The sequence below is a fragment of the Trifolium pratense genome, linkage group LG2 (assembly GCF_020283565.1).
Source record: "Trifolium pratense cultivar HEN17-A07 linkage group LG2, ARS_RC_1.1, whole genome shotgun sequence".
Classification (NCBI taxonomy): domain Eukaryota; kingdom Viridiplantae; phylum Streptophyta; class Magnoliopsida; order Fabales; family Fabaceae; genus Trifolium; species Trifolium pratense.
The window spans coordinates 13,330,849-13,402,937 of NC_060060.1; the positions used below are offsets into that span (position 1 = coordinate 13,330,849).

The 72,089-nt window shown below is 34.4% G+C and overlaps 5 protein-coding genes, 1 long non-coding RNA gene and 1 pseudogene across 6 annotated transcripts; 6 read left to right on the forward strand and 1 right to left on the reverse strand.

Moving 5' to 3' along the window:
- Positions 1-766: 766 nt before the first annotated feature.
- Positions 767-5,865, forward strand: LOC123907978 (diaminopimelate decarboxylase 1, chloroplastic-like). Its single transcript, XM_045958462.1, has 8 exons — positions 767-1,359; positions 1,716-1,890; positions 2,454-2,603; positions 2,738-2,899; positions 3,972-4,157; positions 4,345-4,467; positions 4,703-4,792; positions 5,475-5,865. Exons 1-8 carry the CDS (start codon positions 854-856, stop codon positions 5,553-5,555), a joined length of 1,473 nt encoding a protein of 490 aa, XP_045814418.1. The 5' UTR covers positions 767-853; the 3' UTR covers positions 5,556-5,865.
- Positions 5,866-7,089: 1,224 nt separating this feature from the next.
- LOC123909440 (SKP1-like protein 1B) lies at positions 7,090-8,496 on the forward strand. Its single transcript, XM_045960281.1, has 2 exons — positions 7,090-7,529; positions 8,081-8,496. The coding sequence occupies exons 1-2, from the start codon at positions 7,236-7,238 to the stop codon at positions 8,252-8,254; spliced, it is 468 nt and encodes a 155-aa protein (XP_045816237.1). The 5' UTR covers positions 7,090-7,235; the 3' UTR covers positions 8,255-8,496.
- An 8,401-nt stretch (positions 8,497-16,897) lies between these two features.
- Positions 16,898-18,756, forward strand: LOC123909571 (SKP1-like protein 1A). Its single transcript, XM_045960430.1, has 2 exons — positions 16,898-17,301; positions 18,312-18,756. The coding sequence occupies exons 1-2, from the start codon at positions 17,008-17,010 to the stop codon at positions 18,483-18,485; spliced, it is 468 nt and encodes a 155-aa protein (XP_045816386.1). The 5' UTR covers positions 16,898-17,007; the 3' UTR covers positions 18,486-18,756.
- Positions 18,757-20,286: 1,530 nt separating this feature from the next.
- On the reverse strand, positions 20,287-22,595 carry LOC123908270 (annotated as a pseudogene).
- An 83-nt stretch (positions 22,596-22,678) lies between these two features.
- LOC123908271 (UPF0434 protein Daci_3569) lies at positions 22,679-24,482 on the forward strand. The gene is made up of 2 exons (XM_045958857.1): positions 22,679-22,880; positions 24,018-24,482. The coding sequence occupies exons 1-2, from the start codon at positions 22,737-22,739 to the stop codon at positions 24,141-24,143; spliced, it is 270 nt and encodes an 89-aa protein (XP_045814813.1). The 5' UTR covers positions 22,679-22,736; the 3' UTR covers positions 24,144-24,482.
- A 6,632-nt stretch (positions 24,483-31,114) lies between these two features.
- Positions 31,115-32,551, forward strand: LOC123904224. The gene has a single exon (XM_045953912.1). The coding sequence runs from the start codon at positions 31,115-31,117 to the stop codon at positions 32,549-32,551; it is 1,437 nt and encodes a 478-aa protein (XP_045809868.1).
- A 24,551-nt stretch (positions 32,552-57,102) lies between these two features.
- LOC123905436 lies at positions 57,103-66,168 on the forward strand. The gene is made up of 3 exons (XR_006808370.1): positions 57,103-57,482; positions 57,593-57,643; positions 66,060-66,168. It is a non-coding gene; the product is annotated as an uncharacterized LOC123905436 (long non-coding RNA).
- Positions 66,169-72,089: the final 5,921 nt, after the last annotated feature.

The following is a 72,089-nucleotide window of genomic DNA, read 5'->3' on the forward strand; positions in this document are numbered from 1 at the left end:
AAATAGAATCGAAAATTTAAGGAAAATTAGCAAGGACGAATGATATTATCCATGACAGATTTAATGATAATGAGAAACTACTCGCTCGCAATGTAGCATGCGAACAATGTTTTCTAATTTTTGCGATTTACACACTTGCTTTTTAAGTAATAAGAGGGTTACTTTTGGAAATCAAGAGGGCGCGCAAGTGAACAGGGGGTACGAAAAGAAAATATCTTCAAAAAATATGTGATTCTCTGAGCCCAAAAATCCAAAAAATAAACAAAATGTACTAGAATCCTCCGATGTTAACATAAGATGTTTTCTCTTTAGGTCCCCATGGTTCTTTTTCCCCCTTGGAATTTACTTTTCTGTCCTTCAATAAAAATTTCGGTTGCTACGAACCGAATTTTTTTTGCCTTGAAAAAAAAATCGATTTCTGTTAACCGAATTTTCCCTGAATTTGAACTAGAAAAAACTCCGGTTTCCGCAAACCAAAGTTTTTAACAAGGGCAAAAGTGAAATATTTAGGGTATAAAAGATACATGGGAAGCCTAGAGAGAAAACATCTTTTAGATAAGATAAAATAAGATGAACCGAAAGAATGATATGATATGAAGCCACGTGATAATTGTGCCAATTGGTTTTTAATAAAAAAATAAACAATAAAGTAAAGTTTAATTGTGTCAATTGGTTTTTAATCATGAATAAAGTACCATCGCGATTCATCTGACGGGCAAAAAAGATCGAATAGAAAGTAAAGTTTGCGCCCTAAGCTCAGAGGATCCATTACCCATAAACAGAAGAACCTTAACAAGGGTTTTGTTTGACTTTCTTGTTCCATCTCAAAAAACTGAACTTCTCCATCATCACCATGGCAGCCACACACCAAAACCTTCTCTATCACTCTAGTTCCATTCCCAAAGCCTTCAATCACTCATTCAACAAAAACCCATTACCCCAAAACCTCATTCTCCCCTTCAAATCCAACCCCACCATCATCAAATCACGTGTTCTAAGAGCAGTTTTATCCCAAAACACACCCAAAACCTCACTAGAAACAACCAAGAACACTCATTTTCAGCATTGTTTCAGTAAATCTGAAGATGGGTATTTGTATTGTGAGGGTATTAAAGTGGATGAGATTATGGAATCTGTTGAAAAAAGACCTTTTTATTTGTATAGTAAGCCACAGATTACTAGAAATGTTGAAGCTTATAAAGATGCATTGGAAGGGTTAACATCTATTATTGGTTATGCTATTAAGGCTAATAATAATTATAAGATTTTGGAGCATTTGAGAAATTTGGGTTGTGGTGCTGTTCTTGTTAGTGGAAATGAGCTTAAACTTGCTCTTCGTGCTGGATTTGATCCTACAAGGTTGGTTGAGTTTTATCAAATGTGATTTTGAGTTAACTTGATTTTGTAAAATTTGTTAAATGTTGTTTGGTTAAGCTTTTGATAAACATGATTTTGATTAGAATGAACCATGAAGAGAATTATTTATGGTTGGATATTTTTATTGTGAAAGCAAGTTTGATATATATATTGTAGTGTAAATGTTTCAATATATGGAAATCACGTTTGTCTAACACCGGGACACGCCTAATCTGAGGAGTGTTTGTGCTTCATGGATAGTTACTTTATTGTTTGGCAATTTATCATCAGTTATACTTTTCTGTTGTTGAAAATTTGAGATTCTTAGTGTATTTTTGGGTCATTATATTAATGAATAGGTGTATCTTTAATGGAAATGGAAAAATCTTGGAGGATTTGGTCTTGGCTGCCGAAGCAGGTGTGTTTGTCAACATTGACAGTGAGTTTGACTTGGAAAACATTGTGGCGGCGGCAAGAATTGCTGGAAAGAGGGTCAATGTTTTACTTCGGATTAATCCTGATGTTGATCCGCAGGTATATTTGTTGCTAGTTTTTTTTTCCTACTTATTGGTGGTAAATGATAAGCAATTGTAGTTGTAGAAAGAGAAAATAAGTTTCCGAAAGCCAAAATAAACATTTGATCTTTTAACAAACTGTTCAGAAAGAAAGGTTATCGAGATTGATTATCAATAGCTCTTTTTAGTGGGAAGAGGCAGAAATAAGTTTTAAGCCTAGAAGAAAATGAAGATTTTTTATGACTAAGACATTCATCTAAGTTCTGTTTTACACATCTCTCAGACCAAACAACAGTTCGTACTTTTAACTATCTACAACATTCAAAATCAATGGCATTTTTTATTTATTCTTATGATATTTTCTCAACCTCATCAGTTACAGTGATTTCCCTCCCGATTTCTGTATTTTCCTTCATCACAAAGTCTTTGTTTTTATGTTTGTATTTGATTGTTTTGTGCACACCATCACTATAATCGATGAATACATATGTATGTATAGCTCTCATTGGCATGTTTAATGTTTTGGTGTATAAGTTTATTGTTATAAAAATATCTAAAAGTTTTAATCTTTGTTATCCTTAGGTCCATCCTTATGTTGCCACCGGAAATAAGAACTCTAAATTTGGCATTAGAAATGAGAAGCTGCAGTGGTTTTTAGATGCTGTGAAGGAGCACCCTGTTGAGCTAAAGCTTGTAGGAGCCCATTGTCATCTTGGATCAACCATTACCAAGGTTATCCAATAAAGTCTTTTATTATGTATTTATGCTTTGATAGGTCAATTTACACAGTTGATGCTGATTCTTAATCTTCGTTGTAATATAAGTGTTGACATGGTTGTTGCTTGCTATTTTACCCTCCTTCCCAGGTAGATATTTTCAGGGATGCAGCCACTATTATGGTCAACTACATTGACGAAATTCGTGCTCAGGGTTTTGAAGTTGATTATTTAAATATTGGTGGTGGACTTGGCATCGATTATTATCATGCTGGTGCTGTCCTTCCTAAACCCAGAGACCTAATTGATACTGTGAGGACTCTATTCTATATAACACGCTCTCTTTTCGTATTATATGTGATTAAGTTAGTAATTCCTTATAAGATAAGGAATACCACTGATAAATGGGCACTCTTAGTATTTTAATATTATATTGTTACAGTACTCAGGGCCTTACGGAACTTAGCCAGTGGTATTCCTTATTCTTATATATATATTTTACAATACTCGGGGCCTTTCGCCTAAAGTAGATTAATTTATTGGTGATGAATCTTAAGTTTCTGACTTAACTCCACCACACAAAATGATGTAATGTATGGATTGTCTAGGTTTTATAAGCTCTTTTTAAGCCTTGTATCTTGTATGGAATTTGGATTTTTTTTGTTTTCTAATATCCTGTGTCGTGCCCAAAACCATTGGGCATGATGCGTGTTTAATATGATTAAACCCATAATATATCTAGAATAAGCTTTGATACCATCTTTGGCTTTGAACATGATTCCCCTCACAAAACTGGCTTGTGTGTTGTTGTTTGCCTAGGATTTATAAGCCCTATTTAGCCTTATCTCAAGCCATTGCGGGACTTGAACTTTTCCCCACAATGAAAGACACAACAGTGCAAAGGACAGAATCACATCACATATAAATTATCAAACGTCTGTCATCAATTGTGATGTAGTAGTTGTCTGCTTTGCGGTGGATAAAAGTTTTTTATGCATGTTGAGTTTCCTTATAAATTAATTATAAAACTTTTCACTTGTGGTAAATGGCTGACAAAGGAGGTCCTGGAAGCCTCATGTGGAGGGGGAGGGGAAAGGGGATATTGTGCTTGGCCAATTTTGAACTCATACAGATGTTACATGTCCAACGGCTCTAACTACCATGTAATCTAAAGGAAATGAATAAATGTAGTATTTATTTGAGTTTTAGTGTATCCTACGAAAGTTGCTTCATATGTGTGTTTGCATATATTATAAATCGTAGCAGAAGAGCGGCTTCTTTTTATCTGCCATTTAATATCACACAATTAGACCTGTTCTTGTTTTATTGTACCTTTCACACTGTCTTTCTTAATTTAATATTTTTGCTTTCACGGTTGGAGTAGGTACGGGAGCTTGTTCTTTCCCGTGGTCTTAAACTCATCATTGAACCAGGGAGATCACTTATAGCAAACACCTGTTGCTTGGTTAACCGGGTGACAGGTGTCAAAACTAATGGCTCTAAAAACTTCATTGTCATTGATGGAAGTATGGCTGAACTTATCCGTCCAAGTCTTTATGATGCTTATCAGGTATTTGTTCTAGTACCTGTTGGTCTATTTTGTCTTGTCATTTAAAAGCATTGATAAGGATTATGTTGAATTATTAAGGATTATAGTCGTAGACCCCTTACGTGATGCTAATGCTACACTAATGCGCTTCGTTTGTGCCAGTTTTCTTTTCAGTGAATGTTTTAATGTTATCTTATTTTTTCTGCAGCATATAGAGCTGGTTTCTCCTGCCCCAGCAAATGCTGAGATAGCAACTTTTGATGTAGTCGGCCCTGTCTGCGAGTCTGCAGATTTCTTAGGAAAAGGAAGAGAACTTCCAACTCCTGCCAAGGTACTATAATGTATTGATATTATTATATTTAAATAGTTGTTTAAATAATATACTTGCATAACTATGATGATGATGACAATATTGTCAAATAGCGGCTATAGCATAGAGAAATTTAAACAAATTGCCAATGTTCCACAATATGCTATTTTTTGTGATCTGCAGTTGACACCGTTGGATAATGATGGCAATAATGTAAACTTGTTCGAAGTTATACTAATCTGAGTTTTACTTGCAGGGTACTGGTCTAGTTGTTCATGATGCTGGTGCTTATTGCATGAGTATGGCATCCACTTACAATCTAAAGATGCGACCTCCCGAGTATTGGGTATGGATCACCCTTTCTTCATTTGCTAATTTAGTTAGACAGGCTCTCCTCTTTGAGAGAAAAAAAAAAAACTCATTTCATAATCATTTATGAAAACTAATGTATTGATAGCAAAACTATTTTGAAAGGAGGGGTCCCCTTTAATAGCTTTTCTTAGGTCTTGAGTAAAATAATCTGATTGAGACAATAAACAAAAAATATGGCCTTTTTACACACTTAAGGCCTAATTGGATTGACTTATTTAGGCTTATCCACTGTCACAAGTACTTGTGAAACTGTTTGAGAGAGCTTATGGAAACAGCGTATCACAACATGCCTATTAACTGTTTTTAGTTTATTTCCATAAGCTCTCAAGATTGCTTATTATAAAACAGCTTATAGCTTATATGAAAACAATTTGATTTGATTTTATTGTTTGTTTTAGAAAGAAAAATGTTTACGCTATAAGCACTTAAGTTGTTTATTCAAATAGAACCTTGGAAATCATAATATTGATTAGCTATTTTTTGTTTACAATTATATGATGAGAATTACACCTTTCTTCATAAAATCCCATTGAAGTTTTAAGTCGGCACTCTTTTAAACACCGTCCTATTGTGAACCGTTGCTTGAAAAAACACAATTTCAACTTCATCTATGATTTGTCTCGAATAATGATATCTTATCTTGTAATATATTTCAGGTTGAAAACGACGGATCATTGAGCAAAATCAGACACGGTGAAACATTCGAGGACCACATGCGGTTCTTTGAGGGGCTTTGAACTGATAACTTATATTTTCTTACTCAAACGAAAGCTCGAGATTTGTTGTATTGGGGTTTGGATCTTTCCTTGTTCACGTACGCGATAATTTGGGTTTGATTCTAATGCATACTCTTGAAGGGAAAGCAGAATAAAAGAGAATTCAGTTAAGATGTAACACATCATTAAATTTAAATTTCCCCTTTCTAGTTTCAGTTAAGCAAATGTTTGTTTTTGCAGCTATCACATATCACAACATATTCACATGTAATGTGGAGCTTTTGTATGGTGGTTGTATACATTTGATAATGACTGAAAACCAATTTGACAATTTAGATTCATGTAAACTCTTTTATAAGGTTGAATTTATGTTGTAGCTTCATAAAACCTTACACCTCTTGTTGTTGCCTTCATTTCTACCGTTAATGTTTTTTTTTTTGGTACAATTTCTACCGTTAATGTTATTTGTTCCTAATATTAACCTTTGCTAAGGTCTAGTGACTAGTGAGTGAATATAGTATATATTTTTCATTACAATTTTAAGAACAAATAATACATGGTGAAAGATGGTAAAAAATAAATTGAATGTTGTTATGAACTATTCCTAGAGAATAACAAGAATAGAGAAGAAGATATGAAGGAGAGAAAGAGAAAAGAGAATAGACTCTTGTATTGTTCTATTCAAGGTGTGTGATACATTGTAACAAAGGGGTCCTATTTATATGACACAATTAGGGGACAAAAAAACCTACACAATAATGGACATTCATTACATATTATTCATAACACTTTGCATTTACTTGCATGAATATTATTTTAAAGTTGCTCAAAAGAGAGTCTCCAACCAGGGACCTACCTACACCGGTCGCGTGTGTAAAAGCAGACTTTGACTTGTTCTTCAGAGTAGTACTTGTGAATCTTAAACCAAAACATCAATTATCTTATCACTCTTACAACAATTTATGACTAATTCTCTATTTTTTTTACCTTAAAAGATAAAATTGTGATAACCAACAAAAACAAATTAAACTTAAATAAACACTGCATTATCTTTCTTTCTTTTTTTTTCTTCCAATAGAAACTAAATCATATGTAGATTTGAAAAAGAGAATCAAATCCCTATAAATATTCTTACAATATTATAACAATAAATAAAATAATTCATTAATACTTTTTTTATTTATTTATTCATTCAAAAATTTTGAAAAGTACATAAAAAAATTGGTTACAAGATAGAAAATTTAACGAAACAAAAACAAAAGAAAAAATTAATCTCAAATAAAAGTAACTCAAAACATAGGAAATTAGACAAAGTTAGCTTCCATCTATGCCAAAGCCCATGTTAAAAACAAGATTAAAAGTTTTTTCTTTTTACGATCACAAGATTAAAAGTTGTGACAAAAAATATTTGATAGTAATTTATACAGTATTATATAAAAATATATTTATGGGATCGAAAGATTATTTAAAAATATAAATCAAATCAATGATTGTTTGACACGTAAACGAATCATATCCTTGATACATTGGATAATCAAAAAGTCTCCAACAAATAGATTACGAATAAAAAAAATAACCAGCTATAAATACTCTCACCCCTTAATATTTTTCTTCATTCACAACTTGAAGCTCTTAATTTCTAACTGAGAAAAGGAGAAAAATTAGGGTTTGGGATTTCACACCGTTCCTAAAATCTTCACCATGTCTTCAACCAGAAAGATCACTTTGAAGAGTTCCGACGGCGAGGCTTTCGAGGTCGATGAAGCGGTTGCGTTGGAGTCACAGACGATTAAGCATATGATCGAAGATGACTGTGCCGACAGTGGAATTCCTCTTCCTAACGTCACAAGCAAGATCTTAGCTAAGGTGATTGAGTACTGTAAGAAACATGTTGAGGCTGTTAGTTCTGATGAGAAACCTTCTGATGATGATCTTAAAGCTTGGGATGTTGATTTTGTTAAGGTTGACCAGGCTACGCTGTTTGATCTTATTTTGGTGAGTTTTAATTTTGATTGTTGTTTCTTAGTTTGGATCTAATTGTTGATATATTGATTTTGATGTTGTTGTGTTGGTTGATTGATGATTTGATTTGGGGGTGGATTAGGGTTTCTTTGACCTGAATTTGTGAATTTTATATTCTTTGTTTGATAGTTTTTATTGTGATTAGTCCCAAGAGATCTGGGTTATTGTTGAGAAAATCTAGTAGATTTTGAAAAAACTTCAATTCAATGTGTAGGTTCTTTGAAGTTTCAGGAGCCAAATTAGGCCTATTAAGATTGTACAACTCACAAAAGCCTCTCTAATTGCTGTTGCATTTTACATTTTCTCATGTTTGCATTACTGAAAATCGACGATGTTAAGTGTTTTCTGATTATGAAATTGAACAAATACTGTGAGCTTATCTGTTTCAACTCACAATCCCTCTCTGATTGTTATTGCAGCTTATATTCCCTCAAGTTCTCATTACTTCTGCAGTGTTTTATGTTTATTTAGCTTGATAAAGCCGTTCATATTTGCTTATTGGTTTGACATTTTTTCATTTGTAGGCTGCAAATTACTTGAACATCAAGAGTCTGCTGGATCTTACCTGCCAGACAGTAGCTGACATGATCAAGGGGAAGACACCGGAGGAAATCCGCAAGACCTTTAACATTAAGAATGACTTCAGTCCAGAGGAGGAGGAGGAAGTTCGTAGGGAAAATCAATGGGCATTTGAATGATGCTCTTGAAAGATCAAAAAGAAGAATTGCATTGTGGGTTTATGGCTTATGTTTGTTTTATTCACTAAATATCCACAATGTAGATTTATCTATGCTATATGCAATGTACTTGTTTATCTTTTGGATCTCTTGTGCTGTGTGTTAACTATATTCACTGAACAGCTTTATTTTACTTCATGAACTTAAGTGCAGTCTGAAATGTAAGTAATAGTAGTTGTTTATCTATGATGTTTGATGAGCAAGTGCGTTGGTTTGGTATATGGAGGGTTATTAAATTCAACCATTGTCCTAATTTTTTCCAAGATACATTACCCCTCAACAAGGTGTTTTCTGTGACTGATAATTGTCGTGATCTCACTTTTTGCTCTCTGGCTTTCGTTTAATAAATGATTTTTTTGACTTTTAATTAACCATCTTAGATTTGAGTTTGATAAAAAAAACAGATGTCATATTTTTTATCATAAGTGTGAACGACTATACCTATTTGGAGATGAAATTTCTTGTCCCAATTGGTTTTTACTTAAATGTATTAACACTGAGAATTGTTTCATGTGCCAACTAACCTTATCATGTAGAGACATGATATTGGCCGGAGATTAAGACTTTTCTTAAAAAGAAAGAAAGATAAGATTGAGATTTTTATCTCTACCCTCACATAACAGCACCAATATGTACTCCTGGGTTTATTTAGGTCAAATTACACTCATCTCGCTTGAATTCTACTTAAACATCATTAACAACACCCTCTCAATTTTAAAAATTCACTCACCTTCCTTCATTTTAACACCGTTGAAGTGTGGTTAGTGACAATTCAACATAAACAACGAATGCTATTTTAAAATAATTTGGTTGAACACTGTATCCTGCACTAGATTTGATATCAATTTTAATAGATGGTGTATTAGGATGAAATTGGTCCTGGAGATGTTAACCAACCTTAATTTTTGTGTCATTTGTTTTGTAATCCAGTTCAGGTTTAGTCTCAACAAGTATAGGGATTGTGCTACAATTAAACATGTTATAGGGGTTGGTTTGTAATGAATTGGAGACGCATAACTCATATAGACTCCGTTTAAATTAGCTTATTTTTAAGCTTACGCAAAATAACTTATGCAAATAAATAAGGTTTTATGTTAATTTATAAGTTCTTACTAACGAAAATTGTATTTTTATAATCTATTTTATTATAAACTACCTTGTCAAGCCTATAATAATACATAAAAAATTATTTATTTGCATAAGTTATTTTGCATAAGCTAAAAAATAAACAAATTCAAATGGTGGCAGTCATATGTACTGAATACTGATTGCATATTGCTACATGCTTAGCGTGGTAAGGGAATTGTGAGATTTCTTTTGCGTTCTTCTAACAGGGGGTTAATGGTGTTAACTTCGTGGGGAAGGAGATTGCCATTTCAATGCAAAAAGCCAAAAATACGAGAGAACAGAATAGTGTCAATCTAATAACTGAAGGGGGAGTTTGTGATGTTTAGGCATAATTTATGGAAGTTGAGTGTAATTTTTCATTTATTTTTATAAGCATATTTTAAATTCAACTCTATTTTATATATAAAAAAAATAAAAAAAATCAAGTCTACCTTTATAAATAAATAAATAAATTCAACTATAAGAATATCCTTTTTCTTTACCATTCGTTAATTGGTCCAGACTCAGTGATGACTGACGCCAGACTTGGTAGGAAGGATCACGGTTCGATCCTCCACAACTGCGATCGAGAGGGGGATGAAACCACTTGATACCAGAATTAACATTTAAGTCAGATTAGGGGATCTAGTGAACCGGATAATGGTGGTGAAAAAAAAAAAAATCCTCTTTCTTCTTCGTTACTACCAATATCATCTTCCAAATTTAACTAATATTTAATATTTGTTCAAAAAATCTATTTAATATTTACATTCAAATTCTGTCCAAAAAATACATATATATTTACATTCATGTCGTGGTAATTCTGAAGTGAGTTAAGTCTCACATTGTTTAGAAAAAACTGTTAGGAAGCTCTTTTGGGCCTAGATTGATTGGGCTTGGCCCAACATTGTAAGCCTATATAAGGCAACCTTTGTTAATGAATAAAGAATGGATCATTGATTACCTAACAAGTGGTATCAGCTAAGCCTTGATCCAAGACCTTCATTTTTTTTCCCGCGCGTGCGCCAACCGTTTTTCAACGAAAACTGCAGTTTTCCGGTGTCTGTTACGGCGGTTTGTTAGGAAGTTACGGTGGTTGTTAACCGTTTTCTTCATCTTTTTTTGCTCGCATTCATCATCATTCAGCTCATTCCTTTCATTCACTTTGAATCACGATGACAGAAAACTCCAATTTTGCTCAACCATCCATCCCTAAGTTCGATGGTTATTATGAACATTGGGCTATGCTTATGGAGAATCTTCTCCGATCGAAGGAATACTGGACAATGATTGAACATGGAGTTCTTGCAGCTCCGGTGAATGCGACAGTGGAACAGCAACGGCTTGCAGATGCAAGCAAGCTTTTGGATTTGAAGGTAAAGAACTATCTTTTCCAATCTATTGATTGAACAATTTTGGAAACCATATTGGAACGTGACACTGCAAAGAACATTTGGGATGCAATGAGACGCAAGTATCAAGGTTCAAACAAGGTGAAACGTGCGCAATTGCAATCCCTAAGACGTGAATTTGAGATTCTTGAGATGGAAGAAACTGAATCTGTCATTGAATTCTTTGCAACAACTCTCAAGATTGCAAATAACATGACTGCACATGGTGAAAGAATGGAGCAAGTGACAGTTGTTGAAAAGATTCTCAGATCAATGACTGAGAAATTCAACTATGTAGTGTGCTCAATCACTGAATCCAATGATGTAACTACTATGTCCATAGATGAGTTACAAAGCAGCCTCCTTGTTCATGAGAAACTTATGAAAGGAAAGAAGCCTCATGGTGTCACAGTTGGAGAGGAGCAAGCTCTCAAGGTATCCAATGCTGGTAGAGGGAGAGGTCGTGGTTCTTCCTCAAGAGGGAGAGGGAGAAGAAACATGAGTAAAGAACATGTAGAATGCTTTAAGTGTCACAAATTAGGACACTACAAGAATGAATGTCCTGATTGGGATACAAATGCAAACTATGCTGAGTTTGGTAGCAAAGAAGAAATGTTGCTGATGGCCTTTTCTGGTATGAACACTGACTGCAAGCATGTGGCTTGGTATCTTGATAGTGGCTGCAGCAATCACATGGTTGGCAACAAAGATTGGCTGTTTGAATTTGATGAAAGCTTCAGAGAATCAGTGAAGCTAGGGAATGACTCAAAGATGGCTGTAATGGCCAAAGGTAATGTGAAATTGGATATGGAAGGAAAAATAATAGTGATTACTGATGTGTATTACTTGCCTGGCTTAAGCAATAATCTGCTTAGTATAGGGCAACTACAGCAGAAGAGTATCACTATTATCTTTAAAAACAATATGTGTCAATTGTTTCATGAAGAGAAGGGATTGATCATTAGCACAACTATGACTGCAAATAGAATGTACATTATCTATGCACCTGTGATAATTCCAAATTGTCTGCAATTAACAAAAGATGAAGAAACTGATCTATGGCACAATAGATATGCACATCTCAGCCTTAGAGGGTTGAAAGTATTGACTGGAAAGAATATGGTTAGAGGTTTGCCTGAATTGAAGGATAGTGAAGAGAAGTGTGGAGATTGCTTGTCAGGGAAGCAACACAGAGATAGTATTCCAAAACAGGCAAATTGGAGAGCTTCTGAAAAATTAGAACTTGTACATTCAGATATCTGTGGTCCCTTAAACCCTAAGTCCAATGGAGGGAACAGGTATTTTATCACTTTCACTGATGATCTTACTAGAAAAACTTGGACTTACTTTATGCAAGAAAAATCTTCTGCATTTGAACTGTTTAAAAGGTTTAAATACCTAGTTGAAAAGGAATCTGGATGCTTGATTAAGTGTCTTAGAACTGATAGGGGTGGTGAATTCACATCTGCTATGTTCAATGATTTCTGTAGTTCTCAGGGTATAAAGAGACAATTGACAGCTGCTTATACTCCACAACAAAATGGAGTTTCAGAAAGGAAAAATAGAACACTATTAAATATGGTGAGAAGTATGTTATCTTGTAGAGAAGTACCTAAAAGATTCTGGCCAGAAGCAGTCAATTGGGCCACTCATGTCATGAACAGGTGTCCTACTTTTGCTGTGAAAAACATCACACCAGAAGAAGCATGGAGTGGACACAAACCATCAGTGAAGTACTTCAGAATATTTGGGTGTGTGGCTCATGTGCACATTCCAGATACTCAGAAAAAGAAGCTGGACAGAAAGAGCATCAGATGTATTCATCTTGGTGTTAGTGAAGAGTCCAAGGCCTACAAGCTCTATAATCCAAAAGAAAAGAAGATCATTGTCAGTAGGGATGTGGTGTTTGAAGAAAATAAAAGTTGGGATTGGGATAAAAAAGCTGAAAGTTCAAAGAATGTGCAGTATGGAAGTGATAATGATGATGATAATGATGATATTGCAGCAGGCAATGAAGGTGTCAATCATGATGAAGCTGACATTGACAATGAAAATGTCAATGGCAATCATGACAATGACATGGACTTAGAGAATACTAGTGATGAATCACTTTCACCCAGACAAAGAAGACCTCCAGGATATCTCAGTGATTATGTGACTAGAACAGAAGAGTTGGATAACATTGATCAATTACAAAACCTTGCAATAGCTATGTTCAGCACAAATGAAGATCCAGAAACTTATGAAGAGGCAGCAAAATTGAAAGTTTGGAGAGAAGCAATGGAATCAGAAAATCAGCTCAATTGAATCAAATGATACTTGGGAGTTGACCACTCTTCCTCAGGGAACAAAAGCAATTGGTGTTAAGTGGATATTCAAAACCAAATTTAATGAAAATGGCAAGATAGAGAAGCACAAAGCCAGACTGGTAGCAAAGGGATATTCACAAAAACATGGTGTTGATTATGGTGAAGTGTATGCACCTGTTGCAAGATGGGACACTATAAGAACAATTCTTTGCTTAGCTGCTTATGAAAAATGGCATGTGCTGCAACTTGATGTCAAGAGTGCTTTCCTTCATGGTGAGCTAATGGAGGATGTGTATGTAATGCAGCCACTGGGATATCAGAGAGGAAAGAGTGATGAAGTATACAAGCTCAAAAAGGCCCTATATGGTTTAAAGCAAGCTCCCAGAGCTTGGTATAGTAAAATAGAATCCCACTTCATGACAGAAAAGTTTGAGAAATGCACTCATGAAGCTACCTTGTTTGTCAAGCAAGGCAGTAATCAGAAAATTTTGATTGTTAGCATATATGTGGATGATCTTATCTACACTGGTAATGATGTTTTGATGATGGATGAATTCAAAGCATCAATGAAAGAGAAATTTGCAATGACAGACCTTGGAAAAATGAAGTATTTCTTAGGAGTTGAAGTAAGTCAAAGTGAACAAGGAATCTTCATTTATCAGCACAAGTATAGTGCTGAAATTCTAAAAAGGTTTGGAATGATGGACTGCAACAAAGTATGTAGCCCAATTGTCACTGGATGCAAGCTAGTGAAGGATGAAAATGGGAAAGCTACTAATGCTACTACATATAAGCAGATGATTGGGTGCTTGATGTATCTACTAGCCACTAGACCAGACATGACTTTTGCAGTGTGTTTGGCTGCTAGATACATGGAAAGACCTACTGAAATGCATGTTGCAGTGGTGAAACGAATAATGAGATATTTGAAAGGAACAATGAAGTTTGGCATTTTGTACAAATGCAAGAGCAGCACTGGGTTGACTCTGCAAGGTTGGAGTGATTCAGATTATGCTGGAGATCATGATGATAGGAAAATCACCTCTGGTTATGTGTTTACATTAGGGGAAAGTGCAGTTTGATGGTCTTCAAAGAAGCAACCTATAGTCTCTCTATCAACAACTGAGGCTGAGTATGTAGCTGCAGCTTCATGTGCTTGTCAATGTTTGTGGTTAAAGAATGTATTGGATTACTTGCACATTAAGCAAGTTGGCAGCATCACTATTAACTGTGATAATAGTTCCACTATCAAATTGTCTAAAAATCCTATTATGCATGGAAGGAGTAAACACATTGATGTGAGGTTCCACTTTCTGAGGGATCTAAGCAAAGATGGAGTAATTGAATTGAAATTCTGCAAGTCACAGGAGCAGCTGGCAGATATCATGACCAAACCCCTCAAGCTTGATAGTTTTTGCAAATTAAGGGAGGGAATTGGAATGTGTGAACTTAAAAAATGACTGCAAGTGTGGAAATGAGGATTTATGTGAATTAATGTGGCGTGTATGTGTTGGTTTTCAGCTGGATTGCAACTGATTTTATGTGTGCTGGGAGTGCTTGTTTTGCTTGACTGTGTTGGCTTGCAGCCGGGTTCGCTTGCTTGGCCTGTTATTTGCACTGCTTGTGCTCATAGGCGCGCCTGCAACCTGTGCCTGCAACTTGTGTCAAGCCTGCAAGTTTTGACTGCAACTTAGTCCTTGTGTTGTGTGTCTTTCTTTTGCTGTTTGTGTTCATGTTTTTGCCTGTATTGTTAGAAGTTTTTTTTGTAAAGGTTTAAGTTGATCAAGTTTGTAATGATCAGCTTAAGGGAGGGTATGTTAGGAAGCTCTTTTGGGCCTAGATTGATTGGGCTTGGCCCAACATTGTAAGCCTATATAAGGCAACCTTTGTTAATGAATAAAGAATGGATCATTGATTACCTAACAAAAATGAGATCGGACAATTTATATATGAGATAACCCACAAACCTAATGTCTTAAACAAGGTTGACCCGCACCCGTGTGGCAAGTGTGGGACGACATTGAGGCTCAAAATTTCCAGACCTCCAAATTTTGAGACCTATAATAATAGTTTATATTTATAATATTCATAAATTATGAAATGTGTATCAATAGATTAGTGGTTGTCTGGTCTTGCGAGCTTAACTCAGTCGGTAGAAACATCACATTTTATATGCATGGGTCGGAGTTCGAACAACGGACACCCCACTTATCCACTTTAAGGGTGAAATTTCTAACCACTTGGCTACCTAAAAAAAAAAAATAGTGGCTGCCTTAATATTTTTGATACAAGGTCCTTAGTTCAAATCTTCTACAATGTCTTTTTTTTTTCTTTTTTTCTTTTCATTATTTTTGTTCTAGTCATTTTAATCATTGATCATGATGTTTTGACTAAAAGTAAAATACATCAATCATTCAATAAATCTAAAAAGGAAAAAATTTCTTATATAAGATACTAGAGGGAGATGGAGTAATAGTTTATTTAATAAATGGTTAGTTATAATATGCGTCATATTTTTCTTTAGAAAACGCTATTACGTGTCTTCAGGGGCATTAATGAATGAAATTTATTTATTTTTTAAATTATTGACTCAATTTCTTAAAAATTTAAATATTAAATTTTGCAAGTACTATTTTTGAGATCCTCAACATGTTTATAGGGAACACCTTTTTTCTGGTAATGCAAATATATTATATGCGCGTAATAGCGAAAATTAATCCATTTAAAGTAACTGAGATTTATTTACGGATTGACATCTCTCAACAATTATTTTTTCATACCCAACATTCGAGAATATAACCCCAAAACGAAATAGTTGAAGAATTCAAATATTTACTACTTATGAGTTATGTCACACTTTTTTTTTAAGGAACTTATGTCACACTTTGTTAGTTAGGAAACACATATTTGCATGGCCCTTTTCTTTATTACGTCATACATATGTAATATAACATAGGATGAGAGTTTCCTTCGTAAAAAAAAAAACATCGGATGAGGATTGTACTCATCCATCTTTATTCTACTTTTTAATAATTAAAATTGCAAATGGTAAAAAAAATTAAGGGTTGAAATTTTACTCGAAAAAAAATGTCACCAAGAGAATCTCTTAACTATAACACAAGATGTGCATTAATAGTTTATTCATTAAGTATAACAAACAACCATTATAATTCAAAGGGTTTGATTTAGTGGTAAAATAATATGTTTTGAATTTAGGATGTCAGTGTTTCTCTATCTTATTCTAAAGCATCATTCTTCATCCTAAATTTTTCTTATAAAAAAATCATCCTATATGCATCTAACTAAGTTGTGATTGTCAACTCCCAAAAAAGTTTTCCTTTAAAAAAGAAGATAAACTCCCAAAAAAGTTTACTAGTTAACTTAAATTATTTTTTAAAAATAAATAAAGATAAATTTTTCTATTAGATATTAAAAAAAGGATCCTTTTTATTAAAAAGGTTAACAAAAGAGATAAAAGAATGTTAAAAAAATAAGATAAATATTTAGTTAAAAAATAAATATCAATCAATACTTAGTTTTTTTTTTAAGGATCATTCAATTATTATATTTCCGAGGATGAAAATACACATACCGATAACAATTTTTTTTTTTTTTTTTGGTATAGCGATAACAAATCTTTTTAGTCACCCAAAAAAAAAATAACAAATCTTTTTAGTCACCCAAAATAAAAATAACAAATCTTTTTCTTTAAAAAATATACAAATCTTTTAAAATTCCCAAATTAAAAAAACAAATCTCTCCACGTAAGAGGCTATAGCACCACTATAAATAAACAATCCACGCCCATTGTTTATTCACAATTTAGAAAACAAAATCAAAGGTTAGGGTTTTCATCTTTCCAAAAGGGAAAATTCAACTTCAAACTCCAAATCAAATTCCAATCACAATGTCTTCTGGCAAGAAAATCACTTTGAAGAGTTCCGATGGAGAGGCTTTTGAGATCGACGAAATTGTTGCTTTGGAATCGCAGACGATTAAGCATATGATTGAAGACGATTGCGCTGATAATGGAATTCCTCTTCCAAACGTCACCAGCAAGATCCTTGCAAAGGTGATCGAGTACTGCAAAAAGCATGTGGAGTCTGTGGGTTCTGATGAGAAACCTAACGACGAGGAACTTAAGGCTTGGGATGCGGATTTCGTTAAGGTGGATCAGGCTACGCTTTTCGATCTAATCTTGGTGAGTTTTTTGTTATGGTTTTTTTTTCGTAGTTTTGATTTGGTTTTGTTGAATCGTTTATTGGGATTTTTTAATTTTTGTTTGTTGGTTAATTTTTGAGTTTCAAGATTAGGTTTTTGTTGAATAGTTTGATTATGATTTTGTGGGTTTATATACAAAGATGATGTTGGGTTTTCAATTTGTGTTGATGGGTAATCTATGCGGTTCAAGATTAGTTTTTTTTCCTGAATAGTGGATTATGATTTTGTGGGTTTATACAAGCATGATGTGGGGATTTTCAGTTTTGGTTTGTTGGGTAATGTTTGAGTTTCAAGATTAAGTCTTTGTTGAATAGTTGATTATGATTTTGTGGGTTTATACATTGATGATGTTGGGATTTTCAATTTGTTCCTTGATTCATCCATAGAGACCATGAATTCATCCATGTAGAGGTTTTTTTTTTCTTTCTATTTTGCTTGGTTATATTTGATTCTGATTTTGTGGGCTTATACTTATATGTTGGTATGTGTTTATTATGTATATATTGTAATTAATTGTTTAAAATTTTAAATTCTGATTTGATTTTTTGTTACTTTGTTCGTATTGGAATTCATGTAAGTTAGGGTTTTCTAGGGTTCTTTGAATTGTTGTTGTTGTTGTTTGAACGGATTTGGAATTCATGGCATTTAGGTTATTCTAGGGTTGTGGTGTGCATCTATTGGGCTATATGTGTATGGTCCCCTGCTGCTATTTGTTCTATGTTGTGTTGATTTTGTATTATGCATAACAAATTATTGGTTGTTAAACTATCAACCCTAGATACTCACTTTTGAGGAGTTAAATCCTTTGTTTTTGTATGTTTCTCTTATGTTTAGTTGGCTTTATTGTTTTGTTTATCAAAATATTTATTTCAATTATTTTGTTTGGTTGCAAAATCAAAAGCCGTGACCGACTATCAAGTTTATTAAGTTTTCGGGTTTTAAGTTTAAGGCTTTGTAACTTCATACTGACATGCGGTTTTTTGTTTGTAGGCTGCTAACTACTTGAACATTAAGAACCTGTTGGACCTTACCTGCCAAACTGTGGCTGACATGATCAAGGGGAAGACCCCAGAGGAGATCAGGAAGACCTTCAACATCAAGAATGACTTCTCTCCTGAGGAAGAAGAGGAAGTCCGTAGGGAAAACCAGTGGGCTTTTGAATGATTCTATTCTAACTTCTTACAATGTGTTGAAGATCTGTCATGTGGATTAATATTATGCTATGTTTTATTTTTCTAAGAACATCAAATTAGATCTATCTATCTATGCTTTTGTACTTGTTTATCTTTCGGGTTATATCTGTTGAATCCGGTCATGAATCTGGGTTACTGCTGTTCGTAGATTTAGTGGTACATTTTGAATTGTAAGTAATTGTTATTGATTATGATTGGCTGATGCGTTTCGTTTAGTATGATATGAGGCTTTTTGTGCTCAATATTTTCTACAGCTGCGTTGCAATATTTTCACTTATTATCAAAATCGTGTTTTATTTTTTAGGCAAATGCTAAATAGTGCCCTAGGGGCACTAGTTAAGAATTAAAATGTAGAAAGTTTATCTTGAGTTTTGTGTAGTCAACACATGAAAAGTTTAAATTTTGATTTTTTCAATACATAACTTCTCTTTTATTTCCTTTTTAGTTTCTTAACTAGTGCCCCGAGCAGGCACTAGTTAGCAAGATCCTTTTTATTCTACTTGATCTTTGAATTTTAAAGTAAGACTATTTCTGGAAAATTATTTTTATTTTATTCTACTTGATCTTTGAAGTTTAAAGTAAAAATGGTTCTGGTAAATTGTTATTAAAAATCGTGTATCTTTAGGAGATTTTCTACGTTGTGATAATTGCATTTGATGTTTTTTAGCACACCTTGTTTTTTTTTTTTGAAAACTTGGTATCCGGGGCCTCTCCATTTCCAATTCTTTCCATTTCCTCCATTATTATATAGTTTTGGGAATATAAATGCAAAAATGTGACATCAAGTGAGTCCAAATATCATTTATACACCCCAAAATATTTAAAAACTTTGGTAATGGAAGAAATGGAAAACATAAGAAATGGAGAGGATCTCAACTCCCGGTTTAGGACCACATCTTGTTTGTTTTTTTTTTTTTTTTTTTTTTTTTTAAAAAAAACTTGGTATCCGGTCTTAGGACCACCCTTTGTTTGTTTTAATATAATTTTTTTATTTTTTACAAAAATTAATAAGTTTTTAATTTATAATTTTTTGTAAATTTGACAATAAATTAAGTATACGTTTTTTTTTACAATAGATATACTTAAATTTTGCCTAATAGGTACTAGTACTTTGGTATATTGTTGATACAAAACGCTTTGTTTTCTCAAATAAAAATTCCTGTCCCTGATTTTCACAAATACTTCTTCTTAACGCATGCTAAGGTTTTAAGTGCATATATAAAATAAGTGCATTTTTCAAGGTAGGGTTACAAAAATTTTACTGAAGTTTTTCATATTAGATTTTGCAAATAATTAAAAAGAAACTTAAAAAGTGATACTTAAAAAGAAACCGAGGGAGTACTATAAAAAGAAGGTTTCAAAAACTCAAGGGATAAAATATAACCTTTATTAAAAATCAAACTCAAAAAGTGCTTTTGATTATTTTTAACTTACCAAACTTAAATTTCCAAACTCTTTTGAGACAGATAAAATGAAGGTATGGTGGAAATTAGAAAAGGTCTTCCTTGCATGCTTTTGATTATTTTTAACTTACCAAACTTAATTTCCAAACTCTTTTGAGACAGATAAAATGATGGTATGGTGGAAATTAGAAAAGGTCTCCCTTGCATACAATGAAGATGTGATTCTTCTAGGACACACAAACTCAGACTCAGTACATTGGAGCGCATTGGAGACCAACGATAAAATTAAACGGAAAAAACAAATCTAACCAAGTTTGAAGTTCGTTTATTGTTTCACCAAAACTTACTAGTACATAACAATTTCTAGCATCCTGTAACTAATTCATTTCATTAATATAAAAGGATCAATAATCTCTAAGAATATCCTACTACAGCAAGGTGGTAAAAAAATACCATGAAAGAATAGAAAGTAGGGTTAGCACCATTGATGCTAAACTTCATCCACACTAAAGAACTTCATAATAAATTAAACACGTCAAAACAAAATTTGGATATTCTGTTAGTATCCGTATGGACGCCCCAAGAAAAACTTGCATCTATATAAAACTCAGATCCTCCAATGTCATTCAGTGGCTGTTTTAACCAGCAAAATCAATGTCACTTATTGAAAAAATGTGGCTCAAATTCTAATGCTACACGTCGAAGGTTTTGCTTTATTAGTCATAATGGTCTTTGCAATTCTTTCTGCCACACTGATGTTAGTCATACAGGTCTTTGAAATTCTTTCTGCTACACTGATGACTGGTTTGAATCCACGCATGGCGAGCTAAATCTTTGAGATAGTTCATTCATCATTTTGTTTACTGCTTCAATTCCTTCATTTTGTTTGTTTGACACTCTGAAATTGTGAACAATATATTTCAACTCCACAAGACTGCTTCCAGGTATTATCCCTAACTTTCTTTCCTTCATCAGTTTTTGCACTCTATAAACATTCTCCCATTGAGCAGCTACCGCATAAATGATCAACAGAAACTGGTAACAGTCTAGGTTCTTAGGATCCATGTCAACAAGAAGTTTAGCAAACTGTTCTCCTAAGTACATGTCTTTCTTGAACCGACACAAACCAAGCAAACTTGCCCATAACAATGACTCCTGTGATATATCCCCGTCAAATTTCGCCATGTTCTTCAGACACTCTTCTGCCTCATCAACAAGCCCCACATTTGCAAGAAGATTCGCCATGCACCAAAAATGAGCAAAATTGGGCTTCACATCAAACACGTCAATCATTTGCTTGAAGTAGGACCTGCCTTCACGCAACAGTTCTGCCCGAGCACAGGCACAAAGAATGCCAATGAACGTTATTTCATCAGGTAGCAATCTCACCAAGCCCTTATCTGCACTTGGACTTTCATCAAACTCAACTTCACCTTTCACTCTCTCCATCCCAACCATTAAATCAAACAGGCTCAGTCCATCTTCAGGATTCCCATGGATACAATGCCCCAAAATCATCGCATTCCACGAAACCAAATTCTTATTACTCATCCTCTTGAAAACTTTACTTGCAGCCTCAACCCTCCGGCATTTACAATACATATCTATCAACGCAGTGTCAAGAATCAAATTTGACCTCATAAACAACCTAATAATACTCCCATGAACCGATTTCCCTTCTTTAAGTCTACCCGACCGACCACAAGCCGTGACCGCACAAACCATAGTCCTAGCATTCCCCCTAATTCCCAGCTTGCCCATTTCTCGAAACAACTTCAATCCATAACCAGGATTCCTACCCTTCAAAAACCCACTGATCATACAATTCCAAGTTACCAAATTCCTCTCAGGCATTACGTCAAACAACCGGTGTGCAGCACTCAAGTCACCAACTTTAACATACACGTCAATCATCGAGTTCCACGAAACCAAATCCCGACTAACCATTCCATCAAACATCACCCTAGCAATATAAACATCCCCACAAGAACCATACATATGAACCAAAGAATTTTGCACCGGCAAAACAAAATCAACCCCATTTTTCACAGCCTGAGCATGACACATTCTACCACTATCAATGCAACCCATTTTAGAACAAGTACCAACAAGCGGTACAAACGTATAGCTATTAGGAAAAAACCGAATCCTCAAAGAATGAAAATAAAAAACAACAGCTTGATGAGGAACATAGCTATTGCAATAAGAGTTGATCACAGTGTTAACACAGAAAGTATCCAAAGGGTTATTGAAATACTGAAAGATAAGAAAAGTGAAATCAACATCGCATAGATTAGAAGCACGGCTTAAAAGGGTTCGTGCTAAAAAGGGGTTGCGGTACAAACTTGAAGTAATGAGAAGAGCTTGAATTTGAATCAGGTGATGAGTGGTTTTGCAAGAAGAGGATTGAAGAAGTGATTGAAAATGAAGATGAGTTAGGAATGAAAGTGTTGTTTTTTTCTCTTGTGAAGATGGTGATGGTGATGAAGGTGAAGTGTTTGTGATATTGCGTGAGAGAAAAGTGTTACGAAAGAGGAAAAGGTGGCGAGTGGAGGAGACTCTGGCCATTCATTTGGATATTGAGTTTCACAGATTGAAAGGTTAATCGCCATTGACGAACATGCTCTCCTTGTTTCGAAGCTCTGGTTAGAGTGAGTTTATTTAGTTGTTAAAAAAAAAGTCTAGTGAAGAGCGCATTTTATTCATAGGCGTATTTTAGTCCCTGTCCGTATACTAACGATATTTTATTCATAAGAGTGTTACTAGCTTATACAAAAAAAAAAAAAAAAAAAAATAGAAAGAGAAATTGTTGAAGTGAAATGGTTAGAGTAAGCAAAGAGATTATGCAAAAAGCAGCTACACTACTCTCCGATTTCCTCGTTTGTCCTCTCTCCAAACAACCCCTTAGGTATTGCGAGGAATCAAGTTCCCTAATCAGTGATACTATTGCCGTTTCATTTCCCGTAAGATTCTATCTTTTTCTCAATTACTCACTTGCAATTCACAATTCATTCTTCATTTCTTCACACTGTTGTTTAATTTCATCTCTATGTAAGTAAGATGTCTATAATAATTCATTAATTTATCAGAAAATATCTAAATTGCTCTTTCAAATTATATCCTACCATATCAACTTATGCCTTGTTTGGATAAATACCTTATTTACAGCTGATAGCATAAACACTTATCATCATAAGCACTTATGTATAAGCTTACCTAAGTTATTTCATAAGTTATATTAGAGAACTTATGAAAATAAGCTGAGAAAAACGTATGTTATAAGTTGTTATCTTAAGTTCTCTCAAACTATCTCACAAAACTTATGTCAGTAAATAAGCTCAAATAAGTCAATCCAAACAGACTCCTAGGTGTCATATTATCAATAAAATTCCAATATGTTGATCGGTTTGTCAATCTATCCGGATATGTTATCAAATGCATCCCCTAACGTTAGTTTCAATTGCCAATGTAATATCATTATAGCCCCTAAAAGGGAGGGATCTGATTAGCATTTTACATTTTTAGGGATAATTTTATATTGTTAATGTAGGGGAATAGATTGATACAATTATACAATTTCATGGATCATATTTGAGCATTTAATCAATAACATCAATTGCTAAAGAAAAGTTATCCCTGTCCTACCTTCCCCTTCCGATCACAGCTCAGATGAATATACCCCTGAATATAGGGCAGTTTGGAGTTTGGTAACAAGTTTAATTAACTGATTTTTTAATATGAACTTATATAAACTGTTTGTTTATATAATCAGAACGAAAATGTGGATAAACTATGCATAAGTTCGGAACAAGCTGATTCTATAAAATTTGGGGAATTTATGAGATAAACTTAAAACAAATTATAAGCACACTCGTATACTGTTTTAATAGGCTCCTCCAAATACTTATACAGTTAGTTACACAAGTACTTTGGTCAAAAAGTACAGTTTAGATTTAGATTAACTATTCTAAACATAAACCCATGCACTATGGCATAATTGATAATTACATGTAAACATATGTGCATGCTGCATTACAAAAAAAATGTGCAGGTAGTTTTAGTGATGACTTGTGTTACATTTTTTTCTTTCTACCTGTTAGATAAAGAATGGGATACCTTGCTTGGTTCCAAGAGACGGGAAGATACTTGATGAAGAAGATGCATCAAAACCAGATAACAATTTATATGATGCAGTAAATGAAGAGAATAAAGGAAGAAACTCCTAAGATGATGAACTGTGAGAGACATTTAAGGTTTGAAATTTAGTTTTGCAGGAATGTTGTTGCCCTCTTTACACTTTTCCTACTTTACATGATGATCAAACTCTCTCTGAACCTGCTGTTGGTAGAATTGTGTGACGAAGAAGTTATCGTTTAACACTTTGGGGATGACTGAAATATGATTCTTTCTTCTATGAAAAAATTATGACAAATAAATCTTAGTTTCCCCGCTTCCCTTTCACTGTTTTAATATTTTATCCAAGCTGAGCAGGTTTATTTGTATCTCTTGGATTTCTCACTTTAACTTAATGATTCAGTTATTCAATGTTTATAATACTTCATACATTTTTTTATTGCTGGTGATGATGCATATTAGTTCTATAGAAGATAAAGATAAGGCTCTTTGTATACAAGGGGTTTGGTATAGATTGTGATATTAATAAACCTGCAAAACGAGCTCTGTTTATTTAGAAGCAAATGTTAGTACGTTAGTCGTTATGTTAGTTTTTTTTTAGTTTGAACCGTAGACCTTCTACTCATAACTTATTTAGTGTCCCTTAGTTCTCCAACAAAGTATCTGTTTGGGACCAAACCGGACTTTGTTACTGCTGAAAACCGAGCTAAATGCCATGTATTGTGACTTTGTGAACCTGGCTCACCCGCAGTCAAGGAATCCACGCATTTACACAGTTGGACATCACCGGTCATTTGATTAAGATTGGACTATCCATATTCAAACTTGGTATTTTAATTTATAAAATAAAAAATCTGCATTTTTATGAATCGTCTGATCAAGATTGAACAACCATCAATGTCATGAGTGTCTGAATGCGGGATCCCGTGACGGGAAATCGGCATGACATACATATATAAAGAAAATGATGGCAGAAAGTGTAGAAAATAATATGTGAATACTGTTGTGTGTTATTCCTCAGCTCAAGGCTGGTTTAAATAGGAAGAGTACAAACATAAAAGGAAATAATAGATAAGCTTAGAATCTCCTAGAAATAACAAACTAGGAAACTAAATATTTTCCAACACCCCCCCTCAAGTTGGTGCATAGATATCTGTCATGCCCAACTTGCCGATCAAATGCTCAAAGGTGGGTCTTGCCAAACTTTTGGTTAAGATATCTGCAGTTTGCTGACTCGAAGTTACAAAAGGTAGACATATGATTCCGGCATCTAACTTCTCTTTTATGAAATGTCGATCGATCTCAATACGCTTGGTTCTGTCATGTTGAACTGGATTATGAGCTATGCTAATAGCGGCTTTACTGTCAGAGTATAATTTCAATGGAAGCTCAATTTTCATCTTAAGCTCTTCTAGGACTCTGTGGATCCATAATCCTTCACATATACCTTGAGCCATAGCTCTAAACTCAGCTTCTGCACTACTTCTTGCTACAACTCCTTGTTTCTTGCTCCTCCGTGTCACAAGATTACCCCAAACATAGACACAATATCCAGAGGTTGATCTTCTATCAGTAATCGAACCTGCCCAATCAGCATCGGTAAAGATAAACACATTTCTTTCACTAGTCTTCTTGAAAAATAATCCCTTTCCAGGATTTGCTTTCAAATATCGCAGTATCCTATAGACTGCCTCAAGATGTTCCTCAAAAGGAGAATGCATAAACTGACTTACTACACTAACCGAGAAAGCAATGTTAGGTCTAGTGTGTGACAAATAAATCAGTTTCCCAACCAATCTCTGGTACCTTCCAGTATCAACAGGAACACTACCTTCTTCCCAAAGTTTTGCATTAGGATCCATGGGAGTATCTGCTGGTCGACATCCACTCATTCCTGTTTCTTTCAATAAATCTAGAATGTATTTTTGTTGGGAAACTACAATACCATCTTTTGATCGAGCAACCTCCATACCAAGAAAATATCTCATGGATCCCAGGTCCTTGATTTCAAAGTCTAATGCTAATTTCTCTTTTACTCTTGCCATTTCAACTATATCATCTCCAGTAAGGACGATATCATCAACATAAACAATTAGGACAGCAATTTTTCCATCTTGGGAGAACTTTGTGAACAAGGTGTGGTCAGCTTGTCCTTGAGTGTACCCTTGTTTCTTCATGGAATAAGTGAATTTTTCAAACCAAGCTCTAGGAGACTGCTTTAATCCATACAAAGACTTATTTAGTTTGCATACATTTGATCCAAACTTGTCTTCAAAGCCAGGAGGAATGTCCATATATACTTCTTCTTCTAAATCACCATTGAGAAAAGCATTCTTAACATCCAACTGATGTAGGGGCCAATCTAAGTTAGCAGCAAGAGACAAGAGAATTCTGACAGTGTTCAATTTTGCAACAGGAGCAAAAGTCTCTGAGTAGTCTATACCATAGGTTTGAGTAAAACCCTTAGCCACCAATCGAGCCTTGTACCTTTCGATTGACCCATCTGAATTATACTTCACAGTAAACACCCATTTGCATCCAACCGTCTTCTTGCCATCCGGTAGTGTCATAACACTCCAGGTTTTGTTCTTTTCAAGAGCTTTCATCTCCTCAAGTACAGCTTCCCTCCACTTTGGAACTTCTAGAGCAACCTGTACATTTTTTGGAATCTCTACATGTCATACCCCATTTTTTGACCGATCGATTTTTTTTACGTTTTTAGATGGTTTTTTTCTTACATCTGCAGACCTTAATCCCTGACACCATATAAATAGTGCATTAAATGCACAATTCCCGCGACAAGTTTCAGCTGCAAGATTTCTACAATTTGATCATTTTCAAATTTCTTCCATTCACTTTCAAACTAATTCCTACATTGCATAAACCCTAGAAAATGACATTTTTACCCTTAATCATGTATTTTTTCATTTTTCACATTTTTATTTATTTTTGGTAATTCATTTAATTTGTTTTAATTCATTTTCATCACACACGAAAATCCCAAAAAATTCCTAACATTTTTCTTCTCATTTGAGGCCTAGAAACATCCTTTTAATTACAGCCCATTTCACCACACCATGTGATTTCATTTGAACCAAAATCACAAAATATCTCATAAAACAAAAACTCTAAACTACCCTTTTCTTGCTCTCTAATTCAATCCAATCTAAACCTAATTTGTCATTATAAATAACACCCTTCACTGATGAGAGAGAAGGAGGACGAAATTCAGATCAAAAATCATCCAAACAACAACACATTTCTCTCATTTTTTCACCCTTTTCTTTGATTTTTCAAAACCCATTCAAACCACCTTCAAACTTGAATTTCTTCAATCCACTAGCTTCTAACAACTTCCAGTAGCACAAAACAATCATAAAACACAAGCTCTAACCCATAATTCGCGTGAACCAAATGCTCAAAATCATCCAAAAAAGAATGAAACGGTTCTGGAGTTCTAGGCCACTATTTCACGTGATTTTCGTCGCTCTATGCTCCTGGAGACGTTCTAAAGCTTTCCCACAGACCCAATCAACCCAGTTCGCATTATTTTTCGTACCCAAAATTTTCATCTCAAACTTTATCTCATCATATTTCAACTTTCGGGCACTTTTGGAAGAAAATAAGGGTAGATTCGTGATCTACGAAGAATTCCGAGAAATTTGGTATATTTGGGTTGCAATTTTCAGTCACTATTTGAATCGCCGGAAAAGGACCACCGCGCCGGAATCGGCCTGCTCGCCGGAGAAGAAGGTGTTTCCGGTTCTGTTTTTTTTTATTTTCTTTTGTTTCCAGTTTAAATTTAAGTCATCTGATTGATCAAACGGACCAGATCTGTCCTGATTTTTTCAAATATTATCCATCTGATCAATCAGATGACCCAGATATAAGATTGTTACTGTGCACCCTATTTAGCTACTGCATTGGATTATTTTTGTTTGACTATGAATTTTGTTTGACTTCGCTGATGGGCCTTGGGCTTGGACTAGGCTGACTGTTATTTGCACCCCGTTTCTAATACGTTTTAATATTTGCACCCCCTGCTGCAACTTAATTTTAATTTGTTTTTAGCTTATTTTAAGAGTAGCTTTTCATTTCAATGACTTTTCTAAGTCATTTTGAACAAAATTAAGCTACTAAGATTTTAATTAGATTTAATTTAATTTTTATTCAATTGATTATATTATGTAATTAATGGCTTCTTAATTTTATTTTGTTCAAAGCTTATGAAATAAGTACTTTTGGCATAAGTTATTCTTTTAGCCTTTTAAAGCATGATATTGAAGCTTAACTAACTCACTAACATATTAATTAATTTAACATTTTTTTTTTGTGCTCATTATTATTAATTTATTACTCACATATTACACTATTTAATTAATTGTTCTTTTCTAATTTTGTTTTGTTATTCACAAGCTTATGAGATAAGTGCTTTTGGCATAAGTTATTCTTTTAGCCTTTTAAAGCAGGATGTTGAGGCTTGACTAATTCACTAACTTATTAATCCTTTTAACTTATATTCATTATCATGTCATTTTTTTTACTTATGTCTATTTTAATTATAAATTCCTTGATGCTTTAATATTCATTAATTTCATGCAAATCATTTCATCTCATCATGTTCATCCTTTGACATACTTGATTCCATGCACTATTCTTACATTTAAATTTCATTTCTATTTTTACCAATGTTGTATTGTGTGCTATTTCCTAATTTTGGGTTGTATTGTGTGTTTATGGTTTTCTTAATTATGTTATTCATTTATTTTTGTTTTTGGACTTAGAATGTAATTAGGATTTAAATGTAATTATAAATGAGAATTTGCATTGCATTCTTGCATTCATATCATGTTTACTTCATTGCAAGGTTAGAATGTAATTAGGTTTTATAATGTAATTGCATTGCATGCATATTTATTTCGCTTTATATATATTATGGTTAGTTTAGGAGATGGATCCTCATTTTGATCCAACGTCATTATGAGGTCCATCGCGCGTAATTAGATCGTCGCGTTAAAATCAATCAATCGCGTTTTTTTAAAATTTGAGGTCAAAACCTCTTTTTGATGCGCAAATTTTTTTTCACTCTTCTTCAAAATTGAGGTCAAAACCTCTTCAAAAATGAAAAAAAAAACATTTTTCTTTCAACCTTTCAAAACCTTTCAAAAGCCACAAAAACATTTACTCTTTCAAAACCTTTTCCAAAACACAAAAAAAATCTTTTTGTCATCAGACCTTTTCAACACAAAAGCACTTGGATTTCAAACCAAAGTTGCATTTTTAAACTCAATCAATCAAACTTCTTTTTTTTAAACTCTTGGATTTTAAACCAAGTGGTTTCATCACACTCTTTTCCTAAAAACCTTGGACTTCAAACCAAGAGACTTTTTATCATTCAGACATTTTCAACACAAAAGCACTTGGATTTCAAACCAAAGTTGCATTTTTAAACTCAATCAATCAAACTTCTTTTTTCTTAAACTCTTGGATTTTAAACCAAGTGGTTTCATCACACTCTTTTCCTAAAAACCTTGGACTTCAAACCAAGAGACTTTTTATCATTCAGACATTTTCAACACAAAAGCACTTGGATTTCAAACCAAAGTTGCATTTTCAAACTCAATCAATCAAACTTCTTTTCTTTTCTTGAACTCTTGGATTTTAAACCAAGTGGTTTCATCACACTCTTTTCCTAAAAACCTTGGACTTCAAACCAAGAGACTCTTATCATTCAAACCATTTTCACAATAAACCTTGGACTTCAAACCAAGCAAGCGCGCCTCTTTTCTAAATCAAACATCAATCAATCCTAATCATTTAGACTTTCTTTCACCAAAACTAAAATTAACCAACCTCACATTTTATGCCACTTTGGCTTTTTCATCTTTAAAACCTTTTTCAAAAACCATAAAAACAAACCAACAAACAAATCGACTTTTTACCCCGAACTACGGTGGTTTGATCCCTCGGGTACGTAGGCATGAGACTTGTCTCTCCAATCAATAAAATCAACAAAAACATTTTCCCTCTTTCTTGTCATTTTAAATTTTTCTCGATCACTACTTTGACTCTAACACTTATACATTTTACAAGCAATTAAAATTAAGCGCGTAGATAGAATAAAAAACAAGAGGTTCCTATAGAGTACTATAGATGCTTAGGGTGCTAATACCTTCCCTTCGTATAACTAACCCCCGAACCTTGTTCTCTAAAATAAATAGGGTTTTTTCGAACTTTTTCCCTTTCCCTCGGATAAAATTAAAGATCGGTGGTGGAATATTAAATTGTGATTCGAAGTTAATTAATAACTCGATATCCAAAAATCACCGCGATAGAAATGGCGACTTCACTGGGGACAACCAAGCGGGTTGAACCTAACTTGTTTTAAATTACTATTTTCGCGCTTTTATTCTTTTGATTGTAAATATTTGTATATATATACTTGGGTTTGCTCTGAGTGGTGAGATAAGTCCTAACCCGGGCTTGAGCGACACAATAAGATAGGACGGGGTGAAATCATAGTGACATGTCCAGAGTAGTCTGGATTATGAAGCACATGTGATATGATCCCACTTGGTGGAGGCCTCATGACGGTAGTACTCGTTGTCATGAAAAGTCATGATGATGATATTATTTTCAATGTGAGTGTCCGGAGAAGCCGAGAACCTTTAGAATCACCTTTAACCCATCTTGGCCTTTTCTAGGACGTAGTGCGGTGGCTAAATCAAGAGTAGTCTTGAGATTAGTCATCACGCGAAACTACACTCAAACGAGATTATCCCGTGGATGTTATCGGAACGAGAGTAGTCCCGTAACCCGGTAATGTCCATAAGACGGTCAATGACTTTGGGAACTTTGTAGAACCCGTGATGCAGGTACAAGTAAACCCTAGTACTTACCATATGGGAGGGCTTTTACCCTTAAACTACATCATTATGTATCCCAACCTTCCATTTGTGCATTGAATCATTGTAACATAATCATGCATCCATGCATTCATTTCATCATAAGAAAATCTTTTTTCGAAGGACCTAAGAGAGTTATTTTGTAAACATTACAGAATATGGACCTAAAGAAAAGGAACACTAAGAAGTATAGTTTCAAGGAACCAGACCTTTCCCGACTAAGAGAGCTAGGAGCTCTAGTTCCATTCCCCGAAAATTTCCAAAAGCGATATGGGAAACTTTTGAGCATCCTCAATACAAATGTTGAAGAAGGAATTCTTAACACGCTCATCCAGTTCTATGATCCAATTTACCACTGCTTTACTTTTGTCGATTATCAGTTGGTTCCTACCCTAGAGGAGTATTCTTATTGGGTTGGTTTGCCGATCTCCGAAAGGATACCTTATACCGGTTTAGAAGAATCTCCTGCACCTTCAGTTATTGCAAATGCTCTTCACTTGAGGACTTCAGACATAGTCTCCAATCGCACTAAAAAGGGAGGATTTCAAGGATTGACCTCTAATTTTTTATTCGGGAAGGCATTTTTGTTTGCCAAAAACGGAGATGTGGCCGCTTTCGAAGCTATCCTTGCTCTACTCATCTATGGGTTAGTATTGTTCCCCAATATTGACAGTTTTGTGGATAATAGTGCCATCCAAATCTTCTTGGGAGGGAATCCCGTTCCGACCCTACTTGCGGATGCTTACCATTCTATTCATCATAGGACCCACAAGGGGGAAGGACTTATTCTTTGTTGTGCACCATTACTATATAGGTGGTTTATTTCACACCTACCTTGGACTAGACACTTCAAGGAGAATCCAGAAAAGCTCCGTTGGGCCCAAAGGATTATGCCTCTTACTTCATCCGATATAGTTTGGTACGCTGCGGCTTATGATGTCGGAGTGATTATTGATGGTTGTGGGGAGTTCTCCAATGTGCCTCTTCTTGGCACACGGGGAGGAATCAGTTACAACCCTACTCTTGCTAGACGACAGTTCGGATACCCCATGAAGGATAGGCCTAAAAGCATTTTATTAACCGGCATATTCTATCTCAATGAAGAAGGAAGTCAACACATGAGAGAAAGTTTCGCCCGGGCTTGGCGTAATGTTCATAGAAAAGGGAGGGATCAGTTAGGAAAGAAGCTTGGAATTGTCTCCGAAGATTACACTAAATGGGTAATAAGTAGGGCTATAGAGCGCGGGATGCCTTATAGTTTCGAGAAGTCATCTTCTGTTGACGCATCTTCTTCCACCACACCTCCTTCAGTTATCCCATTCAAGACTATAGATGAATTCCAAGAACTTTTGGCAAGATTGAGACTTGAGAAGGATGCGTGGGAGAGAAAATTCCGAGAGTCTGAGCTTGAGAACCAAGAGTTGAAGGAGAAGTTGAAGGAACAAGAGAGGGTGCTTTCTCTACAAAGTGGTTTGTTGATGGAGAAGGAAGAGATGATTAGGGTCAAAGACGCATTACTGAGACAAGATGGCAAGAGGAAGAAGAGGCAAGGGGATTTATTTTCCTCTGGCCTCGATTCACGTTTTGATGGCTAGTCAGCTTCAGGAGTTCGGATTTAGTTTTTATTTTATGGATGCAAGTTTTTTTTTTTTTTTCTCATAAAATGTTTATAAAATTATTGTCTTAAAGTCCTTCGAAAAAAACTGTGCATATTTTAGCATAACATATATCATGCATCATACTGCATACATAAGTTTTCAAAACAAGGTCTCATGCTCTTTCTTTTTTTTCCCCGTCTCAGTTAAGGTGGCTCGGCGTATTCGGTACAAACCAACCCGTGTCTACAATACTCGGTCCAGGTTGAGAAACAAGATGAGTAATTTTGAGGAAGAGCCACCTAGTTTCGCGACTCCGGGAAGAATTTGCTGCAATTGGGTCACTGTTGATGTCCCTTCTGTCACTCCTTTATCTAAGTAATATGTTTGTCTATGTTTGTTTTTCCAAAAAAAAATCCTTTTGTCCTGCCCCAGACAAAAGTGAAATTCAAAAAGGGCTTTGTTTAAGCTTCAAGTATTTTAAAAAAATATATATATGTTGTCATTTTTCTTATCGTGACACTTTATTTTATTTATACTCTTATGAAAAATGGTAACACAAAAAACCAAAAAAAATATATACATATCTTTTAATTTCACCTTTTTTTCTCTTAGCTTTAATTAAATTCAGAAGTTTGCATTCACTGTTGTTTTTTGAAATCAATCATAAATCATATGCAGACTAAGCATCAATAAACCCGGTGAACACAATGATCCTAGGCCCTCTCCCAACTTTGAGTTCCCTGTCTACGAGGCTGTAGAGGAGGAGGACAAAGAGATTCCAGATGAGATCAGACGGTTATTGGATCAAGAGGAAAGGACTATTCAGCCCCACAAAGAGGTTTTAGAATTGATCAATCTGGGTAGTGAAGAGGAGAAGAAAGAAATCAAGATTGGGGCAATCATTGTTACCCCAAAGGGTGCTCACATTCCTTTCACAGCGAGATTACAGTTTGAATGTACTAACAATATCGCTGAGTATGAAGCTTGCATCATGGGCATTGAAGAGGCTATTGACTTAAGGATCAAAAACATTGACATTTATGGAGACTCAGCTCTTGTGATTAATCAGATCAAAGGAGAATGGGAGACTCGCCATGCTGGTTTGATTCCTTATAGAGATTACGCAAGACGGTTGTTGACTTTCTTCAATAAAGTTGAGCTACACCACATTCCTCGTGACGAGAATCAAATGGCCGATGCTTTAGCCACCCTATCTTCAATGTACCGAGTTAATCGCCGGAACGAGACACCAACCATCAGTATTCGGTGCCTTGAGAGACCTGCATATGTGTTTGCAACCGAAGAAGTGGTTGATAACAAGCCTTGGTTCCATGATATCAAGATGTTCCTTCAGAAGCAAGAATATCCCCCTGGGGCATCTAACAAAGACAGAAAGACTCTGAGAAGGTTGTCTAGCAGCTTCTTCCTGAATGGTGAGGTGTTGTATAAAAGAAATTTTGATATGGTCCTGCTGCGGTGTGTGGACAAACATGAGGCTGATCTATTGATGCATGAAGTACATGAAGGTTCATTCGGAACCCATCCTAATGGACACACAATGGCCAAGAAAATGTTAAGAGCCGGTTACTATTGGTTGACAATGGAGTCTGATTGTTATAAACATGCCAGGAAATGCCATAAATGTCAGATCTATGCGGACAAGATACATCTACCATCAACTTCCCTAAATGTTCTTTCTTCTCCTTGGCCTTTCTCCATATGGGGTATTGATATGATTGGTCGGATTGAACCGAAAGATTCCAATGGACACCGTTTCATCTTAGTGGCCATTGATTACTTCACCAAGTGGGTTGAGGCAGCGTCTTATGCTAATGTGACCAAGCAGGTGGTCGTACGTTTTATCAAGAACCATATTATCTGCCGTTATGGTATTCCTAACAAGATTATCACAGATAATGGGACAAATTTGAATAACAAAATGATGAAAGATTTGTGTGACGAGTTCAAGATTGAGCATCATAATTCGTCTCCTTATCGGCCTCAAATGAATGGTGCAGTAGAAGCTGCAAATAAGAACATCAAGAAGATCGTGCAGAAGATGGTGGTCACTTACAAAGATTGGCACGAAATGTTACCTTTTGCTTTACACGAATACCGTACTTCAGTTCGTACTTCGACAGGGTCAACCCCTTTCTCTTTAGTATACGGCATGGAAGCGGTACTCCCCGTAGAAGTTGAGATCCCATCAATGAGAGTCTTAATGGAAACTGAGTTGGCCGAGGCCGAATGGTGCCAAAATAGATATGATCAATTGAATCTAATTGAGGAGAAACGCATGGCGGCTTTATGTCATGGCCAGTTATACCAGAGAAGAATGAAACAGGCTTTTGATAGGAAGGTTCGACCTCGTGAGTTCCGTGAAGGTGACCTTGTGCTCAAAAAAGATTTTGTCCTTTCAGCCGGATTCCAGGGGCAAGTGGACGCCTAATTATGAAGGCCCGTATGTTGTCAAAAGAGCTTTTTCTGGTGGTGCTATGACTCTCGCAACCATGGATGGTGATGAGCTCCCTCGTCCTGTAAATGCCGATGCAGTCAAGAAATACTTTGTCTAAAAAATAAAAGAACAACTCGCTAAGTTGAAAACCCGAAAGGGCGGCTTAGGCAAAAATGAGCGTCTCGGTGGGCTGAAAACCCGAAAGGGCGGTCCAGGCAAAAATTAGAGACATAAACAGAAAATAATTATCCTGATAGGTCGAAAACCTGAAAAGGCGATCTATGCAAAAGTTAAGGAATAAGACAAGTAACTGCATCGGATCAGGCATCACCTACTCAGAGCACCTCGATTGACAGAATATTTTTGGCTTACAGCATTTTAGACTGCAAATTCAAAGTTGTTAGGGAGAATAGCGATCATTGTGTTTAACGTACCTTTCCCACACAATTACCATTTTTCATATTTGTAACGATCTGTGGAGTTGTGCTTTTCGCCAATTACCACTCTATTAATCAAATTCGAGCCTGTGCCCTCTATTTGGAATTCAATTTTATTTGTAATTTTGTTTTCCTCTCTTTCAATTTAAAGTACTTGAAGCAAAGAAACTCAAAAATAATTTAAAGTTTTTAGTAGTTTTTTTGAAAGAATATAGATGACAAACATATCTCTTAGATTCTCGAGTCATACAAGCATGTATCAACATTGTTCCGAAAACAGTCAGATTCAACAAAGCAAACACAGTCATTGCTAAAAAAAAAAAAAAAAAAAGAAGAAAAAGCTCGCTAAGTTGAAAACCCGAAAGGGCGGCTTAGGCAAAAATGAGCGTCCCGGTGGATTGAAAACCCGAAAGGGCGGTCCAGGCAAAAATAAGGGGCAAAAACAAAAAAATATATATTCCCGGTGGATTGAAAACCCGAAAGGGCGATCCAGGCAAAAGTTAGGGATTTCAAAAAAAAAGCAAAAAGCATGACTGTCGAAACAAGACCTTGAGAAAATATTCAGTTTCAGTGTACGAAATGGCAACTTCTACCAGACTTCTGACCAATGGGCTTTACCCCTAGAAGCAATCATTCTTATCATGGATTGACATACCATACCGGGTTTCACCCTGAGGATCTGATTCATTTCACCTGTAACAACGTTGTCCCCAGTGGAGAATTACTGAGTGGTTGTACGAATACGTCAGGCCGATGCTCATATTACCTGATCAAGCTTTTGTCTCATCCAGTCATGTACAAATATCGTTCATACATACATACATACATAATAATCATTCACATATGTGTACATACATCCATATTTATATACAACATGCGAACAAAATCATTCATACATACAACATCGACCATCATGTGTCTTGCTTCAATATATTACAAAGAGAGTCGTCCCCAGTGAATCTGGTCCAGAGATGTCTCCATCAAACATATTCAAAGTGTGTTTAATTTCCCCAAAAGGAAGTCACCTCCAGTGTGTCTGGTCCAGACAAATACATATTCTTGTCATGTCTCGCTCTCCCACAATGACAGCAGACAATTTATTTCATCGTTGTGTCCTTACCATCCCACAATGTTGGTAGACACTGCCTTTACTTGTCCTTACCATCCCACAATGTTGGTGGACACTGTCTTTACTTCTGTCCGTATCCAGGACTTTACGGCTTATGTCCGCACACAGGACTTTATTGCTTTCTGTCTTTACTTCTGTCCGTATCCAGGACTTTACTGCTTATGTCCGCACACAGGACTTTATTGCTTTCAGTCTTTACTTCTGTCCGCATACAGGACTTTATCCGCTTCTGTCCGCACACAGGACTTTATTGCTTTCTGTCTTTACTTCTGTCCGCACACAGGACTTTATTGTTTTCTGTCTTTACTTCTGTCCGCACACAGGACTTTATTGCTTTCAGTCTTTACTTCTGTCCGCATACAGGACTTTATCCGCTTCTGTCCGCACACAGGACTTTATTGCTTTCTGTCTTTACTTCTGTCCGCACACAGGACTTTATTGTTTTCTGTCTTTACTTCTGTCCGCACACAGGACTTTATTGCTTTCAGTCTTTACTTCTGTCCGCATACAGGACTTTATCCGCTTCTGTCCGCACACAGGACTTTATTGCTTTCTGTCTTTACTTCTGTCCATACACAGGACTTTACTGCTTTCTGTCCGCATACAGGACTTTATCGCTGTCTGTCTTCATTACCTTTGTCAAATAATCTCCATTACATTCAAACACTTGCAAACATAACACTCATAAGCACAACATTCATAACGTCGTGTTTTAGCATTTTATAGATTAGTCCGGTCAAAAAATGGTGTACTCTGTATTTAAGTCTCTTCCATCGTCGAACCAAAACAAAAACATCATCAAAAAAAATCATCTTTTTTCTTTTTTGTCTCCGATGGAAGAAACTTAAATAGGGGCATCTGTCATACCCCATTTTTTGACCGATCGATTTTTTTTACGTTTTTAGATGGTTTTTTTCTTACATCTGCAGACCTTAATCCCTGACACCATATAAATAGTGCATTAAATGCACAATTCCCGCGACAAGTTTCAGCTGCAAGATTTCTACAATTTGATCATTTTCAAATTTCTTCCATTCACTTTCAAACTAATTCCTACATTGCATAAACCCTAGAAAATGACATTTTTACCCTTAATCATGTATTTTTTCATTTTTCACATTTTTATTTATTTTTGGTAATTCTTTTAATTTGTTTTAATTCATTTTCATCACACACGAAAATCCCAAAAAATTCCTAACATTTTTCTTCTCATTTGAGGCCTAGAAACATCCTTTTAATTACAGCCCATTTCACCACACCATGTGATTTCATTTGAACCAAAATCACAAAATATCTCATAAAACAAAAACTCTAAACTACCCTTTTCTTGCTCTCTAATTCAATCCAATCTAAACCTAATTTGTCATTATAAATAACACCCTTCACTGATGAGAGAGAAGGAGGACGAAATTCAGATCAAAAATCATCCAAACAACAACACATTTCTCTCATTTTTTCACCCTTTTCTTTGATTTTTCAAAACCCATTCAAACCACCTTCAAACTTGAATTTCTTCAATCCACTAGCTTCTAACAACTTCCAGTAGCACAAAACAATCATAAAACACAAGCTCTAACCCATAATTCGCGTGAACCAAATGCTCAAAATCATCCAAAAAAGAATGAAACGGTTCTGGAGTTCTAGGCCACTATTTCACGTGATTTTCGTCGCTCTATGCTCCTGGAGACGTTCTAAAGCTTTCCCACAGACCCAATCAACCCAGTTCGCATTATTTTTCGTACCCAAAATTTTCATCTCAAACTTTATCTCATCATATTTCAACTTTCGGGCACTTTTGGAAGAAAATAAGGGTAGATTCGTGATCTACGAAGAATTCCGAGAAATTTGGTATATTTAGGTTGCAATTTTCAGTCACTATTTGAATCGCCGGAAAAGGACCACCGCGCCGGAATCGGCCTGCTCGCCGGAGAAGAAGGTGTTTCCGGTTCTGTTTTTTTTTATTTTCTTTTGTTTCCAGTTTAAATTTAAGTCATCTGATTGATCAAACGGACCAGATCTGTCCTGATTTTTTCAAATATTATCCATCTGATCAATCAGATGACCCAGATATAAGATTGTTACTGTGCACCCTATTTAGCTACTGCATTGGATTATTTTTGTTTGACTATGAATTTTGTTTGACTTCGCTGATGGGCCTTGGGCTTGGACTAGGCTGACTGTTATTTGCACCCCGTTTCTAATACGTTTTAATATTTGCACCCCCTGCTGCAACTTAATTTTAATTTGTTTTTAGCTTATTTTAAGAGTAGCTTTTCATTTCAATGACTTTTCTAAGTCATTTTGAACAAAATTAAGCTACTAAGATTTTAATTAGATTTAATTTAATTTTTATTCAATTGATTATATTATGTAATTAATGGCTTCTTAATTTTATTTTGTTCAAAGCTTATGAAATAAGTACTTTTGGCATAAGTTATTCTTTTAGCCTTTTAAAGCATGATATTGAAGCTTAACTAACTCACTAACATATTAATTAATTTAACATTTTTTTTTTGTGCTCATTATTATTAATTTATTACTCACATATTACACTATTTAATTAATTGTTCTTTTCTAATTTTGTTTTGTTATTCACAAGCTTATGAGATAAGTGCTTTTGGCATAAGTTATTCTTTTAGCCTTTTAAAGCAGGATGTTGAGGCTTGACTAATTCACTAACTTATTAATCCTTTTAACTTATATTCATTATCATGTCATTTTTTTTACTTATGTCTATTTTAATTATAAATTCCTTGATGCTTTAATATTCATTAATTTCATGCAAATCATTTCATCTCATCATGTTCATCCTTTGACATACTTGATTCCATGCACTATTCTTACATTTAAATTTCATTTCTATTTTTACCAATGTTGTATTGTGTGCTATTTCCTAATTTTGGGTTGTATTGTGTGTTTATGGTTTTCTTAATTATGTTATTCATTTATTTTTGTTTTTGGACTTAGAATGTAATTAGGATTTAAATGTAATTATAAATGAGAATTTGCATTGCATTCTTGCATTCATATCATGTTTACTTCATTGCAAGGTTAGAATGTAATTAGGTTTTATAATGTAATTGCATTGCATGCATATTTATTTCGCTTTATATATATTATGGTTAGTTTAGGAGATGGATCCTCATTTTGATCCAACGTCATTATGAGGTCCATCGCGCGTAATTAGATCGTCGCGTTAAAATCAATCAATCGCGTTTTTTTAAAATTTGAGGTCAAAACCTCTTTTTGATGCGCAAATTTTTTTTCACTCTTCTTCAAAATTGAGGTCAAAACCTCTTCAAAAATGAAAAAAAAAACATTTTTCTTTCAACCTTTCTAAACCTTTCAAAAGCCACAAAAACATTTACTCTTTCAAAACCTTTTCCAAAACACAAAAAAAATCTTTTTGTCATCAGACCTTTTCAACACAAAAGCACTTGGATTTCAAACCAAAGTTGCATTTTTAAACTCAATCAATCAAACTTCTTTTTTTTTAAACTCTTGGATTTTAAACCAAGTGGTTTCATCACACTCTTTTCCTAAAAACCTTGGACTTCAAACCAAGAGACTTTTTATCATTCAGACATTTTCAACACAAAAGCACTTGGATTTCAAACCAAAGTTGCATTTTTAAACTCAATCAATCAAACTTCTTTTTTCTTAAACTCTTGGATTTTAAACCAAGTGGTTTCATCACACTCTTTTCCTAAAAACCTTGGACTTCAAACCAAGAGACTTTTTATCATTCAGACATTTTCAACACAAAAGCACTTGGATTTCAAACCAAAGTTGCATTTTCAAACTCAATCAATCAAACTTCTTTTCTTTTCTTGAACTCTTGGATTTTAAACCAAGTGGTTTCATCACACTCTTTTCCTAAAAACCTTGGACTTCAAACCAAGAGACTCTTATCATTCAAACCATTTTCACAATAAACCTTGGACTTCAAACCAAGCAAGCGCGCCTCTTTTCTAAATCAAACATCAATCAATCCTAATCATTTAGACTTTCTTTCACCAAAACTAAAATTAACCAACCTCACATTTTATGCCACTTTGGCTTTTTCATCTTTAAAACCTTTTTCAAAAACCATAAAAACAAACCAACAAACAAATCGACTTTTTACCCCGAACTACGGTGGTTTGATCCCTCGGGTACGTAGGCATGAGACTTGTCTCTCCAATCAATAAAATCAACAAAAACATTTTCCCTCTTTCTTGTCATTTTAAATTTTTCTCGATCACTACTTTGACTCTAACACTTATACATTTTACAAGCAATTAAAATTAAGCGCGTAGATAGAATAAAAAACAAGAGGTTCCTATAGAGTACTATAGATGCTTAGGGTGCTAATACCTTCCCTTCGTATAACTAACCCCCGAACCTTGTTCTCTAAAATAAATAGGGTTTTTTCGAACTTTTTCCCTTTCCCTCGGATAAAATTAAAGATCGGTGGTGGAATATTAAATTGTGATTCGAAGTTAATTAATAACTCGATATCCAAAAATCACCGCGACACTACACTAGACAATTTTGAGGTGAAGGCAGAAAAAGACGAAGACAAATTTGAATATGATATAAAATTGGACAATGGGTATTTAGTGCAAGATCTAACAGGTTTTCTAACAGACACATGATCATCGATATCCGGATACAAAATACGACTCTCAGAAACAGAGATAGACTTACCTTTTCTTTTCTTAGGAAGTTGATCATCCCCCGGTTCAGATTCATGACAGTGTTGAGATGTGGACTCATCACTTTCTTTGTGATTCTTTCTCACAAAAACCTTTCCTTTCCAAGTCTTGTTTCCTGCTTCAAACCTATTATCTTTATATGACTCATTATTTTGTGGCATTTCAATTAGATCACCATTATCATCGTTTTCAAGATTCTCAATGTTTTCTTCATGAGAAAATTTAGGCTCGGATTCACCAAGTTCACTACTCATAACAGGAGTAGGATTAGATAAAGAATCATGGCCATTTTTCGTTGGTGCAGAAGTATAAGTCTTAGAACTTTGTGATACCGGCAAAGATAAATTATTAAAAAAACTCATGTCCTCAGTTTGAAACGAATCTTCATTTAAATTCCCCCCCTGAAGATGCGTGTCAAAAAAAGGTTTGTTTTCAAAGAATGTAACATCCATGGTGACAAACATTTTCTGGTTTTTTGGATCAAAACATTTATATCCCTTCTGGGTTGGAGAATACCCAACAAAAACACATTTTATAGCACGCGGTTCGAGTTTGCTAATATTCTTATGTTCATGAACAAATGCAGTGCAACCAAAGATTTTTAAGGTCAAATCGTTTGAAACACGATCATTAGGAAAACATTCTTTGAAAATATGAATTGGAGTTTGAAAATTAAGAACTTTGGAGGGCACTCTGTTAATTAAGTATGCAGCAGTTAAAACTGCTTCACCCCACAAATAATTTGGTACTTTACTTGCGAAAAGTAAAGCTCTAGCCACCTCCAACAAGTGCCTATTTTTCCTTTCTGCAACTCCATTTTGTTGGGGAGTGTTAGGACATGAACTTTGATGCACAATTCCATTTTCACGAAAAAAATCACTCAACATTGTGTTAAAATATTTTTTGCCGTTATCACTTCTAAATACTTGAATATTTGTTTGAAATTGATTTTGCACCATTTTAACAAAATCTTTTACGGCCTGACAAACGTCAGATTTCCCCTTTAACAAGTACACCCAACAAACTCTTGAGTGATCATCTATAAATGTGATAAACCATTTTTTATGAGAAAGTGTACTCGTTCGGTTAGGGCCCCAAACATCACTGTGAATAACAGAAAAAGGTTTTGATGGTTTGTAGGGCTGTAATGGAAAATGAGAACGACGATGTTTTGCAAATTCACATGCTTCACATTTAAACAAAGACAAATCCTTATTACGAAATAACTCAGGAAATAAGTGTTTTAAATAAGGAAAACTAGGATGACCTAATCGTGAATGCCATAACATAACATCATCATTATTATTATTCAGAACTAAAAAAGATTCAAAGCATGAACTTATTGGTTTGGAAGGTAGTTGTGATTCAGGTTCAATGTCGAAGTAGTAGAGTCCTCCACTCTCCTTAGCACTACCAATCATCTTCCCCGAGTTCAAATCCTGAAAAACACAATGAGTACGGAAAAAATTAGTTTGACAATTTCTATCTTGGGCTAATTTACTGACAGACATGAGACTACAAGATAGATTTGGGACATGAAGAACATCTTTAAGGGTTAGACTTGGAGACAACACAATTGAACCTTTACCCGCAATGGCTGAAAAGGATCCATCTGCAATTTTTATTTTATGGTTACCTGCACATGGACTATAAGAAGAAAACAGAGTAGAATCACTTGTCATGTGATCACTTGCACCCGAATCTACTATCCAAGCACGACTGGGACTGACACTAAAAAGGGCAGAAGTACCTTTTGGGGCAACAGAGCCAGAAAGAGTGTTAGATTCAAGAATTTTGTACAGTATGTCTAGTTGTTCCATCGTGAATGAAAGCTGAATTGAAGAAGACTGTTGCTCTTGATCAGAATTACTGGCTTGGAATGTATGACCCTCACCTCCACATTTGTTCTTCCGATTTGAAGGTCGCGGAAGACCATGTAATTTCCAACATTGAAAAATAGTATGTCCCAAACGATGACAATATTTGCATTCACGACGGTATTTGAAAGTGGATGATCGTCGTCGAGAATAAAAAAACGTCATAATTAATAATCTTAGCCAAGTAGTACCGGAAGCAGCAAAGAAAAAAGTAACGCCGGTGAACAGTACACGCGAACAGTAATTCCGTGAACAGTGCGTGTGAACAGTGCCGTCAATGAACAGTGCCTTTGGTGAACAGTACCACCGAATGAACAGTATCGTATGAACAGTACCACGGTGAACAGTGCCGCACAAAATCAGTTGTCGCGGTCAGATTGTAAACACGACGGCGGCTAGGGTTTTGCGGAAGCGAGACCCCCAAAATCGGGAGCTCTCGATACCATGTAGAAAATAATATGTGAATACTGTTGTGTGTTATTCCTCAGCTCAAGGCTGGTTTAAATAGGAAGAGTACAAACATAAAAGGAAATAATCGATAAGCTTAGAATCTCCTAGAAATAACAAACTAGGAAACTAAATATTTTCCAACAGAAAGAAATAATGAAAACGATTTCAAAGTGTACAATATAGCTTTTCTTGCACTTGAAAGCAATGGTGTGCCTCAATGAGGTCTGATAGCTTGACTTTTACTGCTTACCTACTACCTTTCTATTTGTTTTCTCTTTTCTTTCTTTTTTTAAACATCAAATTCTCTCATATTTTTGAAGATTTTCCAATTTGAGCTAGTTTCTGAAAGTCTTGCCTATGTTATTTGGTACTAGTACTAAGGTTAATTGATTTTTGAGTTTCTATGCATTTACACTCCACACAGGAATAGTAATTTGACTGATAAATCTGATATTGACAACTTAATTCGTTGCTTAACTTCTTCATTCCCCTCATTTTTACGTTTTACACAAACAGTCTACTAATGACTTAGTTTGAAATCAGCTGAATTGTGGAAGAGGTACACATGATTCACATAGTATACTGTAAAACATATGAAATGTATATAAACTCAATATTTTTTTGCGTGTAGTGTAATATACTAATATTTAAACTCATTATTATATTTATCAGAAAAGAACCATGTTCATATGATGCTCTGCACATTTTCATGAGGGCAATCAAGTTGACTGTTGAATCACGAATTGGCATGTCACCTTGCCTTGTTGCGTAAATGGTCCAACCTGTAGTAGCATCAAGTGTTCAAGATTATTTTTTTATTTTTAAAAATGGTCTTTATTCTGTTAAATAAAAATGAAATTATAGAAATGTTATTGCACATATTGTCCATATACATAAAATATTTACCAATATTATATTGGTCCGAGTTAGAATTGACTTTGGATTTGTACCAAAAAAAAAAAAGAATTGACTTTGAATTTCATAAGCAACGTCTTAAGTTCGGATGAGAGATTTCACTAAATATAATCAATCAAGTTTTTGACGAAAATTAATCATCGACAAAATCAATGAATACTTTACACCGATAACATAAAATAATTAGTCAAAAAATATACTTCAAAGAACTTTTACGTGGGTAGTAAGATATATATTGGAGTATCTTTTTTTGCTTTTAGATAAAAGCCTAAAATCTTTATGAAAGTCGGTCATTGTCAAATAAATGTTAAGAGTTTGCTTGTGATTCACCCAACAATTCAAAGGACAATTACGTTGGTTGATACAATGTATAAACCACCATTGTCATTCACCCAACGATTCAAATAAATGTTAAGTAGAGAAAAAAAAATTAGGCAGACATATCCAACGAGTTATGCATATTCATTGCTAAAAATCATTGACTAGGACTTAAACTAGAGAACAAAATTAGGCAGACATATCATGTAGTGCAACGGGATATATTAATTCTAAGAGATAATTGACACATATTTACGTAGTTATCACCTTCTAACATAAGCATCAAAGTGTTTTTTATATTTCATGAGGATGAGAAGATAATGACACCTTCCAAGATCTTCATCCCTAATGAAAAGAACAATAATTAGTAAAAACAATCAACTAAATAAAAACAAGAGAAAATTATTAAAAAGTATAATCTAAGCACATGAGGACACACATGACAATAGGTACTATAAAGAAGTTAGGCATCCAATAGTTTATATATATATATATATATATATATAGGTCAAAAGTAACATTCTTGTGTTGGTGTAACCACATTATGTTTGGACCTTTGTTTTTAGAAATTCTCACACAAACCTTATATCTAACATTAACAATCCTTTCAAACCAAGCAAAACAACAAATAATGACTAAAAAAGACCTATAATTGTCACAATAAGACCCATTAGTTACACCTCAATTTCTTAATAAGGGTCTAATAGAGATGCTTAGCCTTCAAAAAATCAAATGACACTCAAAAGCTTTGTATCAATTGTCTTCAACTTAATTGGCCTAGAAGAGTCACAAACAAAAAAGGATGCACCTTACATTGTTGCCACCTCAATTGTTCCAAAGAAGATCAATCAACAATCATCAGAATCTATAGAGAAAAATAATGATGTTGGTTTATGTTGTGTGTGTTTGTCAATGTTAAACAACAAAGATGAAATTCGTGTACTTCCTTGTTTGCATGAATTTCATGAGATTTGTGTCAATAGTTGGCTAAAGGGTCATCAAAAAACATGTCCATTATGTCGTTTTTCAATGGGAGGTGAAGAAAAGTCTCATCATGATGAAATGTTCAGTGATGAAATGCTAATATGGTTTTCTTCTTTCCATATAACTGGTATGTGATTTGTAAATGTAATGATCTAAAATTCACAAGTGAATTTTTCTGGTTTTGCTACAAGCAGAATCTTATTTGCTTTTGTAATTTTGTTGCTGCAAGGGTTATGAATATGATAATGATTCTAAGCAAGCTTAAATGGAGTATTAATGTTAATACTATATACTATATCATATTGTTTAGAAACTTTGGTTATTTTAAATAGAACTCTTAACACATTTTGTTAAGAAGTTTTGGCTTATTACTCTTTTATATTTTTCATAAGTCTTGATTTAAGAACACAAAATTTTAAAATCCCTTAAATTATCTATCCAACCCCCCCCCCCCCCCCCCCCCCCCCCCCCAGTTTACCTAAAATAAAATGAAGTTGCGGTTTATAATTATGCCTTAATTTTATATCCAACACACCCCCCTTAGTAGAAAAATTTTGTAAATCATATTTTCAAATTAAGAAATTTGTAATAATATAAAAACAAAATTAGTTTGCCAAAAAATGTTGTATTTTTTTGTGTTAATTTTAATTTTACAATATCAGTGTTGCAAATTTTAATTAAAAAAATATGATAACATAAATAATATATCATGATGTTTAAATTAAAAATCAATAAATTGAATATTAAGTAAATAATACACAGTTAGTTAGTTTTCCCTTATTCTCATCTATTAATTATGACTTTTGAAGCCACGCATCTCAATCACCAAGATCATAACACTATCAACCAACTGCATCCATGACGCCACAAATATATTATAAAGTTTAAATTAAAATTTTAAATTTTCAATATTAATAAATCATATAATATAGATTTTTTTCGTTCTCATGTATTAAATACAACTCTTGTAGTCATACATATCAATCACCAAAAAAATCACCAACCAACTACATGTATAATACCACCGATATATTTTTAGAAGAATTCATTCTCAATCCTAATTTTTCGTGTATTAAATTACTCTTATATTCATAGATGTCATGTGATAATTTATATTATATATGTTATAGAAATAGAAAATAATTGTAAATTTTAACCCTTATTGCATTTACGTATCTATTATCTATCAAATAATAGAAATTTTTAAATTAATCGAATACAATTTTGTAACATCCCATTATTTATAAGAAAATTATGAAGTTTAGTTGTCACCACTTTAAACTTAGATAAGAAATATCGTAAACATTAATTATTTATTTCGATTTGTTATTTCTCTTCATATATTCTTTTGAATTTCTCTTTCTTTTTTTCACTTTTAGACACATCATAAAAATAGAAGACACTTATGTAAATTCACATGTACTTTATTAATACAAAAAAAAAAAAAATAGTACCCTTTAACAATTTACTCCAAATATTTATATATATTACATATGTTACGAAACAAATTTAGTGGCCTTGGACGGTTGTCCATCTCAACCACATATAAGGCCCACCACTGAACATATTATCAATATAGGTTTTACATGATTTGATGATTGTGATCGGTGCATGCCCATAGATAAATAGTCTAACTAGTCGGCTCCCCGTGCGTTGTACGAGGTTTTGTGGAACGTCATTTATAAGTCAATCATGAATGTTGTCAATCATGGATGTTGTTGATCATGGTAAACTAAACATAACTAAACATAATTTGATAGAAGGCTTTGTATCCCACAGTTGCTCTTGGTGCAATCAAGGTTGTACGAACACCTATGAAATGAGAGATCTTGCACTATGGTATTATTTTATGCTTGTGTAACACCAAATTTGATAGTGGTACCTTCTATGAATTTACGCTTTTTGGATATGGTGTACCATTGGCCAAAAATGTGGCAAGTCTTTTAAGGATGGTTCTCAAACCTTAACTTGCACTTCCATTAGTATCCTAGCCAATCAATCAAGGTCAATTCAGTATCCTAGTGTGGAAGATATTGAGTTAGTAATTCAAATGTTAGTTTGTTAGTTTGTTAGCTTGTTTGTAAAGTTAGTTAAGAGTTTGTTAATAACTACTCTACTATAGTTAGTTAGTTAGAACTATGGTTACTTGCTAGTGAAGCTAGTATAAAAGCATTGTACATAACCATTTTTCATTAATGCCAATTACCTCTCTTTTACTCTAAACTCTTCTATCTCAATTCAATCCCAATACAAACTATTTCTCTAACAAATTGGTATCTAGAGCCCTAAAGATTCAATCTTGCTGCAAAAATCAAAATTGAATCATGATGAATCCTAACAATGTTCCATCGCAATTACCAAAATTGAAAGGAGACAATTGGGATCGGTGGAATATTCAAATGCAAGCAATCTTTGGATTTCAAGAAGTGCTTGAAATCATTCAACAAGGTTATGCAGTGGTTGGTGATGAAGGGACTGCAGCTCAGAGAACAGCATATGCAGCCAACAAGAAGAAAGATTGCAAAGCAATCTATCTGATTCATCAAAGTGTTGATGAGGTGAACTTTGACAAGATTTCAACCTGCACAACTGCAAAACAAGCCTGGGATACATTGGAAAGATGCCATACAGGTGATGCAAAAGTGAAGAAAGTGAAACTTCAAGCATTGAGAAAGCAGTATGAACATGTGGAGATGGAAGAAACAGAAAAGATTGAAGATTTCTTCAACAGAGTAAGAAATATCACAAACTCAATGTCCCTTAATGGAGAAGTAATTACTGATCAACAATTCTGTGAAAAGATCCTCAGATCGTTGCCCTCAAGGTTTGATTACATAGTCTGTACAGTAGAAGAAACCAAAGATCTAGCAACAATGACTCCGGCAGAATTAATGAGCACTCTACAAGCAAGAGAATTGAGACTCAGTACAAGAAATGAAGAGAAAGGTACAGATCAAGCCTTATTTGCAAATTCAAAAAAGAAGCATGGTGCTGGTAAGAACAATTGGCAGAAGAATAAAAAGAAAGAAGGCTTTGAAAATTCCAAAGGAAGTGACAAAACTGAATCCTCACACAAAGGAGGAGGAGGTTCTGGCAATTCAAAAAATTCAAAGAAATATAGCAAGAAAGATGTTGAATGCTATAACTGTGGAAAGCATGGTCATTATGCAGATGAGTGCTGGTTTGCTAAAGGCAACAAAGGAAAGGGCAAGAAGAAATACAATGATGCAGCCAATGCAGTAGAAGAGGAGGAAAAATCATCTTCAGATGAAGAAGATGATGTAAAGCTCATGATGGCTACATTGAATGAGATTAGTGACAACACATCAAACACTGATTACTGGTTTCTTAACACTGGTTGCTCAAATCACATGACCAGTCACAAAGATTGGCTAATTGAAATTGATGCCTCAAGAAAGAGCAAAGTGAGGTTTGCAGATGATAGAACATTGCAAGCAGAAGGAATAGGGAAATTAGTGATCAACAGAGATGATGGAAAGCATGTAATCATGGAAGATGTGCTCTATGTGCCAGGTATGAAAAGCAATCTTTTAAGCCTAGGCCAGTTAATCCAGAAAGGCTTTGCAGTAACAATGAAGAACAATTCATTAGCCTTGTTTGATGCAAAGAAAAATCTGATATTGAAAACACCTCTATCAAAGAACAGAACTTTTCAAATCAACATGACAACTGCAAAAGTCATGTGCCTAAGTGCAGTAGAAACAGATGACAAAAACTGGATATGGCATGCTAGATATGGTCACTTGAACTTCAAGAGCTTGAGGGAATTAGGCACAAATCACATGGTTACTGGCTTACCAATTATCAAAGTCCCTAATAATGTGTGCAAAGTGTGTATGATGGGTAAGCAAACCAGGAACTCATTCAAATCAGAAGTTGCTTCAAGAGCAAGGCAACAGTTAGAAGTGATATATTCTGATGTATGTGGACCATTTGAAGTACCATCACTTGGAGGTAACAAGTATTTCATTTCTTTTATTGATGAATTCAGTAGAATGATGTGGATTTACTTAATCAAAGCAAAGAATGAGTCATTTGATGTATTCAAAAGATTTAAGAAGAAAGTTGAAAAAGAGAGTGAAAAATCCATTAAGATCCTAAGGACTGATGGTGGAGGAGAGTACACATCAAATGAATTCAAACAATTTCTTGCTGATCAAGGAATTGAGCATGAAGTGACTGCACCATATACCCCTCAACATAATGGTCTAGCTGAAAGAAGAAACAGAACAGTGATGAATATGGTTAGAAGTATGTTGAAAGAAAAATCTCTGCCAAGCAATCTTTGGGGTGAAGCAGTCAACACTGCTGTGTACATTTTGAATAAATGTCCAACAAAGAAGCTAAACAACATTGTGCCTGAGGAAAAATGGAATGGAAAGAAACCAAAAGTGAGTCATTTAAGAGTTTTTGGCTCAATATGCTACAGCCACATTCCTGACCAGAAAAGAACAAAGCTGCAAGACAAGAGCAGACAAATGATGCTTGTTGGCTACCATCCCAGTGGAGCATATAAACTATATGATCCAATTAGAGAGAAAGTTGAACTTGGAAGGGATGTGAAAGTGTGTGAACTTGAAAACTGGGACTGGAAGGGCAAATGTGTTGACAAAAGTGCCAACACCATTCCACTCATCACTAGTCAAGAAGAATATGATGTAGAGAACATCACTGCAAACACTGAAGCAAGCACAAGCTCAAATAGTGTTGCAGATGGTTCAAAGAGAACCAGAGTTCCATCAACAAGACTGCAAGGTTTTGAAACCTACAGAGATGATGTGATTGATACAGAAGGAGATTTAGTACATTTTGCATTATTTGTAGATACTGAACCAGTTAGCTTTGAAGAAGCAATAGTAAGTAATGTCTGGAAGCAAGCCATGATTGATGAAATTAAAGCAATTGAAAGAAACAACACATGGTGCTTGACTGACTTACCAACAAATAAGCAACAAATAGCAGTGAAATGGGTGTTTAAAGTCAAACTAGACTCTAATGGTTCAGTTACAAAGCATAAGGCCAGGTTAGTAGCAAAAGGATTTTTGCAGAAAGCTGGCTTGGACTATCATGAAGTTTATGCACCAGTTGCTAGAATTGAGACAATTAGACTAGTAGTAGCAATTGCAAGTGTGAAGAATTGGTCATTGTCTCAAATGGATGTAAAATCAGCATTCCTCAATGGACCCCTTGATGAGGAGGTATATGTATCTCAACCACCAGGTTTCATAAAAGAAGGAAAGGAAGGAATGGTGTATAAACTGAATAAGGCTCTATATGGATTAAAATAGGCTCCAAGAGCATGGAATAAAAGGATTGATGGATTCTTAATACAATCTGGTTTCAAGAAAAGTGTAGTTGAACATGGAGTATATGTGAAGCATAACTCAAGCACAGCAAAAATCTTAATCATCTGTCTTTATGTTGATGATCTCCTTGTTACTGGTAATGATACTAGTGACATAGCTACATTCAAAGAACTAATGCACTCTGAGTTTGAAATGACAGATATGGGAAAACTGAACTACTTCCTAGGATTGCAATTTGAAGCAACTAGTAAAGGTATCTTGATGCATCAGAAGAAGTATATGAAAGAACTACTGCTAAAATTCAACATGCTTGAATGCAATCCTGCAGTGACACCAATAGAAGTAAATTCAAAATTGGATTTGGATGATAATGGTGAAACTGTGAATGAAACTCTCTATAAGCAGATGGTTGGATCACTCAGATACTTATGCAATAGCAGACCAGATCTAGCTTTTGCAGTTGGAGTTGTGAGTAGATTTGTAAACTCTCCAAAGAAATCTCACATGATAGCAGTAAAGAAAATCATGAGATATGTCAAAGGAACAATGGACTATGGCATATTACTTCCAAATACTCTCAGCAATGCAGTGAATAGATTGGAAGGATTCTCAGACTCTGACTGGTGTGGTGATCATGTTGATAGAAGAAGCACAACAGGTTACATTTTCAAATTCTTAGATGCTCCAATCTCATGGTGCTATAAGAAACAGCCAGTCATTGCTCTCTCATCTTGTGAGGCTGAATACATAGCATGTGCCTTTGCTGCTTGTCAAGGCATTTGGCTTGAATCTCTGCTAAAAGACATCAAAATTGAGCTGACTGAACCAATGCAGCTACTAGTAGATAACAAGTCAGCTATCAACTTGGCCAGAAATCCCATCTCTCATGGAAGAAGCAAACATATTGAAACAAGATTTCACTTCATCAGAGATCAAGTCAACAAGGGAAAGATTGTGCTATCTCATTGCCCTACTGATGAACAACAGGCTGATATCTTAACAAAGGGATTGAAGCATGACAGGTTCATTGGACTAAGGAACAAGCTTGGTGTAAAGAGTTTGGAACATTTGAATTAAGGAGGTGTATTGAGTTAGTAATTCAAATGTTAGTTTGTTAGTTTGTTAGCTTGTTTGTAAAGTTAGTTAAGAGTTTGTTAATAACTACTCTACTATAGTTAGTTAGTTAGAACTATGGTTACTTGCTAGTGAAGCTAGTATAAAAGCATTGTACATAACCATTTTTCATTAATGCCAATTACCTCTCTTTTACTCTAAACTCTTCTATCTCAATTCAATCCCAATACAAACTATTTCTCTAACAGAAGAGCATGCTCACAAAAGTCATTCTAAGTTTTACAAAGGAGTTTGACATTTATAAAATTTAATATTTGTCTAAGAGCACGCTTAATTTAAAATTCTCATGTTTAGATATGCATATCTAAATTAAGTTGGTCAAATTTTCTTATGAGTAGTACGTTTACGTGATGAAATGAAAAATAATTCATATAATCATTAATAATATGATCAAGAAGTGTCTCTTCAAAAAAAAAAATCAAGAAGTACATTGTATAATCGTTAAATCCAAAAGAGCAAACAAACTTAACAACCAAATCATAATAAGTACAATACAAAAGTGAACCACAATATTGTTGGATCGCTCAGTCAATTATAAACTGATTAACGGAGATGTCTTTAAGGGACTTATTCGAACCTTTTTTTCTTTAAGGGGTCTATTCAAACATTTTATTCTTTAAGGGACCAATGTGAAACCAAAAATGTCTTTAAGAAATCATTTTACTAATTAAGCCTAAATTTTAATTAGTAATAATTCATAATAGTGATTTTAAAACTTTTATCAGCAAAAAAAATTGTCATCTCCCCGTGAATTATAAATTTTTATCAGTAATAACTTGTAATAGTGATTTTAAAACTTTTATCAGGGATATAAATTTTAATAAGTAATAACTTATAATAGTGATTTAAAAACTTTTATCAATGATAAAAAATTGTCATCTCCCCGTGTTTTGAGGGTTAGTGTTTTTATTAAATTTTTCATTTTTTATAACTTGTAATAGTGAATTTTAAATTTATAATTTAGCAATAAAAATTGTCATCTCCATATGATTTATAATTTTTTTTTAGATATCGTTAATTATAAATTTTTATCAATAATAATTAATTGTCATCTCTCCGTGTATTATAATTCTTTAGCATAATTATTTGTAATAGTGATTTTAGATATGTTTTTCTTTAATCCATTGATATTTGTCCTTTAGAAACAATTGTTTCCACAAAAAAAAAAAAAGATCTCACGATTTTCTAACCCTATTTTCTAGCCAATTGTGAACAATGCTATTGTTGGATGACTCAGTTACATTAATTTTTACCCTTTTTTGTGCAATTAATATGATATGATTCTAAAGGACAAATATCAATGGATTAAAAACAAAATAAACTGATGGATTAAAAAGACTTTGGACCCAGTAACACTAAAAATTGTCATCTTCCCGATAAATTATAAATTTTTATCAGTCCCGATAAATTATAAATTTTTATCAGTAATAACTTGTAATAATAATCGATAATAATAAGTAAAATTGTAACACCCAAACCCATTATATATATATTTCTACCTTTAGTAAAATCTTTTTCAAAATACGCAACGGAAAATCACATTTAATTTATTGAATATCGGTTCGAGTATTACACTCCTCTATCAAAATAATACTAATGTAATTAATTAGTAAAAATAGTGTTTATACAAATCTTTGAATCAAATAATGTATTTATTGATTATACAAAACAACCTAGACAATAGACTTTATATACAATATAAAACCCTTTCCCGTGTCACAATCAGAGCAGAGCTTCACCGACGACTCGACATCGAATACCACAAAACCTGTAAATCTGGACCCCCAACGGTCCAGCACATAACACATAAAAGAGAGTTAGACAACATACTCAAAATATAAGTGTAAGTAAATGGTACTTAAACACTTCTTCATAAAAACATGCATAATCATACATTATACATATACATCACCATCATTCATGCATATTCATATATCATGCATATACTTCATTTATCACATATTCAATCATTCACAAAATACACCAAACATATAGTTTCACGTCGTCTCGGACAATACCAAAACATCAACAAATACATTGTTCAGATTATGGTCATGACGGACCCTGCGTTGTTCATTTTATAGTCATGACGGACTCTGCTCCTCACATACGGATTAACAATCATCATTTACCAAGTATGTGTCAAACATCATTTATCATAAAATGCACACAAAATCCCTAATGCAATCTAATGCTTCACATTCATGTTATGTCCTCTAGACACCTCTAATGCATGTGGTACCATCGTCTTTATCAGAGTATCTCACCTCCGATATCCTTCTTTATCAAACAAATATAGTTCGATATCCTTCTTTATTGGACAAGCCAATATCCCTAAATATTCATGATGCATGCACTCAAAACTCATGAATATATTCATCAACAATTTTGGCATATAGCCCATCAACAATAACGTGGAACACTATCCAACGTCCGTCTTTATTAAGATAATCAATACCTTAATATCCGTCTTTATCGAATAACATAATTCGATATACTTCTTTATTAGAATAACATAATCCTAATATCCTTCTTTATTAAGTTAATTAACACCTTAATATACTTCTTTGACATTTAAATAAACATCATCAACACAATCATATTCCACAAATATAATCAACAACTATCATCACAATACAATTAATCATGGTTATAAACACCTAATTGCATGTTAGGATACCTCAAATCCATGTTACAAGTGTCTAATTACACTTACAATCATCAACAAAAATTGTTGTCGCATAGGCCTTCGCTAAGCGAAGGCTTAGCGAGACATGGCGAACCTCACCAGTAAGTCACCTGCTCATAGCGAGCATTGGCGAGCTTCAGTGAACTATTCGCTGAGCGAAGGCTTAGCGAGCCTACGCGAACAACGCCAGAGAGACACCTGCTCGTGGCGAGCTGCAGCGAGCTGTGGCGAGCTGTTCGCCACACGTTCGCTGAGCGAACACCTCCTGTCAGGACAGTTCAAAACTTGCGATTTCTACACCAAATCACCCAAAAATCCCATTTTTCATGTTATAAACCCCAAATGAGTTTGTATTCAAGTGCAACAAACATATCTAAACACAAAAGGACGGTTCATTTCACCGATCTACCATTTTTACTACGAAAAAGTAGAGATTTAACACTTTTACTCAAAACTCTCAAGAACACAAAGTTCTTGAGTTTAATCCTTTATAAATCTCGTTTTTAACCATTAGATTCGTTCATACATCATGATAAGAGAATGTTAAACATGTTATGATCCTTAGAATCGATTTCCATTAAGAAAATCCATCCAAACTAAAACGAAAATGGGGTGGAGGAAGTTCGGGTGAGGAGAAATCGACATTCTCCCCTTCCTCGGGTCACCCACGAATATGAAATCTACTCTCTTACCTTGGATCGACGAACTCACGAAGATTGCTCCTCGAATCCCTTCTCCAAGCTCTTGCTCTAGCTCCATGCTCTCCCTTCTCTCTTCATTCTCCCAAAAACAAGAAAAATGAACTCTTTCTCTCACTACAAGGGCTAAATAGCGCCCCCCTCTAGCTCACAAGGCCCAATGGGCCTCAAGCCCAATAGCTTGGCCCAACTCACGTTAACTCTCACTAACTCGCGCGTTAACTAAAACTCTCGATAAATAACTTAAAGTTACTATCTTACTTAAAAACCACATCACCAAATAATTAAACACTTAAATAGTGAATAATAAATTTGGGTCGTTACAAAAATCATGAAAGGTAAAATCATATTGGATAAATTGAAGAAATTTATGTCTAATCTCATAGTCTGTACTATGCAAGTGCTACATTTCATAGTTAGTTTGTACCCTCAGAGTTGGTGTTAATGCTATTTGTACTCTGCAGGTGCTACATTTCATAGTTTGATCAATATGTTGCATAACTTCTTCATTTGTGTTCCGCTTATATACGACGCATTTGCTTTGTAGTTCTTCTTTTCTTGGTCTATGTTCGTCTTGTGCAGAGACCCATTATTCATGAAAAATGAAAATCACTTGTAAAATGAAAATGTTACTTGGTTGTTAGCATTGTTCCAACTCAATAAAGCTTGATGATATGCAAGATTTTGTTTAAAAAAATTGTAAAATTCATGGGTTGACATATAAGATGTGGAATAATATTGAAAATAAAAATTAGATGGCATGTTTAAATTGAAGAAAGCTACTTGCTAATTATAAAATGAAATATTGGAGCAAGAGGAATATGTGATTGAATAGTACCGAATTGGTAGGATGAGCTAATCTCTTGAAAAGAAGCTTTCTCATTGCTGAGGTTAAAAATAAATATATCAAATCATAAATGACATAAATAAAATAAAAAGATCAGAAGGGGGTATAAACTGAAAATAATGGGGTCAGAACAGAAGAAATAGTACCCAACCCTCATATAGAGGTCCAACAACGCCTAAAAAATAAAAAAAAAGCCAAGGGTTTTATCAGAGTCGTCTGATTGGTCAGACGTCCCTGATATGATATAGGAAGATGCTCTAGTGCCGTTTGATCCGAGCAACGTCTGTGAAGATGAATATACTAGAAAAAATTCAGATTAGGACGAAATTTTGGGACGGGATGTTTTTTCGTCACAAAACAATATAATTGGGACGGAATTTGCGACAATATTCTGTCTACAACTCTTTTTCTAAAGGATATATATTATGTTGCGACATAAATTATTTCTGTCTCAATCTCGTGACGGAATTTATATTTCTGTCCCAAATTTGAGATGGAAGTATGTTTTCCGTCTCAAATTAATTTTTTTTTTTTTTCAGTCCAAGTATTAAATTTCTTCTTCTTATAATTTTCTTTTAACTTTTCAAAGGATAGAACACGACATAAGTGAGAACCCTAAGTACCTCTCTCGCGCCGCCGTCACCTGAGTTCTAGATCTGCATCGCTCCTTTTTCCGCCTCAAGCTTCATCCCACTCCTCCATCTCTCCATTCCTCCATGTGTAGATAAATTTGTTGTTTCTTCTGGATTTACTAGCAATCTTCAACAATTCTCGATTTCAATCTGTGTTTTGATTTCTTCTACTTGTTTGATTGTTTCTATTCTTGGATCTAACTGATGTTGTTTTGATTTATCATCTTAGTCGTTCTCCTTCCGTGTCTCCGGTGTGTCTGCGACGTTGCTCCTTGCGTCTCAGCTTCCTATTTCTGGCGGTGCTTTTCGTTCCTCCTGTTGCTGGCAAACCAAATGAAGGTTGTGATAATGTTTCTGTATTTTTAAATTTTTATATATAATATAATGTTCCTGTTGCTCCTTTCATGTTTATCCTTTTATGACTTTGTAAGGATTTCACCATTGAACAGATGACAATGAGTAGGAGGATTTGTCTTTGGTGATTATGGCAAAAATTTCAGGTACAATTTTGCATTCCCTGAGTCATAATACTCTTTTGTTTTGCTCAAATTAGTTTTGCCAATGTGCATAATTTCTAGTTGATGATGAAGGGATTTAAGAGGAGTTTTTCAAAAATTTAATCCTCTTAGCGGAACAATCCCGATGAACGGATCTTGATTAAACCATTAATCACAAATCAAAGAACACAAAACCACAAGTTTATGTGTTTACCTCTTGAAGTGCAGAACCTTTGAAGTAGAAACTGTTTCTGATCACGAGCAAAGCAAAGTAGCGATGCATCTACTCAGTCCACATGAACAGACCTTCTCCGATGACCGGTGCTAGCCAATTCCACCAGAGATTCAGAGAGAACCGGGTTTAGAGAGCGGCGGCTAGGTTTCACTTTGTAAATTAGGTTAAGCTTACAAAACTTCATCACAAGGGTTCTATTTATAGAACCACTTGTGTGGTCATCAAGCCAAGCACTGCACCGTACCTTACGGTGGACCGCATTTCTCTATTTTTCATAAATTAAATAATAAGTCATACTTAATTATTTAATTACTAATAAGTCCTGCTTATTATTTTATATATAAGTCTTACTTATTTATTTCTCTCATCTATCTGTCATTTGTGTGTGACCCTATAGGTTCTCGTAACGTTGGCAATAATATTAAATCACATATTTAATATTATAAACAGTGAGCGATATCTAGCAACACATCACTGCTACCCAAGTGACGAGAATGTCATGTGATCTGACGAAACCTTTATGTGATAACGATCATGTGTATAATTACCCCTTTGCCCTTATATCTATATTGAACATAAGGCATAGATCGTGTCACCCTTGTATGGTTCAATATCTTATTTCTTGATCCCAGAATATACTGAGCAACGAATAAGCTCAATATCTCATATTGACTTAGTTCGGCGTGGCCACGCATTTTATCAGTCATATTCCATCAAGAGGCCTACAGATATTGCTCCTGTTATGTAGGAGGGGCAAATTCCATCTAGGTCACTCATGTCCCTCAGCATGATTTATAGAGTACCCATCAACCGACTTTATAGTCATCCTGTTACGGACAATGTTTGAACGGCAACTAAGTACTCTACTCCACATCTAGGGTCCATAGTGGTTTCAGGTCGAAGGGTGGTATACACCATTATCACTATGAGAATAACTTATGACACTTTTCATAACATACTATGTAGCATTCTCATGGCGGGTCAATCCAATATAAATATTACTCCTAATATTTATATCTATGTGAAGACTTGATATCTCATATCCATGACTCGTGAGATGAAGTCATCAGTCTACTCACATAATAGTCTCTATGTTTTACTGTTATCCCACATCACAGTAAAACTTGACTATGGATACTTTAAGAATATTGTTATTATGTTTAATGGAGTCTCACTATTAAGTCACACTTAATGTTCCATTAATTAGACTAGCTATTCTAGGGACTTTATTAGTTTGAAACAAAACATAATAAAGAAATGCCTTATTATATATATTAAATATATAAATCAAAGTCATCATACAAAAGACGATTCTATCAAAGTAGATTGGCTTTTAGGGCTTACTCCAACAATCTCCCACTAGCACTAAAGCCAATCAGATATTAGCTCAACATCTATTTGACTAGCGTCATCATCAAGCATCTTCTATGCAAGATTTTCTATTAGTGGATAAGGGACTCTTTCCTATGTTGGTACCCGATACATCTTCCAATTTACACTTTTGATCTTCTATCAAAAAGAAATAAAGTGTCAAAACTTGTATTTGAATCGTTGGTGAGATCTGGTTTTCCGTTGCTTGCGAGATTAAGCATTACCATCTTTAATGAGGTCAAGGGAATCTGCAACGTAAGGAAAACAATTTTCTGCCTCATCTTATGAGACAAACGATTCAAATCATATATTTGACCTTTGTAATAGATATATCAATCTTCTGAAGCTTGTAAACTTACAGATTTGACATCCGAGCATAAAGTTTATTCCAGACTACAATCTGGGTATACTGTTCTTCGGTTTTGGACAATCAGTATCATTGTAACTCATTTACAATGATCATTTCCAGATCCGATCAAGAAGCCATCCATAGTGATTTTAAGATATCTATGGATATTCTTGATGGTGATCTAATGACAATCACTAGAAATAATTGGTACATATTGTTTATGCTAATAGCATATAGTACATCTGGTCTAGTACATATCATGATATACATGATCAATCCAATTGCCAAAGCATTTGGATACTTCTCATGCATCCCTTTCTCATCCAATGAGGTTGGATATTGTCTTTGAGACAAAAAATACATCATGTGACGTATGCAATAATTTCAATAAAATTAAGCACATGAGGTGTCTGTACACTTCATCAAATTTGTACATGGGCTAAGGTTGAGATATGTCAACAATCTATCACTATAGATCTTGATTCCTAACTTTTAGGAAGTCTCGCCTAAGTATTTCATCAAGAAACAATTACCTAATCATGTCTTACATGTGTAGTGTATGAAAATTGTCTTGATGATCAGTATGTCATCCACATACAATATCAGATTAATTTAAATACTCCCACTGACTTTCTTGTGTGCACAAGAGTTCCTTTATTAATCTTAGTTTTCATAAAACTTGATCAATAAAACTGATAATTCAACTTTGAGAAATTTGAACAAATTTATAAATGAATTTTGTAATTTATATACTTTTCTAGCATCCTTTAGATTAACAAAACCCCATCCATATGTCAAATACATATGTAAGGTCATTCCAATTAAGGAATGTAACCTCGTTGTCCATCTGCCAGAACTCGTAGTAAAACATACAATAATTGCAAGTGGAATCAAATGAGTTTAAGCACTATGATTGAAATAAAGGTTTCATCATAATTGCATCATGATTTGTGTGAAACCTTTCACATTCAATCACACCATAAAGGTATTCACAATACCATCCATGTGAGTCTTTACAACAAGACTCATATTTATCCTATGAGTCTTACTCAATTGGATGACAAAACAATATCCATATATGTTTTGTGTACATGGCCTCTTTATAAGTCACATTCTCATCTTCCATGAGCATCATATATCACCTTGTCGAGTCATGGTAAAGCCGTGACTCTCAACTGTGTGATATGACATATCCGACTTATATAGGTCTTGTGCTACTCGAACTGGTGATCCAACAACAACTCTTGTTGAACCGATTCATGTTCCATTCTCAAAAACATGTGTTTTGTGGTACTCGAATTTACTCAAGTTCTACATCACTCCCACTATCTCTTCTAGAGACACATTCCTTCTAAAGGAATATTTTAATTCTAGTAACAAAACAACTTTTGTCCTAGAGAGTGTTGTAGAATTAGTATTTCTAAGTTTCTTTAGGATCCCTCCACAAATACACATTAATCCAAGTTGGAATTATGTTTATCTTATAAACCGTACAATCCCAAACTACCATAAAGTCAAACTAGGTACTTTTACCTCCATATCAAATATGGTGTCTTTATGATTTCTTTTATTGGAACTTTTGTGGGTAAAGAATAACTCTAATTAAAATAATTTTTCGAAAGAGTCGCTGGAGATATAAACGAACTATCTTATTTGTAATCATGTCGAACATGATGTAATATAAATAGTTGTTACTATATTCCTTATCTAAGTATTTACCATTACGACTTGTTCGTATGGTCTTAATACTTTTCAAAATTATTCATTTACTTCATTCATAAATTCTTTGAACAAATTCAAAGAATCATACTTTGTGTCAACCACACATATTCACATCTACTAAGCTAATTAGTAATGTAAATGAAGTAAAAGAAATAAAATTATATCTAGCAAATAATTAGTTTAGTGGTTCATATACATCTCATATGTATATATTTCAAATAGATAAAATGTCACTTTGCCTTAGTTGGTAATTGACATACTGAACTATTTTCAAAAGTGGAACTTACATCCTTCAAATGATATAAATCAAATGAGTCCAAAATTCCTATCTATGGAATCTAGAAATGTGTGTCTCACTTATTAGTACTAAACAATATTAATTGCCACTAATTTACAAGGTTCAAATCTTATTTGATCCTTATTCATCATTGTTATAGATAAGGTTATCAAGTTGATGGAACTCAATTCCATTACTCAATTAGAACAATAGAATAGAAAACATTATTTTGATAATGAAACAACACTTGTCTATTATTCAAACAAGCAGTCATTTTTCTTGTCAATACAAGGTTTAGGTCCAATGTTTCTATTATTAAATGAAACATAATAACAATTATTTGGTTCCATGTCAAACTCAACTTCTACGATCAATGAAACTATTTCATTCTAAACGTAGGTTGACTTTATCTATGGTCAAATTTTCACTTCTTTAAAACAACTTCATATTTCAACAAATATGAAATTAACAACTGGTATCATATACCTAAGATAAAAAATGGATAATTTAACTTTCTATAACAAGGTCTATGAAGAAGTCTTACTTCTTTCTTCAACTTTAACTCTTTCAAAATCATTAGTAGTTTTTCTCGTATTTGAGAGAACAATTCTCAATACATGTACCAATTCAGAAACTCTTTTCTGAACTATTTATCCTTCGTAAGGACATTTTACAGTAAAATATAAAATATATGCCAAATATATCTAACTACGAAAATAGGAATATTTGTATCATGATTAAAACATATTTAACTAGGCCTTTAATTAAATATGCTCCCACTATTTTACTCAAACCAAATGACCCTTCACATTTAATTCGGAAAATCCTGTTGGAAGATTTTCTAGTGGGTCGAGATCCGTATTTCACCATGTTTTAAGTCAGCTTTGGCTGATCACCCAAAACATAGCTATTTAGGTAGGAACTCCTTCCAATTGTATCCTATACAATTCTCGAATCCTTTCCGTTGGGTGAATAACACTTATTCTAATCCATCATATGGAGTAACACAACACTTGCTTCTAAAATCATATAATCATATTATATTTCTTTTAGTTAAGTTAGACCCAATGAATAGCAATCGGGTAAACTGGTTACCTCACCGCAACTTATCAATATAGACAATGCACTTTACGTTGGCAAAACCTACATTGATCGATATTGATCTTGAAGGGTGCTAAATGTTGGAAAGCTTTCAACTTAATATTTTTTTTAAGGGATTTTAATTAAATTTAATCTCACCGTATTTTGTATCTCATACAAAACGTGTTTCAATTTACATGACACTCATGTAAATATATGTTTTAACAATTATATAAAATATTCAAAACATATATAATTTAAACATTCATCTCATGCATCACATACATAAAATAAACTAAGGTAGTATAGTTATGGCCTCCTAAAATGAAAGAATTAAATAAACTAATTTATTACAATTCTTTGACCCTCGAGCAAACTTTTCAAGTTACTCCGTCGACATCCTTCGTTTGGCTTTGTCTCCCGTCATCACGAGCAATTACAATTATTTAAAATAAATAAAGTAAATAAATTGTCACGACACGCAGGCCATATTTATAAAATAATAAACCACGACACGCAGGTCGTATTTAAACCAAATAAAATAAACGCCAAACACGCTAAGGCCATAACTATATACCTCTAAGAATTAATTGATTAAAATTTAATCAATTAAAAAATAAAAATAATCAATTACAGTGTTACACTATTATTATTAATCTCAAAACTTGAATACATAAAATTAATTCAAATAATTAATTTAAAAACAGAATCGAACATTTAAGTTACCAAATCAATTCAATTTGATTCAAATCCTTTTAATTCACAATTAAATCTTTTGATTAACAATCAAATATTTTGATTCAAAATCAAAACAAATTATGCTAAAATTATTCAAATTCTTTTGAATCAAATCTTTTGACAATTCTCCAATTATCAAATATGGTAATTATTTATTCAAAACCTCTTTTTGAATCAAGTAATTAATTTAATTAAAAATATTCAATAAAATTAACGTTTAATTAAATTAAATAATACTTCTGTATCCCTGCAATTTCAAAACTGATTATTGCCATCAATAATCTCTTCAATCACATTGAACATATGGTAAAAAGACTCTTGAATCAAATTCACTGACTTGATAAATAACCATATAACCATAGATGCATCAGGATATCTAATATCATATGCATATCATGTGGAAATTAAGCAATTATAAATACTCTATTTAATTAGTCACGCATCATATGATTGAATCGTATTCAACAAATAAACAAATAAATAAATAAAACCATTAACTCATGTTTTCAATCTTAGAGCTTAAAGCCGTAAACGCACGAAATTTGTACTTAGTACATTATATTAAAAGCCAAACGATTTAGCAGTCCATCTCATGGAATATAAAAGTTAACAGGTCTTTGAAATCTCGTATTTCAGAACCTTAAAATACAGTAATGGTTCAACCAAAACGACGCGGATAAAATATGCACTCGATTTTGAATATATCGCTATATAATCATCAACGTACATCAATCAGATTTGAATTGAAATGATTTAATCATAACCGATGCTCTGATACCACTGAAGGGATTTAAGAGGAGTTTTTCAAAAATTTAATCCTCTTAGCGGAACAATCCCGATGAACGGATCTTGATTAAACCATTAATCACAAATCAAAGAACACAAAACCACAAGTTTATGTGTTTACCTCTTGAAGTGCAGAACCTTTGAAGTAGAAACTGTTTCTGATCACGAGCAAAGCAAAGTAGCGATGCATCTACTCAGTCCACACGAACAGACCTTCTCCGATGACCGGTGCTAGCCAATTCCACCAGAGATTCAGAGAGAACCGGGTTTAGAGAGCGGCGGCTAGGTTTCACTTTGTAAATTAGGTTAAGCTTACAAAACTTCATCACAAGGGTTCTATTTATAGAACCACTTGTGTGGTCATCAAGCCAAGCACTGCATCGTACCTTACGGTGGACCGCATTTCTCTATTTTTCATAAATTAAATAATAAGTCATACTTAATTATTTAATTACTAATAAGTCCTGCTTATTATTTTATATATAAGTCTTACTTATTTATTTCTCTCATCTATCTGTCCTTTGTGTGTGACCCTATAGGTTCTCGTAACGTTGGCAATAATATTAAATCACATATTTAATATTATAAACAGTGAGCGATATCTAGCAACACATCACTGCTACCCAAGTGACGAGAATGTCATGTGATCTGACGAAACCTTTATGTGATAACGATCATGTGTATAATTACCCCTTTGCCCTTATACCTATATTGAACATAAGGCATAGATCGTGTCACCCTTGTATGGTTCAATATCTTATTTCTTGATCCCAGAATATACTGAGCAACGAATAAGCTCAATATCTCATATTGACTTAGTTCGGCGTGGCCACGCATTTTATCAGTCATATTCCATCAAGAGGCCTACAGATATTGCTCCTGTTATGTAGGAAGGGCAAATTCCATCTAGGTCACTCATGTCCCTCAGCATGATTTATAGAGTACCCATCAACCGACTTTATAGTCATCCTGTTACGGACAATGTTTGAACGGCAACTAAGTACTCTACTCCACATCTAGGGTCCATAGTGGTTTCAGGTCGAAGGGTGGTATACACCATTATCACTATGAGAATAACTTATGACACTTTTCATAACATACTATGTAGCATTCTCATGGCGGGTCAATCCAATATAAATATTACTCCTAATATTTATATCTATGTGAAGACTTGATATCTCATATCCATGACTCGTGAGATGAAGTCATCAGTCTACTCACATAACTGTTATCCCACATCACAGTAAAACTTGACTATGGATACTTTAAGAATATTGTCATTATGTTTAATTGAGTCTCACTATTAAGTCACACTTAATGTTCCATTAATTAGACTAGCTATTCTAGGGACTTTATTAGTTTGAAACAAAACATAATAAAGAAATGCCTTATTATATATATTAAATATATAAATCAAAGTCATCATACAAAAGACGATTCTATCAAAATAGATTGGCTTTTAGGGCTTACTCCAACAGATGATTCTGGTTATTTTATTATATCTATAAGCTCCTTAGTCCTTAAATAATTTAGTCAATTGCTCAAAAAATTGGAAAATTAAATTGGGCTTAAGTTTAGCTATGTATGTATTTTGTCAATTGAATCTTCATTCATGGTGAGATATTGAATATGAACACTTAACTTACCATTTTAATTTGAGACTTCATTTTAATGGTCTGTGTTTTCCTCATTTGTTAATTTGATTGTTTAAATTTCTATGGATCTTAAGTGTTTGTATACTGGTTATTTTTCCTTGTATATAATGTTTCTTGGTTTTGTGTGGTCTTCATGACTTTCGCTCACTACTTAATTCTTGTATTTCCATAATCATAACATAACTTTGGTTTTTTTTTTTTCTTAGGACATTTCACAAACCACATGATGATTTTACCAAAGGAAATCTCACAATCAACCATTGTTCATATGTGATTCCATCAACTTGTCTATTATTCTTATAGAAGGAAGAACATCTGTTGGAACATGATGAAGGAATAAGAGGAAACTTGGTATTGAAGTAAACACATTTGTTAGAACCATGTGTAGTGTGAATTGAAAAAAGGCTCTTTGAGTCCCACATTGGAAAAATCACACCACTTGGTAGTGTTTATATACCACAAGGTGGCAATCCAAGGGTGTTATTATAGGATTATAGGATTAGTTTTGTTTTAAAAATATATGATTTGTTTTTATGTAGCTCTATATATAGAGTCATAAGCATAATGAATAAAAATAAGAATTTTAGTATTCTTCATATAACCCTATATTAGAGGAGAGTTTTCTCCCTAAATTCATATCTCACTAAATTCCACAATACAAAAACACAAAAAACCATATCACCACTTTTGTAAGAAAGGGAGACCACACACAATGTCGAAAGGCCGTTTAAGTTTGAGGGCAATCATTTCAAACGTTGGCAGCAAAAAATGTTTTTCTTCCTAACTCTAAAAAAATGTGCCTACGTTTTGAAACAGCCCATTCCTGTGGTTCCTGCTGAAGCTTCGGCTTCTGGAACAAATGAACAGACCGTTAACACCAACGGTGATGCTGTCTCTGCCGAGAAAGACAAAGGCAAGGCCACGGCAGAACAGCTGAAAGAGAAAGCGCTGCAGCTAGAAATAGATAGGCAGCTCTGGATTGATAATGATTATGTTTGCAAAAACTATATCATTAATGGATTGGAGGATGATCTGTATGATTATTACAGAACCTATAATACAGCCAGTGATGTGTGGGAGGCTCTTAGTAAGAAGTATGATACTGAGGAAGCTGGAGTGAAGAAGTATGCTGTGAGCAGGTATTTGAAATACCAGATGGTTGATGAGAGGTCGGTGGAAGTGCAGTCACATGAACTGCAAAAGATTGCTCATGAGATAATAACTGAAGGTATGCCTTTACATGAGCAGTTTCAAATTTCTGTTATAATTGATAAGCTGCCCCCTAGTTGGAAGGATTTTAAGAATCAGCTCCGTCATAAGACAAAGGAATTTTCCATTGAGGGTCTGATTACCCGTCTTCGTATAGAAGAAGAATCTCGGAAACAGGATATGAAAGAGGAAGAAAAGATATTGGTTGTTTCTAACACCAATAAAAAGAAATTCGGTGCAGCTCTGAAGCCTACGGGCAAACCTTTGAAAAATCAGAATCAGAGCCGCGTTCAAAACCGAGTTAAGAATGGTAACCCGGTTAGGGGCCATATTGCTAAGCAACATCAGCAACAACCACCTCCTAGAAATGACACTGTTGAGCCATTTTACTGCTTCAATTGCTGGAAAACAGGTCATATATCAAAGAAGTGCAGAAATCCAAAGAGGCCTAAACCGGCTAATCTTGCACATATTAATGTGAATGTGGCTGATGAGCCATATGCTGCTATGATCACCGAAATTAATATGGTCGGTGGTACTGATGGATGGTGGATAGATACTGGCGCTACCCGCCATGTCTGTTATGATCGTGCTATGTTTAAAACATACACGAATGCTGAAAATAAGAAGGTGCAGATGGGTAATGCTCACACCTCTGATGTTGCTGGTATTGGAGAGGTTGTTCTGAAGTTCACCTCTGGAAAGACTCTTATCTTGAAGGAAGTCCTTCATGTTCCTGAGATGAAGAAGAATCTTGTTTCTGGTTTCCTCTTAAATAAGGCTGGGTTTAATCAAACTATTGGGGCTGATATGTACACCATCACTAAGAATGGTATTTTTATTGGGAAAGGGTACGCCTCTGATGGCATGTTTAAGCTTAATGTTGATGAAATGATTATTAATAAAATTTCTCCTTCTGTTTACTCTTTGTGTGATTTTAATATTTGGCATTCTAGACTTTGTCATGTTAATAAACGATCTATTTTGAATATTAGTAACTTAGGATTAATTCCTAAACTTAGTTTTAATGACATAGAAAAATGTGAATTTTGTAGTCAAGCTAAAATAACAAAGAGCAAACATAAATCAGTAATACGAGAATCTGAACCAATGGACCTTATACATTCTGATATATGTGAACTAGATGGAACCATGACTAGGAATAACAAACGTTATTTTATCACTTTTATTGATGATTGTTCAGATTATACTTTTGTTTATTTAATGAAAAATAAAAGTGATGCTTTTGACATGTTCAAAATTTTTGTGAAAGAAATAGAAAATCAATTTAATACGAAAATCAAGAGACTTCGTAGTGATAGGGGAACCGAATATAATTCTAGTTTATTTAATGATTTTTATAAACAACACGGAATTATACATGAAACGACTGCACCATATTCCCCTGAAATGAATGGTAAAGCAGAAAGAAAGAATAGAACTCTTACTGAATTAGTAGTTGCTATTATGTTAAATTCTGGTGCCGCTAAACATTGGTGGGGGGAAATAATTTTGACTGTCTGCTTTGTTTTGAATAGAATTCCCAAATCTAAAAGAAGCGAATCCGCTTATGAAATATTAAAGAAAAGACAACCAAACTTGTCTTATTTAAGAACTTGGGGATGTCTAGCCTATGTCCGTAAACCGGACCCGAAGCGAGTTAAACTCGCTAGTAGAGCCTATGAATGTGTATTCATTGGTTACGCAGCAAACAGTAAAGCATATAGGTTTTACGACCTAAATGAAAAAGTGATCATAGAATCTAATGATGCAGACTTCTATGAAAATAAATTTCCCTTTAAATCAAGAAATAGTGGGGGCACTGAACAGGATAATATTCCTGAGTCGAGTCACTTACCAGTGATACCAAATGCGAATAGCAATGACGAAGTAGAAAATGAACTTCGTAGAAGCAAACGTGTAAGAGTTGCTAAAGACTATGGTCCAGACTATGCGACCTTTACATTGAATGAAGATCCAGCAAATCTTCAAGAAGCCTTGTCATCGATGGATGCAGATCTTTGGCAAGAAGCTATTAATGATGAGATGGATTCTCTAGAATCTAACAAAACATGGCACTTAGTAGACTTACCTCCCGGCTGCAAACCAATTGGTTGCAAATGGATTTTGAAAAAGAAACTAAAACCCGACGGCACGGTTGAAAAATACAAGGCTCGCCTTGTAGCCAAAGGTTTTAGACAAAGAGAAAATATAGATTTCTTCGACACATTTTCACCTGTCACTAGAATAACGTCCATTCGAGTACTTATTTCAATAGCAACTATTTATAACTTAATTGTACACCAAATGGACGTTAAAACTGCTTTTTTAAATGGTGACTTAGAAGAAGAAATCTATATGGAACAACCCGAAGGGTTTGTTATACATGGACAAGAAACTAAGGTCTGCAAGTTAGATAAATCTCTGTATGGTCTTAAACAAGCTCCGAAACAATGGCATGAAAAGTTTGATAACTTAATGATATTGAATGGGTTCAGACTCAATGAGAGTGACAAATGCATTTACTATAAATGTGATGGCAACATTTGCACTATAATATGTCTCTATGTAGATGACATGTTAATATTTGGCTCAAACCTTTCTGCCATAAATAATGTGAAATCACTGTTGAGTAACAACTTTGATATGAAAGACCTCGGAGAAGCTAGTGTGATTCTTGGAATAAAAATCACTAGGTCTGAGAAGGGGATATCCCTAGATCAATCACATTATGTGGAAAAGATCCTAAAGAAATACGGTTACTTTAACTGTAAACCTGCCTGCACACCTTATGATCCCAGTGTAAAACTGTTTAAGAACACTGGTGATAGCGTAAGACAAACAGAATACGCGAGCATCATTGGTAGTCTTAGGTATGCCACTGATTGTACTAGACCCGACATCGCCTATGTCGTAGGACTCTTGTGTAGGTTTACCAGCAGACCCAGCAATGAGCATTGGCACGCTATTGAGAGAGTCATGAGATACCTGAAAAGGACCATGAATCTCGGATTACACTATCAGAGATTTCCAGCTGTACTTGAAGGGTACAGTGATGCTGATTGGAACACCTTGTCAGATGATTCCAAAGCTACTAGTGGCTTTATATTTAGTATAGCCGGTGGAGCTGTATCATGGAAGTCTAAGAAACAGACCATTGTGGCACAGTCCACTATGGAATCTGAAATGATAGCACTAGCAACTGCTAGTGAAGAAGCAAGCTGGTTGAGATGCTTGTTATCTGAGATTCCCTTATGGGAAAAACCTATGCCTGCTGTCTTGATCCATTGTGATAGTACTACAGCTATCGCTAAAATTGAGAATCGTTTTTATAACGGTAAAAGACGTCAAATTAGAAGAAAGCACAGCACAGTGAGAGAGCTCATCACTACAGGTGCTGTGAGAGTGGATCATGTACGCACTAATGATAACCTAGCAGATCCTTTGACGAAAGGACTGGCTAGAGAGAAAGTCCAAAATACATCTGTCAAGATGGGACTAATGCCTATGAAGTGAATTACTTATGATGGTAACCCAACCTAAAAGACTGGAGATCCCAAGAATTAGGTTCCAATGGGTAAACAACAAGTTGTGAGTAATATGAGATGAACATGCAAATTAAGAAGCATGAATCCTGAAATGAGAAAGGTTGAGTTAGCAAAACTCTTAATGAAATCTATACTCTATAGGAGTGGAGTACATCAGGAGTACTCTTGATAGAATCACCTATATGAATGTGGAACTGAGGCCGGTTCCTCTGGAATTTCGAGGCGAATTCCTAGAGCATTCATGAAACTGGGATAGACGTGCAGGGCCATTAATGCACGGGCCTTAGAAAACACCTTACGAAAGGTTGTGTGCTGGTTTGAGGAAAATCTGAGATAGAGTTCCAAGACTAAACGTCACTCTTGCTTAATCAGGCTCTTACTGGCTACGTGAAGGTTCCAAGACTTAGCTCACCTTCGCTTATGCACAATCTTACTGAAACGTTTAACGTTATGACTGAAACAACTTTTTTAAATTCAAGTGGGGGATTGTTGGAACATGATGAAGGAATAAGAGGAAACTTGGTATTGAAGTAAACACATTTGTTAGAACCATGTGTAGTGTGAATTGAAAAAAGGCTCTTTGAGTCCCACATTGGAAAAATCACACCACTTGGTAGTGTTTATATACCACAAGGTGGCAATCCAAGGGTGTGCCCTTGGGGTACCCACTTTTGTAAGAAAGGGAGACCACACACAATGTCGAATATCACACGCGCGCGCGCGCCGCCGCCGTCCGACCGGCCGGCTCGGCTCGGCTCGGTTCGGTTCGGTTCGGGCCGGGCTTGGGCTTGGGTGATATATTAATTTTTTAATACTAAGAAAAAGAAATTTTTTGAATTTAAATTTCTTTTAGTGTGTCCCTTAATTCGCACATGTTAAATGTGTTAAGACCAAGTCTGAACAGATCTTTATCTGTTAAACGGTCAAAGATGATGTGTCCCGTGTGTCCCTATTTTTGTGCCACGTTTGGAACTTTGACTGAGCAAATTCAGCTTCTGAACATCCTCTGATTTCAGCTCCCTACTTGCCTATAAATACCACTTATTTTCTTCAGTTTTTACTTACTTCATTTTTTCTCTGCATTCTGAGAAAACTGCTTCTTTCCTTCTCTTATTTTCTTTCTTCGAAAATTATTTTGTTGTTTCATATTTTGAACGGTTGTAAACCGTAGAATTGATATTCGTATATCAATTAGAGTGGTTCGAAATTTTCGACCATACTTGGTGTTATTCTGACCGATACTACAGTGCAGTAGTTTATCGGTATTTTCATTGAAAACGGCTGTTTTATCCTGGGGACTTCGCGGTTGATATACTACAGTGCACTATTTCGAGTAGTTCCGCGAAACGTCTTAAAGAAAGCGACCTAGTACGCGACTCAGCCAATAATAGTTTCGTTGCCAATTTTTAAAAATCGTTTTTCTGTTTTTATTAAACTCAGTAAACCGTTTTACAACAACATCAAGTTTTTCTTAGGTCA

Excerpts from the sequence above, each read along its gene's own strand:
- LOC123907978 (XM_045958462.1), top strand. The coding sequence starts at position 854 with ATGGCAGCCACACACCAAAACCTTCTCTATCACTCTAGTTCCATTCCC. Across the intron at positions 1,360-1,715 it reads GCTGGATTTGATCCTACAAG|GTGTATCTTTAATGGAAATG; the intron begins GTTGGTTGAGTT and ends ATTAATGAATAG. Across the intron at positions 2,604-2,737 it reads TTGGATCAACCATTACCAAG|GTAGATATTTTCAGGGATGC; the intron begins GTTATCCAATAA and ends CCTCCTTCCCAG.
- LOC123909440 (XM_045960281.1), top strand. The coding sequence starts at position 7,236 with ATGTCTTCAACCAGAAAGATCACTTTGAAGAGTTCCGACGGCGAGGCT. Across the intron at positions 7,530-8,080 it reads CGCTGTTTGATCTTATTTTG|GCTGCAAATTACTTGAACAT; the intron begins GTGAGTTTTAAT and ends TTTCATTTGTAG.
- LOC123909571 (XM_045960430.1), top strand. The coding sequence starts at position 17,008 with ATGTCTTCTGGCAAGAAAATCACTTTGAAGAGTTCCGATGGAGAGGCT. Across the intron at positions 17,302-18,311 it reads CGCTTTTCGATCTAATCTTG|GCTGCTAACTACTTGAACAT; the intron begins GTGAGTTTTTTG and ends TTTTGTTTGTAG.
- LOC123908271 (XM_045958857.1), top strand. The coding sequence starts at position 22,737 with ATGGTTAGAGTAAGCAAAGAGATTATGCAAAAAGCAGCTACACTACTC. Across the intron at positions 22,881-24,017 it reads CTATTGCCGTTTCATTTCCC|ATAAAGAATGGGATACCTTG; the intron begins GTAAGATTCTAT and ends TCTACCTGTTAG.
- LOC123904224 (XM_045953912.1), top strand. The coding sequence starts at position 31,115 with ATGGACCTAAAGAAAAGGAACACTAAGAAGTATAGTTTCAAGGAACCA.